We start from the raw sequence: 72089 nt of genomic DNA, 5'->3' as shown, positions 1-72089 counted from the left end.
TGTGGTATTGGCCAACATTATATAAACAGGTGTTGTGGTCACTTTAATAGTGTAAGTGTAATGACAGCTATAGAAGTGTTACCATTTCTTCCCTTAAAACTAGCAGTTCCCTAGCCTCATATGTATTCCCAAATGAAACCGTTTAAAACAGAAAACAGAAATGGGCACTCTGCAGCTTATGTAATGTTATCCAATTCAATAGGTTGCAATATTAGGTGGGGAAGAGCATTTTAACTGGTAGTTATGCCCAAGGCAACATATTAATGGCTATGGGAAACACGAGAAAAAGACAGCAAATCTGTTTTTCCCTGAAAGCACTCAAACGTTTATATATTTCTTTGTATGATTATTTTGGGTTATTGTGTGCTGGATCATATATAAATAGTGACTACATTTTTGTTCATTTTCAGGACTATTGAAATTATCAAGAATCCATCTTCCAGCTGCATTAAGGAAACCTCCTCTAAGGAATCTAAACATCCATATCACAAGTTGTGTCTGCCGAAGGAATTTGTGCAGGACTTTTTAATTATGGATTAGTGACATAAAACTTTGAATCCAAAACGCATACTTCTGTGAGACTCGACAGCCTTTATTAATTACAGTTGAAAATGAACAAGTGAAATAACCTATGGCTAAAACATAATGAAACATCAAACATTTCTGAATTTTACCTGGTTTTTGTTAAACAGTAATGCACAAATTATTTACTAAAAGTTCTAAATTAACTCCTACAAGAAGTGCACATTTTCTGTCTTAAAAACCTCACTTTTTTTTTTTTTTGCATATGTATAATAATTCTATAAGCTTGTACATCAGAGCTGTTCTTGTTTTCTTTATATTGGGGCTAATTATCCAATAAATACCAGGTGATGTAGTCAAGTCCTACAAAGAATTCTGTAGAGCCACATCTGCCTTCAGATCATTACATTACATTCTGTACATCATTGTTTTCAGTGTCCTCTTTGCAAATATTTATTATTTTGTTACATGTTGCCTGATTTTTGCAGTAAACTAAACAACTTTATCAGTATGAGTTTTTTGTGTAGAATAACTTGTCAGACTATAACATGTTAATAATTAAAGAAGGCTGTAAAAGTTAAAGGAATAGTAACACCAAAAAATTAAAGAGCTTTAAAGTAATAAAAATATAATGCACTGCTGCCCCGCACTGGTAAAACTGGTGTGTTTGCTACAGTAACACTACTATAATTTATATAATAAGCTGCTGTGTAGCCCCGGGGGCAGCCATTCAAGCTGGAAAAAAGGAGAAAAGGCTCAGGTTACATAGCAGATAACAGATAAGTTCTGTAGAATACAATGGTGTTTTATCTGTTATCTGCTACGTGCCTGTGCCTTTTCTCCTTTGAATAGCTGCCTCCATGGCTACATAGCAGCTTATTTATATAAATTATAGTAGACTTTCTGAAGAAAACACACAACTTTTACCAGTGCAGGGCAGCAGCACATTATATTTTAGTTACTTTTATACACTTTCATTTTTTGGTGTTACTGTTCCTTTAAACAGATAGTAATATCATGAAGTGCAAATACTTTTAAGAGCTAGTATTCATGAGGACTGAAGGCTCCACTTTAATGCCATCAAAGTTGTAGAACTGGTTGCCTTCACATATCTGACAGATTTGATCATTTTGGGGCAGTACTGGGCCCAAAATGATTCCATTCTCCAAACGTTGTGAGTTCAGATTATGACAGGATATTCTATTAGATCTCTTCCTGCTTCCGCCCATGAATGTAGTAATTTGCCTGACAACTTTCCATTCGCTGACCAATTTGCTTCATGTCCATATTTGTTTTATTGCAACTGGTCAGTGACATAGTCTAATATGCTACCTGGGGCCTGGTATTTATTAAATTAAACGTTTAAAAGTTTGTGTGAAAGTTCAACATTTTCACCCCCAAGATAAGCAGAGATCTAATGTCCTTCCTGCTGAATAAGAAACCTGTTTTGAGCAATGGCAAATGTAGTGATTTCAAGATTTCAAGATCTTTGGCACACTTTTTTTTTTGGCAATCAAGCTGTAGTGTCAAACTCCCCACAATTGCTCCTCATTGGAATTGCCAGAGTTCTTGTGCAAGCACTTGTTTGTCTCTTGCAAACCTGCTCAACAGCGTTTCCAAGTCCTAGATGCCTGACAAGCCATTTCAAGCATTTCCCAGGGCAGGTTAAACAGGGAAAATATAGGAGATTTGGTGCCGCCTTCCAAACTGCTAAAGATTGCTTGTTCTAAATTGCCATTTGTGCCATTCAGTTAAGGATATGTAATGATTTTATGTAGTGTGTCAGATATCGATTTACAGAAAAACTTCCCTTATTTGCAAATAAATAACTTTGATTTTCTGAATAAGACTTCTTACCATCTCAGTCTGTGCTCAAACCTTCAGCCTTTTGTGTGAATCCACTGTATACCAATTGCAGCTGAATGAGGAGTTGTGTAGGACAATTTTTGAGCAGATAGTGTAGGCATAAAATGGGGCGGTGATGGTTGTGCTTTAGTTTCACTGATCCATTCATAGAGAAAATGAGGTACTGTATTTTTTTGTTGTCAACACCACTTTAATGCCAAGTATTCTTTTAGAATGAAATGACTTTGTCCTTACTCGGTACATCTACAAACATGGTAGACCTCTGTCAGCAGTTTACCTAAATACAACAAAACTACACATTTTCACTTCCATTGTCTTATTGCATATGATGCATGTTTTTATTTACTGCAGGTTATATTTTTAAAGAGAAATCTTACTGCCAGTGTCAAATAAATGATCTGACTTATCACACAAACCATTTTTTCGCTGATTTTTTTTTTTTCTTTTTAAATAACTCCCTTAGTTGGACATGTGACTGGTCAGGTTAGACAGAAGTTACTGCAGACAGGATGTTCATTCAATACTTTGACCTTTACAGGAAAGCATTGACTACGGAGGACAGTCCAATTATAGCATCAAAATCAGTTGGATTATAATCAAGCTAATAAAAATGACTGTGCATGAAGCCAAAGATGAGGTTTACATAAACTAATTGGTAGCTAATTAGGCTGTCCTGATTTTTGTGTAAGCTTATAGACTGTAAACAAAGGCTGTCAAAATGCTAAAGAATGTTTGGTGATTGGCCCATTCCAAAAGAGTTTATAAGAGGAAATATACTTTCCTACAAAGCAGCTTGTGTAAAGCAGCCCTACAGTTTTGTTACTATGAATTATGGTCAGATCTGTTGTTGATCTATATTTGATAACTAAAATGTAATCTGGCTAACATTTTGCACTACTTTTTATATATATATATATATATATATATATATATATAAAATCTCCTACCCATGTTATCAATTCAGTAAAATGCTTGTGTAAAAGAGAGCTTAACATGTATTGCTGAATTCCTCTTCATCTCATCACATGGATATAGGCACCCAAAAAGGGTACAATTATTCTGTGTATTCAAAACATTGAGAGCGTTAATTTTTCAGGAAATAGCTTTATCATTCATGGCTTTTGCAATGCACAAATATCCACATTTTCAAAACAATTAAAACATTATTTGTACCTAACTAGGTAATATAGCATATTTTAGTGATAAGTCTCTTTAAAATAAAAGTGTGCTGTATATTTGTTTTGTATAACTGTGCTGTTGAGATACAAGTTTGCATAGACCGAGGAACTAAGATGCAGTAGTTCAATTTCTGTTGAAACATTTTGGATTTCTTCTATGTATTTTTGTTTTTGTGGAATTGTACATATTTTTTATACTGTTTTATTTTATATTTTAACATATTCTGCTTTAAAATTGTAGATCCACTTACCCCTGGTTTGAACTGGCCACCACCATTTAATGACTGAACTGTTCATGTTGCCTTTGCATTTTGTGAAATATTCCACTTAGCAGTAAATTATTTTAACAGTAAACTGGGATCGTTGGTGTCTCTTTACTTTAAATTAATAGAGGAGTACACTTTTCTTTTGGAGAAGTGCATGAAATAAATTTCTACCTCCCTCTCCATTAGGGTTCATTTGGGTTTCTTGGGCTCCCTTTTTAATTCAAACTGAATTTCTTTTACTTTTTTTTTTCTTGTCAATTTGATGCAAAAGGACTGGTTGTTCCTTTGCTCATTACCAAATTCAATGGAAGTGCAGTAAATAAATTATTGCCCAAAAGTGGCTGTCAGGTGTGGTTTCCAGGAGTACCTTGGATAGCAAATAAACATTGTTCAAAGATCTCGCCCTACCTGGGTAAGCCTGAAAAAAAAAAAAAAATCTGTGCCCCACTTACAAGTTCAGGCAGAGAGGAAATTTACAGTGGCTTGCAAAAGTATTCGGCCCCCTTGAACTTTTCCACATTTTGTCACATTACAGCCACAAACATGAATCAATTTTATTGGAATTCCACGTGAAAGACCAATACAAAGTGGTGTGCACGTGAGAAGTGGAAGGAAAATCATACATGATTCCAAACATTTTTTACAAATAAATAACTGCAAAGTGGGGTGTGCGTAATTATTCAGCCCCCTTTGGTCTGAGTGCAGTCAGTTGCCCATAGACATTGCCTGATGAGTGCTAATAACTAAATAGAGTGCCCCTGTGTGTAATCTAATGTCAGTACAAATACAGCTGCTCTGTGACGGCCTCAGAGGTTGTCTAAGAGAATATTGGGAGCAACAACACCATGAAGTCCAAAGAACACACCAGACAGGTCAGGGATACAGTTATTGAGAAATTTAAAGCAGGCTTAGGCTACAAAAAGATTTCCAAAGCCTTGAACATCCCACGGAGCACTGTTCAAGCGATTATTCAGAAATGGAAGGAGTATGGCACAACTGTAAACCTACCAAGACAAGGCCATCCACCTAAACTCACAGGCCCAACAAGGAGAGCGCTGACTCTGGACGAGCTGCAGAGATCTACAGCTCAGGTGGGGGAATCTGTCCATAGGACAACTATTAGTCGTGCACTGCACAAAGTTGGCCTTTATGGAAGAGTGGCAAGAAGAAAGCCATTGTTAACAGAAAACCATAAGAAGTCCCATTTGCAGTTTGCCACAAGCCATGTGGGGGGGCAGCAAACATGTGGGAGAAGGTGCTCTGGTCAGATGAGACCAAAATGGAACTTTTTGGCCAAGATGCAAAACGCTATGTGTGGCGGAAAACTAACACTGCACATCACTCTGAACACACCATCCCCACTGTCACATATGGGGGGGCAGCATCATGCTCTGGGGGGGCTTCTCTTCAGCAGGGACAGGGAAGCTGCTCAGAGTTGATGGGAAGATGGATGGAGCCAAATACAGGGCAATCTTGGAAGAAAACTTCTTGGAGTCTGCAAAAGACTTGAGACTGGGGCGGAGGTTCACCTTCCAGCAGGACAACGACCCTAAACATAAAGCCAGGGCAACAATGGAATGGTTTAGAACAAAACATATCCATGTGTTAGAATGGCCCAGTCAAAGTCCAGATCTAAATCCAATGGAGAATCTGTGGCAAGATCTGAAAACTGCTGTTCACAAACGCTGTCCATCTAATCTGACTGAGCTGGAGCTGTTTTGCAAAGAAGAATGGGCAAGGATTTCAGTCTGTAGATGTGCAAAGCTGGTAGAGACATACCCTAAAAGCCTGGCAGCTGTAATTGCAGCAAAAGGGGGTTCTACAAAGTATTGACTCAGGGGGCTGAATAATTATGCACACCCCACTTTGCAGTTATTTATTTGTAAAAAATGTTTGGAATCATGTATGATTTTCGTTCCACTTCTCACATGTACACCACTTTGTATTGGTCTTTCACGTGGAATTCCAATAAAATTGATTCATGTTTGTGGCTGTAATGTGACAAAATGTGGAAAAGTTCAAGGGGGCCGAATACTTTTGCAAGCCACTGTATCTGTTACTTGAGAACGCGTGGGGGAAATTTATAAAGATGGAAATAGCACTACCAAAACCCCAGTTGCAACAGTTCTGCTTCAATACCTAAAACACCAGCCACAAGACCTATCACCTTCCAGAGCAAGCATCCAAAAAAAGAGTAACCTCTATGATTCCAGTGGTACCTTTGCATATTATAACATTCAGTCCAAATATGGACTACCAGCCAAAAATTCTGTATGTACTTAGGCATTCAACACTTCCTGTTAATCAATAACTGGACATTTCAAAATCGCCCTACAGCATTTGAACTACAGTGCTTTTAGAAATCATTTTAAACATTTGAATTATTTGATTATTATGGAGTCTATGGAACTGTAATTCAGAGCTTTCTGGATAATGGATCCTATACCTGTACCAACAGATGTCCAAACACGTAGGTACTACGTTCTTGCAGAACGTATTCAAGTCTCTCTTTCAAACCACTGCCTGATTGCTATGCTAATGTATCTATTAGACAAGTTAGGACCACATTGGAGTGTTGATGCATTCTATCCCACTCAGTGTCCGTAGGCTCACAGTATAATCCAATTGTGTCAGGCTACATCATTATATTAGCCTAATTTGGTCATATTTACTCTCCATATAGCAATGTCTGGGATCTTTACTGATACTCCTGTAATACATAGCCACTTTCAAACAATGGTTTTTACTATAATGCGCTAAATCATAAATCTAAAAATACATTTCTGAGCTTTCTTTAAAACAAAAACTCTGATAATCAGAAAAAAATTGTCATTATTTGCCAAACAAGAAATCATTCAGGTTGGTTCAGACTGCTGCACCCTTTCCCATTCATATAAGCTGTCAATACAGTATTGACAGTATTGCTTCTCCCAGGTCAAAGTCTGATATTTCTTTGTGTAAGTATTCCCATATCACAGCAATTTATTTAAAGGGGACCTGTCACCCTAAGAAATAATTTGCAATTCTTTTCTATTGTGTTTGTTAAGCAAAATAAAGTTCACTTACACTATATATAAATCTTGTTTCCTTCAGTCCTGGAATTACACAATCCCAGCAAATAGGCAGGTGCCATTTTGTGGGCACTGCTATTAAGGCAAACTTTGTATCACCCCAAAATCTTGTGTATGTGTCAGAATGGGAGACCAGATGCCCATGCCCATGCACTGGCTAACCAATTAGATGGTTAGGAGGGAGGGGGAAAGAGAGAGCTGAATTGAAAGTTAAAGTACTTGCCTGCCCCGCCTCTATGCCTAAAGCATAGAGGCGGGGCAGGCAATATATGACTGACAGCTGGAATTTTTAAATGCCTTTATAATGGGTTTGGATGTGTTAATATAAAAATGAATTTGGGTTTCTTGTTGAATTTGAAAAGGACTTTTATTATACAGCTTTTTATGTCTGGGTGACAGGTCCCCTTTAAATCGATATAAATTGCACACTATTTCAGATATTGATTTCATTATAAATCTAAGAATGATTAAATGAGAAAAATGTATCTCACACAGAAACTCAACACAGAACTGTGTTGAGTTTTGATGGGATTAATCTGCCTCTGGTACAGAGGGGTACTTAATGAGATACCTGTCAGCACACTTGTTTTCATAACATGAAGAAAGGAATGATGAGCCAAAACAATAACCCTAGCAACAGACAGAAACTTGTCAACAAAGAGAGGACACAGGCGCTGTCAGTCCAGTAATGCTGGCTCATCTGTATTAACATAGTTTGCTTCTAAAATATTTACACTTGTTGCAGTAATTGGGGGACCAGGAAAATGTAAAGTTCCTTCACGTCCTATACTGCAGCACATATGGGGTTAAGTCCCCCCTCCTGGTAGGACGAGTGAACAATTAAACACATTATAATACCCCCGCCCCCCTCACATGACTCGTGTTTTTTTCGTCCTACCTTCCTAGGTAGCCAATGAAGAGAGTTGCTGCTGAGTTTAGGCAGCATACATCCAGGGCCATAGTTGCCTTGCAGACCGTTGGGGGACTTCCTGAGAGGCAGTCTTCCCAAAGGGGCCCCCATCCGTGCCCGCAGGTTGCGGCCACAGCAGGCAGGAGGCGATGCAGACTGCGCATATGCAATGGATGCGCTCGTGTCAGGGGTGCGCGCTGATGACGTCATCACCTGGGAAATTTGAAAAGGTACTATGCCTTCCCTTACAGTCTGCCCTTACTGCAGACTTGGCGTTTCTGCTCTCTATGGCTGTGGCTGCCTGCAAAGCATCTAAGGTACTTGTAGCCTTTCCTATGCTTTTTGTATTATTTCTCCTTCCCTTCTCTATATGCTATATATAATGTTTTTACAGATGTCCAGCCAGATGGAACAGTCTAAGGGTAAAAAGACATCTAAGACTAGACATCTTGCCTGCATCTTCCCTTCCGGATGGCTAATCCAGGGGACGTTGTAAGTCATTGTTTCCTATAGATGAGGAAGCTAAAACTTGGGAATCCCCTCCAGTGGTAGATGTAGCGGTGGCTCGTCTCTCTAAGCGCACTACCATCCCAGTGGAGGATGGGTCAGGTCTTAAAGACCCAATGGGCCGCAGAGCGGAGTGTTCCCTGAGACGCATTTATACTTCTGCCTCAGCCCAGTGTAAACCGCTGGTTGCAGCCTCTGCAGTCTCTAGAGCCTTAAGGAATTGGCTCACACAGTTAGAGGAGGATATTAAAGCTAAAGTCCCTAGGGACCAGCTGTTAAAATCCCTTACAGGGGTAAGACTGGCATCTGAATTTTTATGTGATGCATCTATTGAATCACTGAAGTTGGCCTCTAAGAGTATGGCCCTTTCCACCACAGCCAGGAGAGCTATCTGGCTCAGACCGTGGTCTGCTGATACCACATCTAAAAATAATCTTTGTAATATGCCCTTTGAGCCAAGTCATCTTTTTGGCTCTAAATTAGATACTCTTATGGATAAGATGTCTAATGATAAGGGTAAAACCCTGCCTCAAGATAGGCAGAGGATGAAGTGGAGGAGTAACTTTTTTTGTCGGCAAAAAAGGTCACCAGGCAGATTCAGACAACAGAGGTATGGCGAAAAGGATAAGGATAGGTCCCAGCCTTCCAGATCACACGGATCGTCCAGGGTGAAAAGAGGCAGGGGTAAGTCCCTGTCATCAGGGAGTTTTGACGCCAGAAGTCTTCTGGTGGGAGGAAGGCTAGTGTTTTTCTTTAGACCATTGGACAGAGATGGTTTCAGACCTGTGGGTTCTACAACTAGTAGAGGAGGGGTACAGAATCAAGTTTTTTGTTTTTCCCCCTCCACGGTTTCTTCCCACCATGAGAAACTCTTCCCCACAAAACCAAAGTGCCTTGGAAGAGGCTATATTTACCTTCTGCGAAAAGAGGGTATTGGAAAGAGTTCCAATTCTGGAAGAAGGCTGCAGCACTTATTCTACCTCTTCCTAGTCTTTTCGCACCAACGCAGACCACGGGTTTGTAAATCGTTTCATTCGGAACAAACGTTTCAGGATGGAAACAATAAAATCAACCTTGCGGATGATAGAACAAGGGGACTACCTCGCAACCTTAGAAGAATGGCGGTCTTCATAGAGAATCGGATTCAGCATTTCCAGTTTCGTGTCCTACCCTTTGGCATTACATCTGCTCCAAGGGTCTTCACAAAGGTAGTTGCATCTGTTACTGCAGTTCTCCACCAAGAGGGTATCCATGTGATACCTTACCTAGACGACTGGTTGTTCCGGGCAATCTCAGCCTCCCTCCTGAAACACCTGCAGAGATCTTGACTCTCTGGGACAGAACGGAAGAATCTCTGCATTCCACATGCATAATCTCCCAAGAGGTAAGAGACTCTCTAGATTGGTGGCTTCAGCCAGTCAGATATGCCAGAGGGAGGTTGATTCAGGATCCCCTAGGAATCTTAATAACAACAGATGCCTCGGCCAAAGGTTGGGGTGCTCACCTGGGAAAGCAGGTTTAGAGACAAATATTGATATGAAAGTGTATAAAAGTAGCTAAAAGATAATGTGCTGCTGCCCTGAACTGGTAAAAGTTGTGTGTTTACTTCAGAAAGTCTACTATAATTTATATAAATAAGCTGCTATGTAGCCATGGGGGCAGCCATTCAAAGGAGAAAAGGCACAGGCACATAGCAGATAACAGATAAAACACTATTGTATTCTACAGAACTTATCTGTTATCTGCTATGTAACCTGTGCCTTTTCTCCTTTTTTCCAGCTTGAATGGCTGCCCCCATGGCTACACAGCAGCTTATTATATAAATTATAGTAGTGTTACTGTAGCAAACACACCAGTTTTACCAGTGCAGGGCAACAGTGCATTATATATTTATTACTTTAAAGCTCTTTCATTTTTTAGTATTACTGTTCCTTTAAGAGTTACTTACTACAGACAGAAAGCTTTAGGAAATCTGAGAATCTGTTTGTAGTTTTTTCAGGGAAAAATAAAGGTCTGACAGCTTCTAAGTTGACCCTGTCTAGATGGTTAAAGGACACCATTCAGGCATGCTATATAGCAGCCAAATTGTCTCCTTCAATCTTCGTCAAAGCTCATTTTACGAGGGCAGCATCAACCTCATGGGCGGAGCGCCTTCTTGTTCCACCAAACCAGATTTGCAAAGCAGCTTCATGGTCAAGCTTTCAAACTTTCTCCAGAAACATTGGACATTGGACATTGATGCTTTGGACATTGATGCTTTGCAGGAGGCAGGCTTTGGAAGAGCTATTCTTCAGACAGTGTATCAGAAGAAATTATAAATTACCCACCCTGATTACTTGCTATTTCCCATATGTGCTGCAGTATAGGACGTGAAGGAAAGAGGAAATTTTACTTACCGTAAGTCCATACAGCAGCACAAGTTTGTTCCCACCCTAATAAACTTTTTGTGTGCTATGGAAGTACTTATTTATAACAGGAGTCATGTGAGGGGGGGCGGGGGTATTATAATGTGTTTAATTGCTCACTCATCCTACGTAACAGGAGGAGGACTTAACCCCGTATGTGCTGCTGTATGGGCTTGAAGGAAAAAGAAATTACGGTAAGTAAAATTTCCTCTGTAAGTCAGAATACATTCTTACAACAATAGAATTCATACCATAATATAATCTTATGATACACTAGTATTTTCCTAAAATAATGTAATAACAACAGTCATAAGTGTTTAAACAAGGAAAAAAATTGCAGTCTGCAACATTTCTTTCTGTGAACAATATTAGATGTACAGAATTATAAACTGTATTGTGCTTGTGGTCTTGATTGCATGGTGAAATTCTAGTGAATTTGTGAAAATTTTAGGCACCTTCGAAATTCGCAGTTTCAACTGCTGCAAAAATTTTATGAATCCACGATAGAATTTGACAGTACCTTGTGAAAAAGTTTGCTCATCCCTAATAGCAACCAATAAAATGTTTGTTTTAAAGATGATGACTAGTAAATACTTCCTGCTAATTGGTTGCTATAGATCAGTGCTGTCCAACTGGCGGCCAGCGAACCCCCTCTCTATGGCCCCCACCTGTCTGGCAGCTTTGATTGTTTACCTTTGTGTAAGCATTAAATGGTACCAGTACTGAGATTAACTGGCCCCCTGCATGGTTCACAACTCAGATTCAGGCTGTAATCCCCCTGTATTGTTTAAAAATATAATCCCCTGTGTTGTTCACAACATTTAATCCCTACATTTTTTCATTTCACCCACTGCATTGTTTACACCTCAGGATCAGACTGTAAGCCCCACACTGATCACCTGTTCACACCTCAAAAAGACTGTAGGAGCAGTAGAAACCCCCAAATAAATCCTGCACACTATAAAAAGAACATATACTGAGGTGGCACTGCAATTAAAAAGTTTTTTAATATATAGTTATTCTGCAGACTGTAGGAGCTGTGTCAGCATTGTGTATGCTGTCTGTGTGTGCCATACTCTGCATGCCCTATGCTGCCTGTGTGTGCCATACACACAGGTAGCATAGGGCAAGCAGAATATGGCACACACAGGCAGGGTAGGGCAGGCAGAGAATGGCACACACAGGCAGGGTAGGGTAGACAGAGTAAGGCACACTCATGCAGGGTAGGGCAGGCAAGAGTATGGCGCACACAGGCAGCACAGGGCAGGCAGAGCAGGGTACACAGAGGCAGCATAGGGCTCCTTTAAAAGAAATCCAACGCTTATTGTTTTTTGCCTTTTTTTACCTATTAATAATATTGGCATCAAGCATCATTTTTACCAGCCATGTGGCAAACTTAGTTGTGGGTTATCATGTAGATAGTGCTTCATGTCCTATCCTTAACATAGCTGCCTATAATATTTCTCTTGCTATATAGAGTGATAAACCTTTTTCAAAAAATAAAAATAAATTCATAATTTAAACTGTCACATGCATACAAGACAAAGAGTTCATTTATTTATGCCATAATAATGCCAAGCAGATAATCTTTCATTTTCTACACAAATATATGCAACAAGATTAAATCAATAAAACTTGCACAGCACGTATAATCTACTGAACGGGTTTGCCTCTTTAAGCAGCTTATTAAAATGACCAAAAGGACACATTTGCTTTAGAGGTTTAACCAGCTTTCCAAGCTAACCATCTGCAGGAGTAGCATTTGTTCTTTGAAATTACAAAGCTTCTTTGATAAAGGAAATGTCTGCAGAATAGGTATGTACACTAAAGAGCATGTTGCATGAAACGTAGGCAGTTGTATGTTCCAGAGTGCACTGTAGACCCTCAGTTGGCCTGCTGTTACTCTATATTGTTTTTATTGAAATGTTTCCTGATGTAGATGTACAGGCTTTTGATAGTGCTTCAGTCCTTAGTTTGCTTTGTATTTTGTTCTATGCCCTTTTCTATGATTTGGAAAGCACGGAAACTGGCCCTCTACTGTATTGCTAATACATTTCTTCCAATGCTAGGATAAATGTTCCCTCCAGAACTCAGTTGAGTGGTTCTTTGGAATGAAGGGTTTTTCAGTATGGATGTCACACAACTCCTGACCTCTGTGAAAAAATCATTCTGCAAAATCCTCAGCATCTGCAATTTGGCATGGGTCAGTGAATATTATTTTATCATATTACTTAATTGGATAACTGTTAAATAATGGGAAAGGTATCTAATGTTAAAATAATTATTTATTCAAAGTACACATTAGTCTCATGTTATTAAGCATATGTATGTGTGTTTAAGAGCAAGCCATTGTATAAATATTTGAAATCCCAGAAAGCAATAGTAGTCATTGCTCCTTATCATAAACCGCTCAACAGGTATAGTAAGAAATGGAAGGAAGATTGCAGCACCTATGAGTTACATGTGATATAACTTGTTATTCTCTTCTGCTATCATCTTAAAACACTTGCAGCAAAACTAAGAACATTGACCTAGGTAGAGTTTGATTGGCCTACAAGGAAGGGCCTTGATTTGCAACTTCATTTAACCCTGACCGGTTCCAAAGGAAATTGATCTTTTTACACTGCAGATAGTCTGAGACATTTATTTTTTATTTTTTAGGGAATTATTTTCCCTTCTGTTCTGCCTCTCCATAAATGTAAATGCTATCTGACAGATGGTATCACTGACTGCCCTCTTCATTCTGATTCTAGCTTTTTACTCTTATTACTTATCATTATTATTATTTGTATTAACTTCTCCTTCTTTTGAGGCCGTCTACAATTCATTCTCCAACCAGGTCTTCAAACCAATTTCTGACTGTTAATAAAAAGGGGACCCTTGCCCTGCATAATTTATAGGAGTGACCTTAAAGGGGAACTCCGGCTGTTCCAAACCATATTCTTACATTAAAAATCATGAAAAGGCTGCATATTTTTTAATTGATGTACAGTATATTTCAAAGTTGCTTAAAAATATGTTTACTTTACTACTAAATGGTGAGCTACAGTAAAAGATTTTTATGTTATTATGTATATAGTGAGTTTGGCCTTACATTGTATTTTTAGCTTCTGTTTATTACCAAAAATGAACACTAATCTGCTGGCTTTTTTTTTTACTGAACAGAGGTAACATATATGTACTAAATTTAGACATAGCAGTTTATTCATTTATATATAAAAATCCTGTTTGAACTATTCTGCTTTACTACTGAGTACAGATAGGGTGTATTTATTAACATTGGAGAAGAGCATCACCAGTGATTTTGCCTATAGCAAACAATCAGATTTTTGCTTTGTTTTCTAACTTGTAGGTGACCGTTCAAATCTATTTGCCGATTGGTTGCTATGGGCAATGTCACCGGTGATGTTTGTCTGCAGTGTTAATAAATACAACCTATACTGTCCTCCTTGAGTTAGTCTTTAGAACAAACATCTTATCCTTGTGAGATTCTTGGTTCACTACAGTTCCTGCATCCAGTGTATTATGGTCTCTGCTATAATGCTTTTATCTCATGTTTTGCCTTTTTAATGAAAGGATTGAAGTGTCCAAATTGATAAAAAAATATGGAGGTTCGGTTAGGTTTGGCATGCACATTTGTCAAAGAGAAATCCATTCTACAATGTAGGCAGTTTAACAACCCTCAAAAGATATTGCCAGGGAATCCTAATATTGTGCGATACTCTTGCTTCATTGCTACAGTTAATGAGCACAGACAATATTGCTTTTGTTGCAAATAGTTGCATAAGATAAAATTCTTTAAGTGCTTTATTGTACTACAATTACGATAACTTTTTAAAAATATCTCCTTGGGAAAACATATTACCAACCAAACAACAGAGAAAAACAGGTGGATTCCTTAAGCGTAGCTGGCATAGCAGACCTCTGTGCTAAAACATACATGTTTCTTTTACACAAATAACTATGAAGGTCAAACTTTGCTTCTGGCAACAACCAAGATGACTATCACTATTCACTCATCAGTTGGTTTCAAAAATAACACATATTTTGGTTTCAAAAATAACACATATTTTGTCAACATTTTTGCTTATGAGGAAATGGCAGTGCCTATTAATATCGAATTTGTTATCGATACCAAATATGTTTGAAAATGCCTTTTAAAAAAGTAATAATTTTATGAGACTAGAGCAGCTACGTGAGTAATACATTTTTAAAACATATTTCTCTAATTTCTTTAATTTCTGTTCTTAAACTGCATTTCCTTCTTTTCATATTTGTTCCTTTTTCTTTCTAGAGCCCAAGGTTTTGGTATAATACATCCCAGCAGCTTGTACTGCAGGTCACCCAAGAGGTAATCAGATGACACCTTTTCCCCTTGGGCAAGGTGTATCAGACAGAATGATGGTTTAGCTGCATATTAATTGTAGGACAATAGAAGAAAAAAAACAGTTGGCTCCCTTATCTAGTAGTAATTGCTCTAAAGCATATATGTCAAACACAAGGCCTGGGGGCCAAATCTGGCCCACCTGGCTGTTTTATGTGGCCCTTGGTGAGTGTGTGACCATCCAGCCTGATCAATTTCCATTTTCCTCACATAGTAACTAAGACTAAGGGGTATATTTATCATGCTGTGTAAAAAGTGGAGTGAAGCATTACCAGTAATGTTGCCCAAGGCATCCAATCAGTAATCAGATTTCAACAGTAGCAAAGCATCTATTGGCTGCTATGAGCAACATCGCCGGTAATGTCTTAAGGTCCCCATACACGGTAAGATCCGCTCGCTTGGCGATCTTCCCCCGATATCCCCACCTACGGGTGGGCGATATCGGGGAGCTTGAAGTTAAAAAAAAAAATAATCTGATCGTTTGGCCCTGGGGTTTATGTAGGCGGCAATGGGGCAGTCGGTTCAGGGACCGCATCAATGAGCCGATGCGGTCCCCGATCCGACTGGATTTTCTAACCTGGCCGATCGATATCTGGCCAATTTCAGGCCAGATATCGGTCGGCCAGCCCACTCGTTTCTGCCCCTACACGGGCAGATAAGCTGCCGAGTCGGTCCAAGGGACTGATATTGGCAGCTTCTATCGGCCCGTGTATGGGGGCCTTTACTCGACTTTTTACACATTGTGATAAATTAATAAAAAAATTGGCCCGCGACTTAGCCTGTGTTTTAGATTTCAGCCCCCTTATGTGATTGAGTTTGACACCCCTGCTCTAAAGAAACAGGACTTTCTGAAGTAATCTTGAATATCATGCCCTGGAATAATACAAATATTTACAGACAGTTGGAACCCTTACAATTAGTTTATGTGGCAGGGGACACAGCACCATCCCTAAAAATTCAAGATTTGCAATCTATATACATATGCTGAATATTAACAAAAAATATAATAAATAAAAAGATGAAAAGGACCTTAGCAGAAAAAAGTCCAAATACAGACAGTGGTCTGAGCAGGCAGCAAGCAAACAAGTCCAAGGTCAGGGAAGGCAGCACACAAGCGGATGTCCAAAAACAGGGAGTCAGAATGCAATAGTACGCCAGGATCTCAGGATACTTGGAAAGGAACTCAAGGAACTCAGGACAGGACAGGAACTCAAAAAGCTTGGTCTTAGCAAAAGGGCTTAATGATCTAGCACAGGTAAGCTTAAACAGTCCACTAATTGGGCTATTGTCTGCAGCTGGACATAACAGGATATCAGGAAACACAGACAGGGGAAAAAATAATTGACATAACCCATCAAACCACTGCCTCCTGTGGCTCAAATTCGAGGATCAGCAACCAGTATACATCAGGTTCCTGGTTCTAAACCAGGGAGTTCCTTATACTGTGATAAAGGTATTACAGGAATTGTTCCTCACTTGCACCATAAATATTAGAACTAGGCAGATTCACTAGAGCTATAAAATTCTGTAGATTTTCGATTCAATCCTCCTTTTAAAAATCATGACCTATCTATCTATCTATCTATCTATCTATCTATCATCCATCCATCTATCCATCTGTCCATCTCCCTCTCTCTCTGCCTGCCTGTCTGTCAGTCCGTCCATCCATCCCTCCTTCTATCTGTCTGCTTTATTGAAAATCACCAGTTATGCTCTGGCAGTGGGACCACCAATGGTACATAAAAATGGTCTTTTTAAACAAGGTGAAATTGTCCGCACTGAGATGGATGCACTAACATCTTTTCTGTAGATCACATCTGCCCTGAGTCAAGTAGAAGAGGCTGGTACACATAAAAGTGGAAATGGTCTGTCTTTGAGCAAGAACCCTCAGAATACAGGTATTGAAGGACATAATTATTTGTAATGACCTAGACCACAAATTATTGGCAAGCTTAGGGATATGAGCATGGCAAGATGTAGTCTGAAGCTAAGCTCCAACACCCATTTTGCAGAACAGAACCTATTTGGAAACTTCTTTGAAGACAATCACTATATTATATAGTAATATAGATAAAGATTGTCCAATTTCAGGAACAGATAGAAGTTATTTTTCTATCTGCAGTAGACCAGTAAAGGTACTTTGGTGTTATTTATTTAGGGATAGTCATTTTTATGATTTACTGGGATGAAAAACATTCTGTGCCTAGTAAAATGTGCTGTTCCTATAGCAGACCTGATACTCAGTACTTTAAATAAAACTAATCACATTATATTTATAGGATCTTGCAAGTAAAATAGCAGAAATATGTTTCTTGCCCAGAGAAGCTACAAATAATGACTAATAATGACTATAAAAAAAATCCAAAAAAACTTAATTGATGGAACACCACTACTCACTTGGAAAAAGCAAGTTAATAGCCTGATGAGCCAGATGTCTTGATTACTGGTAGACGTTAACTCCATGCATCTCTGAGTGATGGTGTGATGCACTAAAATAGCTCATTGCTTCGATGATAACACAACAGTTCAGCCAAAATCACTTATTAATAAAACATATTCACACTCAAAAAGTAGTACAAATTAATAAACATAAATGTTAATTTGACTTCTGTCCAAAGAAAGTGAGGAGCTAAGAGCAGAATTAAGATGGTTACAAGACATCAGCATCTCCTCTATCAGGAGGCTCCAAATGGTTGAGGAACACCTGGAAAAGCTTGAATCTGAACTGAGTGAGGAGAAAGAACAGTGTAGAACAAGATACCAAGAGCTGATGGCAGAACAACGTATTGTAAAAGAACAGGTAACAGCACAATCAATGTATTAGAATTTTCTAAACAAAAAATGCAACAAAATGAAAAATGAACAAAAATGCAACAAAAAAAGCTATTACATAACACACATGGTGGAATACATACAAAGCTGCAAGGCCTACAAATCTACTATCAGGTGAAAATGAAAGTGCAGGTTATGGTCATACAGTACATTTCAGTACTTATATACTGATAGAAAATGAGTAAGGTAGTCATAGTAGCAGTGTCGGACTGAAACCCCAGGGGCCCACCAGGAAACCTTAGACCATGGGCCCCACTCTCCAACCTATTTTTAAACCTTTCCTCACTCAACCACTTCTATTCTCCAAGTCTCTTTTATTTATATGCTAGCATCTATCCTTCCATCTATTTCTCCTCTTTGTTCCCATTATAAATAGGGGATGATCATGAAGTAGGCAAATGGCTAGGAGTAGGAGGGCCCACTGACCCCTGGGCCCACCGGGAGTTTTCCTAGTATCCTGGTGGGCCAGTCCGACACTGCATAGTAACATAGTAAGTTAGGTTGAAAAAAGACACACATCCATCAAGTTCAACCTTTTTTGTCTATATAAAACCTGCCTAACTGCTAGTTGAAACCCTTCTGAAGCCTCTTGCATTTGCATGAGAGGGAAAATAATTCCTTTTTGACTCCAGTATGGAAATTGGACCAGTCCTTGGATCAGCAGCTGTTTTTAATGACCATGTATTCTCATTAGCTAAAAAGCCATCCAACCCCTTCTTGAAGATCACTAATGTATATGCCAGTATAACTGATTCAGGGGCAGAAAGAGAGCACATGCTGGTATTTTGGAGATACATATATACATAGAACAGTGATGACTTAAATTAGGACATAGTAGAGATATATATGCATTTATGCATACCTCTCCTAGGTAAGTGCAGGAGGATTCTATTAGCAATTATTTTATTTTTGTCATTATTTTTAGCTGTAGTTTTTAATACTATATTATGCTGGGTGCATTTGCAAATAATGCATTCCACTATTTAACATTTTATTCTCAAACCAATATGTTTATTTTTGTAAGTTTTACTAATGGTATGTGCATCCATCTCAGTTCCTGTGCCTTCCAAGTCCTTTCAGGTACCTATTGTTTCACTTATTCAATCCTATTGTAAGTCACGCTCCTATTTCTTCTGCTTGGGTGCTCTCACATTCTCACATCTACTACTAGCTGAAGCATGGGAACATTATTATCAATGCAGATGATTTCTGAGTTCATATTGATCTATAATGCTGAAACTTCCAGCTTATCTGAGACTTTTTTCTTACTCTTTTCATGACTATGGCTGCAGAACAGCACAATAAAAATAAAAGACATGCAAAGAGTAGAACATAAAATAGAAGTTCCTACTGCTACTACCACTGGAGACATGACATGCATGAAAGATGTTAGACAAGCAATAAGTAAGGAAGTAGGTAAGTGTATTTTTTTTGTGTAGATGAAACTCAGAATCAGTTTGTATACTTTGTAAATAAGCCATAGAGAGTGCAAGGTTATTTATGCCCTTTGCCTTTCTATAGAGATGGTTTCTCACCAAAACATCATTTGCCACTATTAATGGCACATAATAAAAAAGTGGCACACACTAAAATGCATTGAATAACCCGAGTTAAGCAAATTCCAAAAGTCCTAATTGAATGAATGAAAACCTGAGACCTAAGAAGTACCCACTGGGTCTTTCACAGGGTGTGCAACACTGCAATAAACCTATTTGCAGCCTGGTCCTTTCCAGGTAACCTGCATTATTTTTATAAAACTAGATTTACTGCTGTGAACTGAAGAGATTGCCTGTATACAAGCCGGATTGGACCACTATATCCTTGAGAATATACTTGCATTAAACAACTTTGTGTATGCTGAAAATTTTGTGATTGTACAATACAGCCTAGAATTTCTTTTATAGAATCTGGACATTTCCATTAGACACAAATTTTTTTGGGTTATGTCACATACTGTGTATGGCCTATTTTGGGTATTATAGTGATGTTTTATAATATACTGAATGGGAAGTAATATTCACATAGTCTGGTTGTTGAGTGCATGAGTTTCAATTGTTGTATTATTTATGTTTTAATGTATTTAATTAAATGTTTTTTTTTAATATCAGTATTAGGCGCACATGAAACCCAGCCTTCAACAGATGGCATAAGATCTTCAGAAAGGAATTCCTCTCTTACCGCCTGCTTATGCAGATCAAGGCCTGCTTTTACTAACTTTGGCAGGTAGGCAGAATGTTTATCTAATGTGAGCATGATTGTGACAAAAATTATCTTCTGTTCCATTGCCCACTACATGCAGTGGGGGTACCAGTGAAACAAGGACAGACAGGTGAATTGGCTCATATTGGCTCATTTAACCTTAGCAGGTCACAGCTGCCAAAGGAAAGGGCAGAATCCTGGACAGACTGTATAATTGCTTGTAATGTTGGTTCATTAAGGGAGAGGATCCATGTCTGAACAGTGAAGCTATCTGGCTGGATAGACCTAAAGTTTATCTCAGTTAGTCCATTCCTTCTACTGTGTATGAAATACTAGAGGCACTAACACTCCATTTAACCTAGGGGTATGGTGATTGAAAAAAACATGTTTTGCTGCAAATGCTCTACACATGACTTCCTTCTCTTCTCCTCACTCATCACCTCCTCTCACTCTCGCATCCAGGACTTCTCACGTGCTGCCCCATCCTCTGGAACATTCTTCCCCGTCCCATTAGGCACTGCCAGACTCTCCAAGCCTTTAAACGGTTTCTTTAAACTCACCTTTTCACCCAAGCCTATAACCTAAACCCCCAAATATTCACTAACCACTAGTTTTTACCTCTCACTCCGCACTTACTGTCACTTTACACACCTACATGAACTCTAACGCCATGCTAGTTACCCTGACCTTATGTCTCAGCCCTCCCTTTTAGAATGTAAGTTCTTGCGAGCAGGGCCCTCCCCCTAGTGCCTCCGATCCTTATCCAATGTAACTGCACACATTTTTGTGAATTGTTTATATGTACATGTTAACTGTTCTGTCTTTTGTACCCCTCTATTCTGTAAAGCGCTGCATAAATTGATGGTGCTATATAATAATAATAATAAATGTTTAACATGCTAATGTGTCAACTAGAAAAACGTATTAACTGAGAGTTTTTTGAAGTTCAGAAGAGTATGTAATATGTTCAATACAGGTATGGCAACTATTATCTGGGTGATTGGGATTCCTAGTTTTCTGGATAAGTTTTTTTTTGTATATATAAATACTATAGATGATGGTCTTCTCTTAAATCCTGTACTTTCTGGATATCAGGATTCTGGAAAAGAGATCCCATACATGCACTAGGCAGATTGCATAAACTCTACATGATGTATCCATACATGTGGCTACACCTCCAGATCATACCTCCTTGATAGGGCCTGGGCCACCTCTACCTTAAACACAGTACAAATACATCTCCCCAATTTTTCACCCACATTCTTGTGTTGATTATTTTGAAATCAGTGTTAAATATTGCCCATTGGCATCTGCACAGTTGCTGGCCCTTTTGTAGAAATAGTCAATCTGCCTAGTTCAGAATACAGTAGAACTTCCATTTACAGCATTGTTAAAGATGTTTTTGACCATATTGTGACTGGTGACCAGATACAGATTTTGCTTATTCTTCTTCTTCCACTAGGGCATGCCCTTGAAGCATCAGTTCAAGTAAGCAAGTTATATGTAGGCAGCACAAGCATACAACTGTGATTGCAATTTGTAATGTGGAAAACAGAAAAAACATACTTGTTTATTAGCTAGTTTGGGCGCAAATTTGGATCAGTGCAGTACTCATAGTAACAAGTCACACATTTAATTTCTTTTCTTCTGAGTTTACTAAACTGTTTAAATGTAATTTTCCTTTAATTAAACAGAATGCTATGTTTGGATTTATATCTCCTTTAAATGTGAAAAAAAATCATTATTGCATGTATGATAATTAATTATTATTTATTATTATTAATTACTTTTTCGTGTACTTTTAATTTATTATTTTATGGCAAACAGAAAATATAACCCCTAAAGTTTTTATCATAAAAGGGACTTATCATCTCTGCCTGAGAGGTTTACTTCTTTGCTAGTGAATTCTGCTGGAATTTCCAAAGAACATTTTGGGGACGGTATAAATTGTTACCTGAACATCAAACTAAATAAAGGTATAGGACCCATTATCCAGAATGCTTAGGATCTCAATACCTTAAGTCTACTAAAAATTAATAAAACATTAATTAAACCCAATAGGATTGTTTTGCATCCAATAAGGATTATATTATCTTATTTGGGATCAGTTACAAGGTACTGTTTTATTTCTACATAGAAAAAGGAAATCAGTTTTAAAATTCTGAATTATTTGATTAAAATGGAGTCTATGGGAGGCAGGCTTACCGTAATTCGGAGCTTTCTGGATAATGGGTTTCCGGATAAGGGGTCCGATACCTGTACAATAAAAAAGTTCCCTTGTCACTGTACAGTATATTGACAGGGCTATCCAGCTTTTAAACCACCTGAAGTTCATAGTGAATTAAACAGTTTTCATAGTACATTTGTTAACCTGCAAATGTGATGACTGACTATGAAATATAGAGAACAGTTGTAAATGTTAATATGCTTAGTGGAAGGTACCAAAAACCACAGAGCAGCAGATAAATAACACATTGCAGCTTATACTGCATATTAATGCACAACACCTCAGTGGCACACCAACAGGTTTTACTTGCAATTAAATGACGTAAGTACAAACGCAAGATAATTTATACCAGGTGGTATAAACTTCATGTGTAGCCAGCAGAAGCTTGCATCTAAAATCAATGCATTACTTGTGTCTGAAATAGCAGCTTACACTTGGTAATGAAAACATATGACTCAGGCTTTGCTGTGGTAATTTAGGCCTCTTTCCTGTTTGTCCTAATTTTTCTTTTTAAGTGATTCAGTACTCATACAGAGTACAGTATACAAAATTTTCAGCTCCAAATGTACAAATATTATATCTATAAGGGCGTCACATAAAAAGTGTTACTAAGACAATAGTACCAGGGATTGATATACAATACTAAATGTAAATATGTATGATTTGGGAGGAAACTTTTTATATTCCATATGTAAGGATAACACTAATATATGTTCTCCCTCTTCACCCCTTTTAATCTCTGTTTTTTTCTAGAACAAGTGCATGGACAAGCTGTAAGCATCTTCGTGTATTTGTTCCTCGTTCCCCACTGGATCTAAAGATTGGGAGCAGGGTCAAGGTTCTTCTGCCATCAGGCAGAATTGGCACAGGAGGAGTGTGCACTATGGGACTAGTGCCCGAAAAGGCAGAACTGCAAGTGGGTGTGCACATTGAAGAGCCAGAAAATTGGCAATGCAAAGTAGTATTTGAAGGGCAGCATTCATGTACTGGGTAAGTTCCTCCCTAATAATATCTCATTCAAAAGGCAAACTAGGACAACTATGTTTCTTAAGCCTGTTTTATATTGTAAATTAAAGGAGAAGGAAAGGCTAAGTAACTTGTTAGGCACCCCCAAGTGACTTTAATTGCTTAACTTTTACCCATGGCTGATGCCCCTGTCAGGAGAGAACCATACCAGCCCGGGGTAGCTGCAGCAAGCGTCTCCTCTTCCTTCGCGTGCTTGTGCATGCACAGTAGAGTGAAAAGCCGAACTTAAACAAAAAAGTCGGCTTTTTCACTATATTGCGCATGTGCTGGCCCAGGGATTCTGTAGACAGAAGACATCCGGGCTGGTGCGGTTTTCTCCTAACAGGGGCACCAGCCCGGGGTAAAATATATACCACCTGCCTAACATTTTGGCACCCCCAAGTGACTTAGCCTTTCCTTTTCCTTTAATTGTAGGGATGCACCGAATCCGCCTGAACCCCAAATCCTTTGTGAAAGATTTGACCAAATCCCAAATTAGGACAAGGAAGGGTTAAAGAAAACCATGTTTTGCACATGCAGAGATAATGTAGATTCACTCCCATCAACTCCATGTAATCGTTGCACTGACAGGCAAAGCATTGGCCTTTGAGTGTGCACAAGGAGTGGATTTTGGTACAAAAATACAAATGTATGCAACAAAATTTGTTCCATGTGCAGTCAAACATGTATTTTTAAAAGACCATAAGAATATATATCTCTTTAGGTAGTCATACAAGGACAGATTCTTTTGTCATCTGACTATTTGACCCTCAGGAATATTGTGCAATTTGGCCATCCACATGAAACAGAACTAAGCAGAAGTGAGAGCTGTGGCTTCTCTCGATTCTACATCTGTCAGGGCCACAACAAACCTACAAAAAAGGGCATTGGTGGAAGAAACTTTAAGTCTGGACAAACAAACATGGTCTATTCAAACAGCCCCCAAAACCCCCAAGGTGTCATACATAACCTTAAGGGCAGTGGCACACGGAGAGATTAGTTGCACGCAATAAATCTTTGCTATTGGGGGCGGCTGATCTCCCCGACATGCCATCCCACCAGCAAGAATGTAAATGGCCAGTGGGATAGCATACTCGCTGCCTCGGTTTCCCGAAGTTGCCTCGCAAGGAAAACCGAAGCTACACCTTTGCCATCCCACCGGCAATTTACCGGTGGAATGGCATGTCGTCGTGATTTGTTGCCCGCAATAGCGAACATTTATCATGGGCGACTAATCACCCTGTGTGCCACTGCTCTAAGGGTGAAGACAAATGGAGCTACTAGTAGCAGCTACTTGTCGTGGCTACTAAAATTGACAATGCTGATTATTTACTGATAATTGTCTCTATGTGTGTTTTAGCAGAGGCAATTCTCTGTATTGTCTATGGCAGTGCTGTCCAACTTCTGTTGTACCGAGGGCCAGAATTTTTCCAACCTACGTGGTGGAGGGCCGATAATGGAAGCCAGTTTTGACCACTCCCCTTTTTGAAACCGCACCCACTTGAAACCACACCCATGTTATCACATGACCATACCCATATTAATGGTTGTAGTTCAGCAAAAACCTGCCATACTCTGCCTGCCCTACCCTGCCTGTGTGTGCCATACTCTGCCTTCCCTACCCTGCCTGTGTGCCATACTTTCACTGTGTGTGCCATTCTTGGCTGGTTTGTGCCATACTTGGCCTGTGTGTGCCATACTCTGCCTGCCATACCCTTCCTTTGTGTGCCATACTCTGCCTTCCCTACCCTGCCTGTGTGTGCCATACTTTCACTGTGTTTGCCATTCTTGGCTGGTTTGTGCCATACTTGGCCTATGTGTGCCATACTCTGCCTGTGTGTGCCATACTCTGCCTTCCCTACCCTGCCTGTGTGTGCCATACTCTGCTTGTCCTATGATGCCTATGTGTATGGCACACACAGGCAGCCTACAGTGACACAATGCTGGCACTGCTCCTACAGTCTGCACAATAACTATATATTAAAAAAACTTTTTAATTGAAGTTCCACCTCAGTATATGTTCTTTTTGTAGTGTGCAGGGATTATTTGTGGGTTTCTACTGCTCCTGAGGTGTGAACAGGGGAACAATGTGGGTGATTACAGCCTGAGGTGTGAACACTGCAGGGGGTGAACAATGCAGAGATTAAAAGGTGTGAACAAAACAGGGGATTACATATTTAAACAATACAGCCTGATTACAGCCTGAATCTGAGGTGAGAACCATGCAAGGGGGGCAGTTAATCACAGTACTGATACCATTTAAAGCTTACACAAGAGTAAGCCATCAAAGCAGCCAGACAGGTGGGGGGCCACACAGAGGGCCCGCGGGCCGCCAGTTGGACAGCACTGGTCTATGGCATGGTATTTTCTGGAGTTTAGTAGCTGTAAAAAGGTAGCTGCTACGTGTAGCTCAGTGTGTCTTCACCCTGATAGTTAGGCAATCTGGTCAAACCAGCCATGTCCACAATGTACATTTTAGGAACCAACACAAAGCATTTACATAAATGCAAGATGTTTATCTCTGTAACTGCAGTACATCCCTTCAGTGGCTCTCAATATGTGATTTATGGTGTTTTATTATAGTGTTTTATTTGAATTATAACCAGGTTAGATATATTGTGCTATGTGAAGGTCTTTACGGCCAGCCACTCAGCAGCATTAAGTCTGATGGACACATTTTTCCAAGTTCGCCTGCTATGAGTATGTAGATAAGAATATTACAGTGTTCCTTTTTACACTGTTAGATTTAATCATCACAATGTTTCACTGAGTGGAAGGGATCCCTTCTGCCATATTTACAACACAATGGATAAGGATGTAATGCTGTACACAAACCTCCTGCTCTTTATCATATGGTGGAAATTCTCAGCTTGCTTAAGGTTACTGCCTGACATAGCGAATTCTCAGTCTGCAGATAAAGACAAGCCACGAATCCACCCCTACACTCTGATAAGCTTCTTGATGTGCCTGCTCCTGGAGCCATTGCATGGGCCAGGGTGCAGGCACACGGAATGGATTTTGGCACAAGACTGCTTAACTATTCAGTTTTAAGCCAAATTCTTCTTTGTTTGCCTGCACCCTTGCCAACTTAATGCCTTCAGGTGCAGGCACATTAAGAAGCTTTTCAGAGCACAGGGGCGATATTTTATGTTTATCCACAGCTATTTCTGGCAGTAACCTAAGATGATGTTAAAGCTGAGTTGCTGCCTGGACTTCATCTGCATCTAAAGTAAGTTGGGCCTGAAATTGTTGGTAGCTGTACTGAGAAAAATATAGCATTTTGAAACTAAAGAACTGTCATCCCCAGGAAAATATTTATTGGGAATTACATGGTTGTGACTGTGAAAACTCATTAAAGCTTTGGGAGCTGATATGTGGTAAGGAGCAACTTAAAAAGTATAATTAAAATCACATATTTACAAACAAGCCAAGCCCTTTAAATTGATTACAATTATAATCATTCCTTAAAAATCAACTATAACTAAGAAGATAAAATATCATCTTAAATTTGGCTTTAACTAGCTTTAACTTTAACTGTACATTGGAGCAATTCATACATGTGTTCAGCAGGTTTTTTTTGTTGATTATTTTTATTTAATGTAATATTATTTTGTTATCTACATATTGGGGCCGATTCATTAAGTCCGAATTACGAGTATGATTTGCGACAATTCGCATTAAATACGAAAATTTCTGACGTGCATTCATTTTGCGAAAAGTCAGTCGTGCTTGTATGAAAATATTGTAGTGCAATCCGAAACTTATGAAATTTTTGTATCCAAATGATCGTAAACGGCGCAAAAACCTTTCTGACTTTGAACCTTCAGTGCATGATTTTGGAAGCCTCCCATAGGACTCAATGGCACTCTGCAGCTCCAACCTGGCCCAAGGAAAGTCATGATACCGAAGCTTGAATGAATTGCGAAACTTTCGTACTCGTTGCGACAAATATGATTTTGTTGCAAAGTACGAAAAAGTCGAGCAAATTAACGAAAAAGTTGTGGACAATACGCACAGTTCTAAAAGTTAGAAAAAATACGATTTTTTTTCTATTCGTAACCATTCGTACATTTATAAATGGGCCCCATTTAGTTAGCTTTTTGGTTCCCAGCATCTTTTGCAATAGCGACCTATCATTCATTTTTAAATTCCAAGTGAAAGAGACATCATGGAATTGCAAACCATTTAAAATCACTTTAAAGGCCAGTTATCTTCTGCTTCTTTCCCTTCTCTTGTCTTATACTTCTTTAATCCATGGCAATTTTTTTCTATAAAAACTTGTTAAACATGCCCCAGATTAGGGCTCAATTTTGACAACTAAAAAGGGCACTTGTTTCAAAATAAAAAATAAAGAATATTTAAAAAAAAAAGGGCACTTGTTTGTAGTTTTATTTAGTTTTAAGATATAAATACATCAATAAACTATTATTAAAGGAAAAACATAAAGGATGGCCTGTTCCATTATTAGAATGAGAGGAAGCACAAAAAATGAAAAACTAGGTAAAAATAGAAAAGGGAAATGAGAGAAGGCCAGAGCATAACCGATATGTCATATACACCATGTATGCCATTAATAAATAAATGGAATGGAGGTGGACAAGACAGTATCTTCTAAATAGCATAAATCCAAATAACTATGAAGGTAAAAGCCACGACTATACAGAGGCTTAGCTAGCCCTGCCTGCCAACAGGATGTTCCTATATTCTGAGGTGGACTGAAAGAGGATTTAGGCTCTCCAAACATTCCTAAACTTTTCTTGAGACTATTTGTGTAAGAAAGCATATTCTCCATGTGCATTTTTCAATCACCTATGATTTGTACTTTTCCAGTACCTGGGGTCCACCTTTCTAGCAGCTTCTAGAGAGAAAGCAAAAAAATGTTGTGAGGCTGGAGATGGTATACATAAGATTACAAGTGTAGGGTCTGGGAGTAGCTCCAGGCAAAACATCTTAGAAATATTTTAAAATAATGTAAGACAACAAATTTGTAGTTATTAACATTCCCACCATATGTGTTTAATATCTCCTCTTTGGAGCTTGCAGCATCATCATTCATCTGCAGTGGGGGGGAACATGTTATGTAGCACCAAAGGACATTTATACCATTGGGAAATTATTTTATAATTGTTTTTCTGCACCTTGCAGGCTGTTTCCATAATATAAGTTGAAACAGGTTTCCCAGTCTTGGTCTTTAATAGAGCAGTTATGAAATAAGAGAGAGAAAGCCCTGCACCTTCCACCTTATATATAATTCAGACGTTAACATAGAAACCCACATAGTGTGCAGATCTAATAAAAAAACATACTTGAAACCCAGTGCCCACCATAGAGCACATGGAAAGAATAGGAGATAGACTGCACCACTCACTTATGGCACTATGGTTGCTGGGATATTGGTAAACTTCATGTCAGATCATTTCAAACAACTGTCTATTGAGTATTATTAAAGGGGTTGTTCACCTTTAAGTTAAATTTAAGTATGATGTAGAGAGTAATATTCTGAGACAATTTGCAGCTAGCCTTCATTTTTTATTACTTGTAGTTTTTTTTGTTATTTCACTTTTTGTTCAGCTCCTCTGCAAGCTCTCCCTGTCTCCAGGCTCCTTTCCCTGCCATTTTGTTTCTTTTAGTAACAACTTATAAGAAATTGTATGTTTTAATAATACTCAATAACCAGTTACTTGATATGATCTGACATGAAGTTTACCAATATCCCAGCAACCATAGTGCCACAGTAACCATATGTAAGTGGTGCAGTCTGTTTCCTTCTCTTTCCATGTGCTCTTTGGTTTGCACTGGGTTTCAAGTCTCTTTCCCATCGTTTTGTGAATCTGGGGAGTAGCAAAATGGAATAAATCTGGAAGAATAGGTGCAATTGTCACTAGGCATAAATCTTTAAAAGGAGCATTTTTTTTCATGGTGAGTTTGAAACCAGTGAACTAACTGAATCTCTGGTGAAAACTGTGAACTGTAGTTAGCAAGCTGTCAAGAGAGACAACGCCACTGGAGGACCATACATACAAGAAAGGGGTAGTTTTCAGTGCTATGTTTATTTAGGAATTCTTTACTAAGCATTCCCACAGGGAACAAAGGGTTATTCTATCAGGGATGTCATAGACCTAATCTTACAGGAAAGTAGATGAGATCTCAACAGTCTATCCAAAATCAGTAGTGTGTTGTATATTATTAGAGAGAGAGTGGGGTGGTCCAAAATGTTTTGTTTCAGGTTATGGCAGGTGCAACCCTAATGTCTTTTAGGGCTCTGGCACACGGGGAGATTAGTCGCCCGCAACAAATCTCCCTGTTAGCGGGAGACTAATCTCCCCGAGTTGCCATCACCTGCATTCCCACCGGCGACTTACATTGTCGGGAATGTATGAAAGACATTAGATACAGTTATACCCAGATTTGTTTACTCTTAATTCATGAAAAACATGTTCCGTGTGAATGAGTGTTCAGCAACTGCTAAACAGATAATGGAAAGCACCTATTATTCATGTGTTTATTTTTATTTGATAAGTATTTACTGTTGTATAACTGTTGCCAACTCTGAGGGCAGGAAGTTCACTGAGCTCACCAACCTTTTTGTAAAGGATAACATAATGTCTTTATTCTTTAACTTATGAGACAGCCATTACATAACAGCTATGAAACAAGCAAAATAAATTTGAGCCTCTCTGTTACTCTGAAGGACAAAACAAAGCATTTTTCCCATATATATTTAGTATATATCCCTTTATATCCCTTGTGGGTTCTATTAAACCACTTTTATGCACTAATTAATCATTTTGTGAACATTACGACATTGCTGTGCCACATGTTCCTGCTGATGTCATTACCATGGAAACCTTTTGCAAACAGAATGTGCTTGTGAGATCAGCACCTATTTTTGCTTCCTCTTTCTCTCATCTTCTGACGTGAAGTGTGGTATTGCAGCCTGGAACAAACCAGAACTGGTTTCATGCAGCCTACATTGCATAAACTTAAACATGTTGCCTTCATTTAAATACTAACAATTCAAATTGTGGAACAAGATTTATTCATGGATATAATTTTAAAAATTACGGGAGATATGTAATGCTGAATTGCGCGCTTTCAGATTTTTCAGTTGTATTGCATATTGCCCACACACAAAAGTGCCCCTCTTATTGCTCAGAAAGCACTTATGTTCAGGCATATATATATATATATTCAGCACCTTAATCCAGGGCAAGGTGATGATGAATGGTATGCCACGGATGCACTTGCCCATGCATGTAGCCTCAGATCAGTGGCGTAACAATAGAGGAAGCAGACCCTGCAGTCACAGGGGAGCCTGGGGGATAGGGGGGCCCAGACTGTGGGGTCTGCTTCCTCTATCATAGCTTGTAAATCCCTGCACCCACCAGCTCTTAAACAGGAGAGCAGGCAGCTGGCAGGAATTTATAAGCAATACACGGGGCGGGATTGAGTTTGCTACTCTGTGCAGGGCCATCCAAGATTTTCTTGCAGGGGAGCCTGGTTCAGAGTAGTTACGCCATTGCCTCAGATGAAGGTGCAGAGTGCAGTGCCAGCAGGCAAATGGAGCCTTGTCCTTACTGCCTGCCTTAGAATGATAAGGACAGGGCTTTCTTGCACCCTGCTCCAGCCAGCATGCACCAACATGCACCAACATGCTGGCCTGAATAAAGTTAGGTGGTGGAATGGGGGAAAACTATGTGCTTTCCTCATCTGCTCCTCATAAATACAGTGCTGCTGAATTCAGGCAGTGCTATATTTATGTGAAGAGTGCAGGTTCTTTACACAAAAGAACTGATGGAGAGTTAGAGTACAAGGTGTGAAAAATACGGACTATCTGAACTTCAGCTTACCTTCTATATCAAAAGTAACACTTAAAATGTCTTTTAAAATGCTCCCTGTATGGTATAGTGGGCATCCCTTGACAATCCCTTAACAAAAAAAAATGTTTACATTTGTGGGAGTCCTGTACTTTCCACCTACAGACACTCCCAGTTGTGCCACCAGATTCAGGCTAGTTGTAACGCTGCACACTCCAGAATCCTGCCATCAATACACAATCACAAATGAACATTATATGTAAATGACTATTGTGGCATGCTTGATTCCTGGTGTCCTTTTCCAAACTTCAACTGCTAATTTTTTTAAAAAATATCTATTTTAGGAAATAACCTTAACACACTTTAAAACTTACTGTAGTTTAAATCTATCAGGAAAATACCTACACTAGTCAAATCAGCTCTACTTCCTGTCCAATAAAATATTATTAGATTTCTTTGATTAATTATTACTGTAATTGATTTTTGAATTACTTCCTTTAAAGGTAAGTTTTTCTGTAATGCCTGGATGCAAATATGTTATATGTTCCCCATCTCACACACACATTTTCCAGAAATAATACTATGTCCTATATCCTTGTGTAACAAACTTAGAAACTATGTGCTGCTTTTCACAATAATTATACACAATAACTACAGGAAAATGAAACTGAACCTTGATCTATTTACCAGCTACCTGAAATGGACAGATTTTAGAAAACACAGTGATCACATGGTTGTAATGAAGACATTGCACCTATTAATGTTTTTTTTTACTTTTATCAGGCTAACCTTGAAAAATAATTACTTTAATTTTAGATGCCAAAGCATTCTTCCTTTTTTTCTCCATTGTTCATGGAAGCATCAGCAGAGATACAACTGGGGTGAATTTTAGAACATACAGAGTATTTTATTAATTGCTACTAGTAGGTTAGATTAATGTTACAACAACTTACAGTACAGCATTCTCCACCACCACCAAACAACTGATATTGTATTTCCTACAATGCATACTAATGCTTTTGATAAAATTTATTTTAGTTAAGTCCTTTTCATACTTCTAGATCCCATCCTCTCAAGCAGCCAAGGTGAAACTCATTCCTGCAGAACAGCTAGTAAATAACAGCAATGTCAAGGTCTCTTCCTTGTGCTGTAGAATGAAATGGAGGGTTAATTAAAGAAAACAATGCATGACCCATGCTTCTTATTCCTGGCCAAGAATTATGAGAATAGACCATAGGTTTGCACAAACCAATATATATATATATATATATATATATATATATAAAAAGCCAATATTCCCCGTTATCAGTGTTAATGGAGACATATCCTATAAAAATTATGAATGTACCAATGAATTATACTCCTCTAGATATAGAAGGATTGTGCTTAAAAAAGTTGTGTTTCTGACTGATTTATTGAGAAATTCGCCCAAACCCCCACTAGCCCCGCCCATCTGTTCCACTTCCTGCTGGCTGAATTCTCTGGATGAGCTGGGGAGCCGGCGGCCCTCCGTACCCTGCACTGTAGGATAGGAACCAATCAGCAGCTAGGCTGACCTGATAGGGAACTGAAGCCTGTCTGTGCCTGTGTGAGTGCAGGGCTGTGATTGGCTCTCCCCCTCCTACTGTGCTTCTGGCAGGGACCGTTAGGACACGCCCACTCTCCATTTCAAACTCGGGCAGAGAAGAGATACGATCTATAGGGAGCTCCAATAAAGGGGCCATTGTTACAGATAGGGTTAATGTTTAGCCCAAAGAGAAACAAGCACCGTATATTATTCATAATTGCCTACAGGGTTAGGGGTTTTCCCATTTATCCAATATTTCTCCTTTAAGCTTCTGCTTAAGGCCCCGCTCCCCTCAGCACATGACTGGGTTTAGTGACTTACAAGTGGCCATGCACATACTGATAAAATTGTACAAGACAATTTGGTGTTGGGCAGATGATCCTATTAATACATTTGTACTATGGGATATTGGTGGTTTGCAACTGAGCAGGTTTTAAAAAAATTTCACGTTAAAATTAAAAGAGCATCAGCAACAGTAGGTGTCCTTTAAATCTGACTTTAATCAGTTGTACAAACCTTTGGTTTCTCTGCTCACATGAGCTAGATTTTATGTTAGTGGTACTGATAAGATCTTTTCATTAACTTTCTGTTAGCAAACATTTTAAGAAAGATTGCAACTTGTACATGTATAGCCAGCTCTAGGAGTCCCAAGTGCATAATGGGCATGAACCTCACAGCTGGAAGAGAGGATGTTCCAGGAGGAAAAATAGACACTTCACTGAGTTATATATAGCCCCCCAATTGTATAATCACTAGAGACATGTCTGCCAAATCAGTGTAGCATAGTGTAGCATAGACAAGACAAGTTGCAAGGTGGTTTATATAATCTAAATAAACATATTTTAAAAAGCAATAGAATGGTAGTCACTAAACCATTCTGCTTTTATAAATACTTCCCTAAGTAACTACAATAAAGATTTTATAAAGACTTTTTATGTAAAAAGTACCCCTCTATCTTAAAATTAGGGTTACCAGATTACTTGAAAATTTAGGGACACATCTAAAAAAATCAGCTCGAAGTACTGCACTGGTTGCAATCAATTTAAATATAATCTGTGGAGCCCTGCACCATGAATTTATTAGATGTGTCACTGAATTTTCAAATGAACTCTTGCTGCAAAGTGCCAAAACTCTGCACTGGAAAGGCAACTTCCTGTGTGTTTCAACTCCAGAGAAGTTAATTTAATGCAATAGTATATTGTTGACATAAATACACTTGTTTGTTCAAAAGCGCTAAGGTTGCAGGTGGTGGTCCCATTTGCTCCCATATTATTATGGGCCATCGTCAAAGCCTTTTCCCCACCCAAATCCCAAGATTTTAAGCATCCATGGTAATACCACTGTCATTGGAAAACATGTTTTTTTCAAAATGCATAAGTCAGTAAAGCTTTTCCAGCAGAATCCTGCATTGAAATCTGTTTTTCAAAAACACAAACATGTTTTTTTTATATATAAGGGGCTAACCATATTTTTCATTTCCCAGGGTGCCACAGCCATGTGACCTGTGCTCTGCTAAACTTCAGTCGCACTTTACTGCTGAGCTGCAAGAGTGATATCACCCCCCTCCCTTTATCCCCAGCAGCAAATGCAAAATGGTTACAAAAAGTTTGGCTGTATATAAGTTTCTCTTACAGGTTCTTCTGACTGATTTGGTAACCAATCCTTTTGCCCTATGTAGTTTCCACTGGGATATTTAATGGCATAGTCTACAAAATCAAAATTACTAAATTATTAAAATATAACCTTTTATGTGGAGGTGAGGTATAAGGGTTCAATTAGAAATGCAGACTAGATTGGGGGGCTCCAAAATGGATAGTGCACATTGGCACAATGTTAATGTTCGCTCTTAATTTTGTCAAAATATCTGCACATGGTTCCTTCTGCATCAGTACTGCCTCTTCTGGTGAATTAAGTTCATCTATTGATGAGGGAGAAGAATGCTTTCTGTTTAGCCATAATTCACCATAACTTAGCTCAATGCAGACCAGAGCTTCAGGTCAATTTTATCTGCATACTAAAGCAATTACGTGCCAAAATTCACTCCATGTGCCTGCGTCTGGGCTGACATTATGGCTCAAGATACAGGCATATCTGGGGCAAATTCTCAGCCTGCATTTATCTGCCCTGTGTGGCAGGAGCCTTAGTATTGTACATACAATCTGCAGTTGGAATTACTGCAACCTTCTTCCTTATCTCTTCTAGAGCAAGCTTGTCATAATGATGAGCAATACCTACCAATGTACAGTGGATGGGATACAGCATCTATTTTATATTTTAAATTTGGGGGAGAGAATGAATTAGAATTTGCTTCTGGGCACAGTGACATTATATGAATCAAAAACAAAGCAAAAGGTAATCACACAAAGTAGAGTATGGGAATATCTCTTACCCACAGTTATGGTGGGTCCAGGTGCTCATGCCCCAGACCTCTCAGCACAGGGAGCCATCATGGGAAAATCAAACTTGGAAAAGGCAGGCACTCCGGATTTTTTCAACAAAGTTGAGAAATGCAGCAACAAAAGTAGTTTACATTAAAAATGTATAAATTTTATTGGATCCATATGTAAAAACATATGGATCCAATAAAATTTATACATTTTTAATGTAAACTACTTTTGTTGCTGCATTTCTCAACTTTGTTGAAAAAATCCGGAGTGCCTGCCTTTTCCAAGTTTGATTTTCACAGTGACATTATGCAACGGATATAAGTCTTGTTTTTATTTTTCTTTACATCATTATTTGGTACTTACTTGTTTATATAGGTCATAGGTTTTTAAGCAAATTAGGGCTACCACATCCTGCTTTATGCTAAATCAGAAGATTTGAAAGACTTGTACTATGGGAGCACACATTTGGTGTAATAATGATACATATAATATAAGATTTGCTAAATTCTAAAAGTCAATCAAATCTAGCTGGACCCCGGCTGTCTTTGCTGCAATTAAAATGGTTCTCTTGCTTACAGCTATTAGATCTTATAGAGAGAGTTGCATAATTATTCACATTCTGTGTTCCTTGAATTTATAAGCAAAAGCTGTTTAAAACACAAATAGATACAAAGCATTTACTTTATAATGCTAACCTGGAGACAAGTTGAAAACGGCAAACAATAATGTTTTAGCTAGAGCAAGCTGACTTGCATTTGTACATAGGAGCAGAATTACAATGGTTCACTTCTTGAAGTGCCCCATTTTAATGAGTAATTGACAAAACGAATGCCATGTTAGCCATTGCAAACTAATCCACTTTTATCTGCTGTAGTACGATTAATGAAACAAAAGTCTGATTGCTGCTTTGGATTAAAATAGAGCAGGTGCATTATTTTGGTGGGTTTTCAATACGGGGTGTATGGGCTTGTTGTGCACTTTAAAACCTGCCAAGCTTGTACTTTTGATTTTCTATTTTCCCAGTATTTATTGACAAGGACAGGGATCTAGTTTACCTTAGCCCTGGGGCCAACACGACAGGCTGAAGTAAAACTATAATATTCTCTGGGTACAGTGGGCAAATCAGTTATCCCCAATGGCTATAGAACATTTCAGGGGTCAGCATCATTAGAGGGCAGGTTCTGGGTGTGTTTAGTGATTCCAGATATGAGAGGGCTAAGGCTAATGTCAGTCCAGGCTTATGGCGTATATTTTCGGCAAGCTGAAAAACATTTGCCAAAAATACCGGCATACGCCTCCTATCGGTGGGTGCAGGCACATGTAGCCAATATCCACATAAAAACGCCAGAGAATGCAAAGTCTTGCATTTTTATGTGTATTTCGGCTACATGTGCCTGCACCCGAGCGTATTCCATTCATTCGGGTGCAGGCACAGGTAGGAGGCATATGGCTGAATTTTCAGCAAGCGTTTTTCAGCTTGCCGAAAATATACGCCATACGCCTGGTCTTACATTAGCCTTAAAGAAGGTGTATTTTCTCATACATTCTTTAATTTTTGGCTGGTTTTGTGATTGTCTCTGGCTGGAAAAATCTGGAAAATCTTACCTTTCCACTCCTTTTCTAGTCCTCTATGTGTTGCTGTTATAACAGGAGGTTCACTTTAGAATAGCACTCTCCTCCTAGCTGTTCTTGTCTCCAGATGTTGAATTGGTTTGTTCTTCTTAGCATACTCTTAGGCTGATGCCACACCAGGCGTATGGCGTATATTTTCGGCAAGCTGAAAAACGCTTGCCAAAAACATGCGCCGTTCGCTCCTACCTGTGCCTGCACCGGAATGAATGGAATACGCTCAGGTGCAGGCACATTTAGCCAAAATACACATAAAAACATAAGACTTTGCATTCTCTCAAAATTTTATGCGGATATCGGTTACATGTGCCTGCACCTGAGCGTATTCCATTCATTTCAGTGCAGGCACAGGTAGGGGCAAATGGTGTGTATGGTGCATATTTTCGGCAAGTGTTTTTCAGCTTGCTGAAAATATACACCATATGTCTGGTGTGGCATTAGCCTTACTTCTTAGAGACAGTCCAATCCTCCCTCCCATGCTGTATAATATCAATAAAAGGCACTAAATTTGCCCAGGTTCTGTAACCCATTGCAATCAATTAGCATGTAGCATTTGCTGGCCCAGGTGCGCTTAACAATCTTTGATGTCCATTTGCACACATGTGTGCCCTTTCAATGTTGCCACGCAATGGCAAGTTTTATGACCTGTGTAGTGACATAGTGATATACAAAATTTTGCTTATTTTTCAATATTACAGACTTTGGGGCATATCATTTTTTGCCATCACTACCTGTCACTTTGCCGTTTAATTGCTTTAAATCATGTTTGGATTCTGGTTTTACAGATTTTGGTCAAGCCTATCTAGTGTGATTTACTGGTATTTGACCCTTGCCTATTTTTTGACTATCATTCTTGCTGCCCACCTTGAACCCCTTGCCTGTTTTTGACTACATTTTACCTTTTCCTTGCCTGTAACTTGTTTATACCCAATCTGAAGTAAGTAGGTTCCCAGCAGCACACAGTTCTAAACATGTGCCAGCTGCCCTCCCTATGGGTTTTAGCCTGCCAAATTATTACAGTCACCTGTTTAAAATCAAACATATTATTGGTTGCTATATAGGTTACTGCTCCTGGGAAAAACTTACTTCCTTTTATTACATATAGGGAATAGTGCATAATGATTTATATTTGCATACCTCCAAACATTTTAATTATGAAATAAGGCACAATTAAGACATCACTTCATTATACCCTGACACTGCCTAGTTTTATCCTGGCATACCCCAGTCTGCTCAAACCTCTCCAATTTTCAGGTCAGTGATGAGGGACTGTCCTGCCAATATCAGGACCATTGGGATGCATGTATTTGTCATAAAATATGGATTTTTTTTAAACTTCTTAAAGTCCAAAATAACACTCCTGAACAAAAAGGTGAATGTTCTAAAATGACCCATTTAAATGCACAAAAATGTGCAGGCTTGGTTACAAACAAGTGAAGGTGTAAAGCGCTGGTTTAAAAGCAAAACTGAGGATGTTTTGATGCAATTTACAAAGGAAATTCTATAGATATATGCTACTTTGCAATTTATAGCAAATGCCAGTACGCCTCCTTTTCAGTCTACTCTAATAGATTACACACAAAGTGAACGCACGGACAGAGGGGAACTCTGGAACTACTATCAATGTGAATACATATACCTGTATAATATATATCTTACAACAAACTTTGGAGCATAGCCAAGAGGATATGTCATTAGGGCTGCTATAAGAGGCATGTTCAGTCAAATGTGAATGGTCAGGGCAAGTAGAGATTAATTTCTACAATGCAGCTCTCAGATGTGAACAGATGTGCCGAAAACATACCAGTAAAATATGCCTTTTAATTTAGAAAAATTCACCCAACTACTAATCAACAATATCAAACGTTAATATACATTGCAAGGGGATACCAGAAAAATGTGAAAAATGATGGGGTAGAACAATCCCAGCACTGAGACCCTCTAAACTGTGGCTGGGTGGCACCTCATAATGGCCAACTGAACAATGTGATTCAGTACCAGACAAAGTGTTTTTTTTAAGTAATTAAGCCTCTACTGTGTGATACTGTGAAGCCCATTCTCCTCTCTTCCTTTCTTTATTTTTAATAGCCCATTAAATAAATGACAGGTCAGGGTGCAAAATGTAAAAAACAGCAACAATTTTGCATTTTATTTTTAGCAGTTTTCACCCTGTCCCTGCCAGGAGCGCCCACACTTAATAAAAAAGAGCGGGACCTAAACTTTCTCAATGAATTCAGCAGCACTATATTCATGAGGGTTGGGCTGGGGTCTGCCACTGGTATAATTGGGGTACACATCTGCCCATGTATAAGTGAAAATGGCTTCTCTTGTTTTAGGGTTCACCAGTCAAATGATTGCTAAAATGTGGACGCTCATGAGAGTATACACTCAAACCACTGTAGGCTAAATAATCTGATCTCTCAACATGTGGCCTTTTAGTAACAGCAAGTTTTATGGTATAATAGCATTACAAACATATTCTTAATCTCCTTTTTGTCACCTTTTATCACACAGGAAACAAGACAACGGAATATCTATTCCTTTTAGTAAAATATTGATGGTTTGGGAGTAACCATACACAGAAGATGGCTATGTTTCAGGAAAAAAGAAGTTATTTTTCCCTCTTTTTGTTGCAAAAGCTGTTCGTATAAACTCCTTATTAAAGAAAGATGTGATTACCAACCGACAGATTGCCTATTGTGTCCTGACTCCTGTTTGTGTAATGATGGGCGCAAAATATAGGGCTAATGGAATAAATGGTGCAGCGTAAACAACTAATTAGATGCTTGCTTTCAAGCAAGTGATCGGTAAATGTTGGCTCTTGATTGGTTGATTGGGTCTCAAGAAATGGTGAAAACTTTCCCCCAGTTATTACATTACCCCAACAATCTTTTAAATGTTATATTAAATCACTAATTGCTAGCTAGCTTTATTGCAGAACCCAAAGATTCACCACAATGGAAGATAAAATGCTAAAGCAATATTTTCTAAAGTTGAGCAACGCCAAGAACAACTTCATGGAAGTGCAAAGAGCACATTTTGATGAATGGGGCTTAACTTGCAACTCACTGCAGGGAAAAGGGTGGGAGTGCAACGGTGCTTGCAGTCATAAATGGCCCCTCTGGAGTAGATTTTTAATAAATATTATATATATATAATATTTATTAAAAAAAATATATACCTGTATGTATATGTCTTATCTCGAGACGAAACAAACCTGAAAATACACCATTCATAAAACACTTACACCTAACACCAAATGTACCCATTGTGCATATTAATGTAAATGGAGCTCTGTATTTTACATATGCTACTGGGTCCCTTTGGTGCATGCTTATTTTTAGACCCAAAAATTACATTCAAGTGAGCTTTTAAGTCATCACCATGTCCCATTTATTTTTTGGATGCAACTTGCATGCAATTTACTAAGCAGCACATAATTGTGCACCTAAGTTGAAAATTGATTCTCAAGTTATCTTAACAGCAGCCCGAATCATTACCACTTCTGTTGTATTGTGGAAGCCTATGAAAAAGGTAAAAAGCGGGGCAGCCAATGACAAAATTATAAATGCAGAGTTGCATCTGCAATACCTTTTGGGAAAAAAAAGTTTCCCAGAACCTGAAATAAAAATGTTAAACTGCTTAAAAAGTTTTACAACATATATGATTTTCTTAGAATAATGCATCGGGTCTTGACTTATGGAAGTGGCTCGGGAGTCAAATAGATTTTAGGCAATGCTTTCTGTTTAGCACACAGAGCAGAACAGTAATAGAGAAATTGCCAGTGAGGAAAGAAATCAACAAACAAATTGTTTTAAAAAGATCTAGCAAAAGGGATATCTATGATGCGGTTGAGTAATATGAGAACAGAATAGGTTCTTTATCCTTTGCTGGATGTAGATAACTGATTTTCTTAGTAAGGCTTGTTTCATTTCAGTGGACAGAAAGAAAACTACGTTTAAAAAAGCCAAACAGAATGCTATTGTAACAATCACAGTACCTAGCTTTAACATATTGACTACTGACAATTGCTTCAATTTGCGGGAACACATCAGTATCAGATTAAACATATAGATGTAGTGAATAGGGAGAAGGACAACATTTTAAATTCCATGTCTCACTGGCAGAGGGGGAGATACTAACCAGGAAAACCAAAAGGCATTGTCAAAGTGGACATTGTCTTACTTTAGTTTCTAACTGATCTGAAAACTGAAAGAAAGAACAGCACTGGAATGTAGCACATCATTTTCTTGCCTCCAGTGAACCTTGCCATTGCTAGACCTTCTGGTACAGCCTGACACAGGAGAAATTATTTTATTTTAAGGAAATCATGTGGGTGCTAGGGCTAGAAACATGGAATTTCCCCTAAAAGGCAGTTAGCATCATATGAGGAAGATGCTTTAGGAAATGTATAGTTGTAGGTATAACTGGATACTGGTGTGTAAAGCTGGAAAATGCTAGGCCTTCTTTTTGTAAGTAGGTTCTGCGGAAGGCAGTAAACAGCAGTTATACTGAACAACTGTACCATGGAGGCTAATGCTAATCTCTTGAAATCTGTTTGTGGTTAGAATAGTAGCAGTTTGCACTGCAGTGCTGATAAAAGTGTGGTCATGATCATGTTAAAAGTTGAGTTAGTCTATGTAATAATAAAATAATAATAATAATAAAAAGCATATACAGTGGCTTGCAAAAGTATTCGGCCCTCTTGAACTTTTCCACATTTTGTCACATTACAGCCACAAACATGAATCAATTTTATTGGAATTCCACGTGAAAGACCAATACGAAGTGGTGTACATGTGAAAAGTGGAACGAAAATCATACATGATTCCAAACATTTTTTACAAATAAATAACTGCAAAGTGGGGTGTGCGTAATTATTCAGCCCCCTGAGTAAATACTTTGTAGAACCACCTTTTGCTGCAATTACAGCTGCCAGTCTTTTAGGGTATGTCTCTACCAGCTTTGCACATCTACAGACTGAAATCCTTGCCCATTCTTCTTTGCAAAACAGCTCCAGCTCAGTCAGATTAGATGGACAGTGTTTGTGAACAGCAGTTTTCAGATCTTGCCACAGATTCTCCATTGGATTTAGATCTGGACTTTGACTGGGCCATTCTAACACATGGATATGTTTTGTTTTAAACCATTCCATTGTTGCCTTGGCTTTATGTTTAGGGTCGTTGTCCTGCTGGAAGGTGAACCTCCGCCCCAGTCTCAAGTCTTTTGCAGACTCCAAGAGGTTTTCTTCCAAGATTGCCCTGTATTTGGCTCCATCCATCTTCCCATCAACTCTGACCAGCTTCCCTGTCCCTGCTGAAGAGAAGCCCCCCCAGAGCATGATGCTGCCACCACCATATTTGACAGTGGGGATGGTGTGTTCAGAGTGATGTGCAGTGTTAGTTTTCCGCCACACATAGCGTTTTGCATTTTGGCCAAAAAGTTCCATTTTGGTCTCATCTGACCAGAGCACTTTCTTCCACATGTTTGCTGTGTCCCCCACATGGCTTGTGGCAAACTGCAAACGGGACTTCTTATGTTTTTCTGTTAACGATGGCTTTCTTCTTGCCATTCTTCCATAAAGGCCAACTTTGTGCAGTGCACGACTAATAGTTGTCCCCCACCTGAGCTGTAGATCTCTGCAGCTCCCCCAGAGTTACCATGGGCCTCTTGGCTGCATTTCTGATCAGCGCTCTCCTTGTTCGGCCTGTGAGTTTAGGTGGACGGCCTTGTCTTGGTAGGTTTACAGTTGTGCCATACTCCTTCCATTTCTGAATGATCGCTTGAACAGTGCTCCGTGGGATGTTCAAGGCTTTGGAAATCTTTTTGTAGCCTAAGCCTGCTTTACATTTCTCAATAACTTTATCCCTGACCTGTCTGGTGTGTTCTTTGGACTTCATGGTGTTGTTGCTCCCAATATTCCCTTAGACAACCTCTGAGGCCGTCACAGAGCAGCTGTATTTGTACTGACATTAGATTACACACAGGTGCACTCTATTTAGTCATTAGCACTCATCAGGCAATGTCCATGGGCAACTGACTGCACTCAGACCAAAGGGGGCTGAATAATTACGCACACCCCACTTTGCAGTTATTTATTTGAAAAAAATGTTTGGAATCATGTATGATTTTTGTTCCACTTCTCACGTGTACACCACTTTGTATTGGTCTTTCACGTGGAATTCCAATAAAATTGATTGATTCATGTTTGTGGCTGTAATGTGACAAAATGTGGAAAAGTTCAAGGGGGCCGAATACTTTTGCAAGCCACTGTATGTAAACTGCACAAAGTATATTTAAGCCCCCTTTTTAAAGTAATTTTTCTGTCTTTCTGGCAGTGTTGGACTGGCCCACCAGCTTACCAGGAAAACTCCCGGGCCCACCGAACAAAGAGGAGAAATAGATGGAAGGATAGATGCTAGCATGTAAATAAAAGGGATTTGGAGAATAAAGTGGTTGAGTGAGAAAAGGAGGAAAAATAGTTTGTAGAGTCGGCCTATGGTCTAAGGTTTTCTGGTGGGCCCCTGGGGTCCCAGTCCGACAGTGCTTTCTGGTCATGGAGGTTACCATAATGTTTGCTACTTTTATCCACAGTGCCCATGATAACCAGTAGGCGGAAGTCAAGTGCTCTCACTGCAGATTTCCTTGATGAAAAATGTTGCATAACTACTGACTGATTCTACCACATTTAGGAGATCTGTTCTTAGTCAGAAACAGGATGCAGAGTAGGAGCATCAGTACTGATTCAAGACTATCGGTAATCTTTCAGTGCTCACTTATCACTGCCTTGGAATCTATGAACTTCTGGTGGCTAAAGATGGCAGCCACCATCACGGTGTCCACTGCTGCATTTTGGGAGTCAGTACAGAGGACCAGATAAGTTTGTTGCTGTAGAGGTGATGTAGTTGATGAGGGAAGGGGTTATTGTGCCCTGAAGCTAATGACTAAATATGCCTGGGGATTATAAAGTAGTTCCTCCAACCAATCAGCATTTATTGATATTGTTAAAAAGAAAATGTACTTAGTTGCTAATGGTTACTACACATGGGTAAACTTTGCGCCTTTTATTACATACTTCAGGTGCCTCAAACTCTACACATACACTAAACAGGTGGCCATGTGTCTGAAATAATCAGCATTCCATGACATTCCTCAGAAAGTGGAGTTTCCTTCCTTTGAAATCTTGTTCTTTTACTTCACCTTTCATATTTTTTACACAGGGATGTCCTCCTGAAGAGTTTCCAGTTTCTAATCTTTTAAAATGGGATTATTGTAGAGTATTGACTTAAGCTACTCTTTGGTGTGTACATTTGTGATCTATAAAACAACAAAGCAAATATTTGACGAAGTTAAAGATGATTTAAATAAGCTTGCAGTATCCTTAAACCATAGAGAACCCATGGACTCTGTACATAATTAGAGGCATGTGAGGGCATGTGCTATATTTCTATGTTTCCTGCTGAATAAATAAACGTATTTTACTACTCTGCAATGGCATACATTTTCAAATTATGCAAATTATGTTATGCAAAGGTATGCCAAGAATGCCTGGCATAAGAAAAGTAGTGGGTCCAGCAGAAGGCATGTCTTAATAAGCTCTTTATCTCTTTCTATGCAAGTAGTGTCTTCACGCACAAACAAGGATGGAGGGGGCCAAAGGTGTTTTTCTGGGGTGCTCAAGCCAGGAATTTATGCCCATGAAACAAAGCATTTTTGAAAGAAAATGTGCATTTTGGACTAATGCATGCTTGCAGTTCATACTGAGATCCATATTTCTTTATTAAATTGGCAAAATAAAAGAATAAACTGAGATTTTAATCTGTCACTGGAAAAACCACATGGCCTCTGTCATTATTTCCAAGCGTGATTAATAATACCAAGAACTCATTATTCAAGTTACTTTTAAGTGAGGAGTTCATTTAACTAAACATTGTAAATGACAAGAAGATTTATGAACAGACCTTCCTAGCTGTGTTTTTAAATTAGTCATAGAGTAATTAGTTTTTGAGAGAAAATCAATATGAGGCTGTGACAGTGAGTTTCAGTTCTATTTAACCAGAAGTAATGCTGACATGTATAAAAACTCATTGACGAATGTTAATTAAGCATATTCAGGCTCTTTTGTTCTTGTGCTTACATGCCATTTAGAAAGGTATTTGCAATGGTCATTACAATCTGCACCTAGCTCCAAACTCTACTTCAGCCTGCATTGATGAATTGCATGCAATAGCATGTAAGGTGCAAAGTACAAGGCCGATGGACACAAGTGAACCTTGGACTTAGCACCTCCCTCCAGGAAGTATTGCTTTAAAGGACAAGGAAAGATTAATATAAATTAAAAGTAAGTCTAAAGACATTCTTTTTAAGTACTTACTGCATATCTAAATTCCCAGATCCCTGCTTGCTTCTCTGAGATATGGTGCTGGCAGCCTACAGCAGTGTGAAGACCACAGTGACATCACTGAAATCTCTCTGTCCTTCCTGTAGGTGCCAGCGGCAGCCTTCCTATTCTCTGAGCATGTGTATAACTTGATCCTGTCTCCTGTTCTGAGCTACACATGCCCACCAGCCAATCAGAAGTGGATCTGCCAGAGGGGAGGTGGGGGAGGGAATGAAACACATGTGCAGTATGAAGCAAGGAGGGAAAGGAAGAGAGAATACCTTTTTAAAGATGGCTGCCTGTTCTAGAAAATGTGAAGTAAGTGTGACTGAGTAAATATTTGATTAGGTGAGCCTAAAGTGTGGTGTTTTTACTAAACAATAGGAGGACTATTGGGCAGTATGCTTTTTAAATTTTGACTTGCATTCTCCTTTAAGGGTTACCAAGCATGTTGCAGAATTCTGTGACTTTTTATATGGTAACAGTACGCCTTGGTGACTTAACCTTATAAATTCAAGTAAAGACTCTCTCTCTTTCTCTCTATGGAGCATATAAAGTTCAAATTTTCTTCTTATCTAATATATGTATATATGTGTATAACACCTTTCTTACTTTTGAGGGTCATTGCTAAGCACTTTGCCTTCAAACATTTAAAAATGCAGCCTTGATGGTAATCAGAATCGATAACAATAACATCAAATGTCCATATATTCATATCCTGCTAATTATTTTTTAAAAACATTTTTATACTCGTTTTTAATTTTAGTTGCATGCAGTTATCCTTATCAGCACCAGCAGATCACGCTTGGGGTGTGAATTTTATCTTTGAAAGTAACTAAAAGACCACAACAATCTTTATACTACAACAAGTGTTATATAGCCTATAGCTTGGAGAAAGCAAAATACACGACTAAAGTCCACAACAATTTGGTGACAGTTTGAATGAAAATGATTGTATTTTGAAAATATTCCTTCGGTGAAGGTAAGATGATTTATTTATTGATCAGATATCAGGAGTGAAGAACAGAGAAGATTGTTGTTAACTGCGATAGACTCTTCTTCGATATTATGGGTGTTGGATGGGGGAAAGAGAACCAATTCTGTCTTAGAGAGACTTAAGGTAGTGTTGGGACATCAAGTAGAGATAGCAGACAAGCAAGAAGAAACCTGAGTTTTGAGATCTGGGTCGAGATCAAAAAAGGAGAGATAGGTTCGAGGTGGTATTGGACACCATATGAACTGATTAGTTTGCCAAGGGAGGAAGAATACAGTGAAAATAACAAGAGGCCTAGGACAGAACCTTGATGAACAGAGAGAGAGAGAGATATTGAGAGAGAGGGTTAAGGTAGAGGTTAATACATTGTAGGAGACACTGAAAGGGCAATTTGGGCAGTAAGGGGAAAACCAGGACAGGGCAATGTCACAAAGGCCAAGAGAATGGAGGAACTGTAGGAGGAATGGAATTTAGAGAGAACCAAGGGTTACAGTGGAATTAATGACTACTAGTGTTTGGCCTATTGTAACTAGACTGAAGAAGACACTCAGATAAATGTTTTTAATATTAGTCAGCATGTCCAATTGCTTTAGACTTAATCCAGGTTATGGCATACAGTGTATAAATATTTTATATCATAAACTGGATGCATGCAAACCTTCATAAACATTCAAGTAAAGGTGGCCATACACGGGCCAATTTCAGCTGCTGACATTGGTCCTTTAGACCCATGTATGGGCAACACCGACGGGCCTGGCAGACCAACATCTGGCCTGAAATCAGGCAGATCTCGATCGGGCAGGTATGATTTTTCCATTGGATCAGGGACCGTAGGTGGGCATATCGGGAGAAGATCTGCTCGCTTGGTGACCTTGCCAAATGGGTGGATCTTACAGTGTATGGCCACCTTAAGTGTCGCAAGAAAAAAATTGCAGCCTTTTCTAAAATGATTATTATTCAAATAAAAAAGTAAGAACCAACAGAACATATGAATAGCAAAGCAAAAGTGTTTCTAAGTTCTCCTTGAAATAGAGGCTTAATTTTCATAGGCAGTCCAAATGGCAGCCCAGTGTTAGGCCGTGTGCTACTTTGTATTTTGCAAGGTGCTGCCCTGTTTCCTTAAGGAATAACATCTATATCAATATGTCACACACAGTTTTATTAAACCATGAATAGCTGAACTATCCTACCATTTCATTGCCATAATTTATAGTAGTTCACTATTTGTTTATTCATACACACTGTCATATTTTACTCTAAATGCTAAAATAAATATTTCTCTGTTTAAGTGGACTGCTGGCAAAGCCTTAATAAAAAGCATAACATTTTTGTTCTAGGATGCACAGTTGGACAGTTTCATGGAAAGTATATTACCCCTGTAAGATTGTAGAATTTTCCAGCCAAAACAGTGCAACTGGTTACAGTGAATAGATAGTGTTTATTTTTCCCAAATACCGTAATGGCTCATGCACAAATATAATTTATCTGTAGGTACAAGTTGGTTTTAAACAGCCACCACTGTTGCTAGTTTCTCAGAACATACAGGATTCATAATAGTTTCCCTTTTCATATGTTGCTATTAGGGAATTCATGATTCATTAGTTTTCCTACACATCTCTTGCCCCCACAGAGAGGTTCTGTCCAAATGCATTCACCTCTGCTTGGACCCCAAACCAATTAAAAGATAGTGTGCAGTGTTGTAAAATCTCCACATAAAAACATTCATTCAGGGCTCCCCTGCTTCCCTGAGACCCCCACTTTGAACAGTTTTAAGCAATTCATCAAACTAGGCTGACCGGCTCCTTGTTGCTAGGTGCAGGTTAGTAGCATGTATAGGTGCCTTGTAAATCATGCATTCACATGCTCAGTTTTGTGCTTTGCACTTGCATTTGTAAATAACCCCTAATACATTTCATGACTGAATAATGACTTTGCAGTATATGCTAAATCAGTGTTCCCCAACCAGTGGCTCGGGAGCAACACGATGCTCACCAACCCCTTGAATGTTGTTCCCAGTGGTCTCAATGCAGGTGTTTTTTTTTCTGGCTTGGAGGCAATTTTTGGTTGCATAAAAAGCTTAAAAACCAGGTGTGCTGCCAAACAGAGCCTCATGTAGGCTATCAATCCATGTAGAAGCTACCAAAAGCACTTAATAGGCAGCCCCGGAACTTTTTTTTCATGCTTGTGTTGCTCCCCAACACTTTTTCCATGTGAATGTGGCTCACAGGTAAAAAAAGTTTGGAGATTCCCTGCTAAATATATCTGAACAGTAACACAGCAATAAAATAAATAAGGATGAAATCACAGAACAAACAATTTACTATCTTTTGGGATACAAGATATAATTGACCAATTATGGAGGTTTTTTTAAAAATCTTTCTTGAAATCTACCTTCCTTTGCACTGCCTGATACAGAACTTGCTGGGAACATTGGTTTCAGATGTTTACAATTCTGCTGGTAGCAGTTGTTTTCCCTATTGTTTTTTTTTCAGAATTTAGAGAAACTGGGCGTACCAGGTGTTCAGAGAATTCTAGTCTGCTGTCATGCAATGGGAAATTCCCTGCTACCGACACACCTTATTTATAGTATGAAGCAGCCCTTGCCTGCATTTCCTTATTGCTGCAGTGCAGGCAGGCAGACTGTATTTGCAGGGGCTGGATTAAAACTGAGCAATTATGCAAAATAATTCCTTTTAAAATGGATTAACAATGGAAATTTTGAAAAATAAAAGGCTAGTTAGTATAAGGTTGCAAAAGTCCAGGAAACATACGACAAGGACATAGATAGCTTTAGTGTAGGAACTTAAAAATGCATAATGCTTCTCTAAAGTTTTCCCATTTGTGCTCCCACCTACCAAAAGTAGCTGTCCCAAACATTAAAGGGATGTAATTGCTGTCCCAAAACTGCATAGTATGTTAGATAACACCCAGATGACCCTATTTATCAGTACTCAAATAAGTTTGCTACTCCTGCACACCTGACCAGTAGGTTTCATGTAGCAGCACTCTCACTGGTGAACCCTTTGTTTGTAAAAGTCAAGAATTCTATGAACACATATGGTAAAATTTACATTTGTATATTGCAACACAACAGGAGTAGAGGGGGAAACTGGGACCAAAAAGTCTTACAATGTAAACCAAGGTGGATAGTCAATGGAATAAAAGCAGTGGTGTCTGACCACATTTATATTATAAATTGTTCTACTGTAAAAACATCCTGTAGCATTTTCTGCTTATAGCAGATTTTATGGGGAATTTGTGGATGTACAAATACTGAAGTCATATTTAGTGCAGGAGCTTGGTATTCTAGGTGATGTTTGTCACGTATATATATGGGTATTAGTATGAACTTGCTTGATGTTGGCTCAGAAACAGTCTATTGAGTGTCAAAACAATGGGACAGGTAAATGCAGTTGCATTAAAATATACTGCCACCACTTCCTTATTTTTTGAGCAGCACTCTAATTCTCAAGAAACCTCTGGCTTACCTTCAAAACCTGCTGTTCTGGGAAGACAGGAGGAACAAATTTCATCACTGACTAAAACAAAAAAAAGTCATGATGTCAAATGTAAGGAAGAATGAAAAGATTAAATTCCTAACCAGTATTGATAATCTTTCAGTAAGATAATGGTTTTGGCAGAGATTAATGCAGATTTATTATTCACTTAAGTGTCAAATTTGGCAAAATATGAGATTTGTTCTTTTCACAAAAAAATCATACTGTACAGTATTAAAGGGACCATTACAGCCCGAACTAACTGCAAAAAATAGGGAGCTATTTATTCAACCTTCATCTATGGTAAGGGTCCCCAACCTTTCTTACTCGTGAGCCACAGTCAAATACAAAAAGACTTGGAGAGCAACACAAGCATCATAAAAGGGGGTGCCAAATAAGGGCTTAGATTGTTAGATTGGTTATTAGGCAACCTCTATGCACACTATCAGCTTACAGGGGGCTTTATTTGGTAGGAAATCCTGTTTTTAGTCAACCAAAACTTGCCACCAAGTCAGGAATTCAAAAATAACTACCTGGTTTGGGGGCACTGGGAGCAACATCCAAGGGGTTGGGGAGCAACATGTTGCCCTTGAGCCACTGGTTGGGGATCTCTGATCAATGGCAACAGAAGTACAGCCATTGATGTAGCCCAGTGTTGCTTCAGCTTTGCATACTGTAATCTACACTCTCCGCTGATTGAATGTACACTTTATAAATTATTCGAGTATGTAATGATTCTGGTATTGTACTATAAATAGGATTGCTCCTAATGACCCTTGAATAAAAAGCGCATTTATGACAGAAAGCAAAACTAAATTTTAAATTACATTAAATGGATATTCATTCTTCAACAACAATAATTGACAGATATATATAGTATGCTGATTATTCAGAAAACAGGTTTTTTAATTGCACAATACAGGTGTGAGCAACTCCCACTAAAATGAATTCCTGAGGAACAGAATGGCAACGTGTTTTAATGGGCCAGATGCCTCAGGTTGCCATACTAACCTGAATATTTTTTTATACTAGGCACAATACTGAGAACTAAACAGTAATGTAAAGTCATTTTTTTTTTTTTCAAAATAAAAAATATTCAATGAAACAAAAGCAAACCGCTCCTGTAAATGCTCGAAAAAATGTCCTGGCTCTTACTGAACAGCATATGCTGCAAGCATTGTAATATGTTGTATACTATGAAATTTGTATACATAAATTTATTATACACTAGGCTGGAGACGAAGGAAAACTGACAATTCCATAGACATTGTGTTAACGTTAACTGTGAAAGTTAGAGGAGTGCTGTCCAACTGGGTTGGACAAAGCCTTTTAATTGATTATTATCATTTTATTGTAATTTTACTCCTTGATCATAGGATAGTTTGTATGGCATTACGTACAAAGTACAAAAGTATAAAAAAAAAATTGTTCAGTTACAGAAAGGTTCTCCAAAAGAAAATCAGTTGAAGTCAAAATAGCACTAGAACAAGTACAATGATTTAATATGTGAAGATAAAAAAAATCAAGATGACAAAGCTAAATAAGAGCAAACTGTGTCATAAAGAGGAACTGTGGTCACAAAGAGACTAACAGAGATAAACACATAACAAATTCCTAAAACACAAAAGCCAAATTCCTCAAATGGGAACCTAGATCTGAATGTACTTCTGTAATCCAGGAAAATTTAAAATAGTGACATGGCAACTGCTTCACAAATTCAGGAGCCACGCCCATATAGAATCATATACCTGACCTTTTTCACACTTCTGTGGAGCTCATGTACTGCTGGTCATGCACACCAGGTAACAAGACCTTATAAGTACTGTTTCCACTTTAAGAGAATTCTGGCATTTTGCAAAATGGCCTACTACAGATGTAACAAACATAATATATATTGACAATAGAACATTAATTAAAATGACTATGAAGCTTTTCATTCATCTGGGTCATGGTATATCTAGTATAAATAAATCTAAAGCAACTGGACTTGTTAAGTAATCATTGAAGACGTTTCACTACTCATCCGAGCAGCTTCTTCAGTTCAACTGACTGGTATGGGAAGTCCTCAGCATATGTACTCTTCCACTAATCCAATTAAGTAAAATAATGACAATAAATATATATATATTTTCCTTGCCTACATTGTCAAAACATTTGATTTTATATTAAAGGTAGGGATACCACCAAATGAAATTATACACTATCACAGATTATGCACTCTCTTAAACCATCTTTAAAGACATCACTCAGGTCTTCACAATCAATGCCTCTTCAGAAAGTATAAACAACCAATTTGTTTTTTTATGGACGAGCTATATTTCTGTACTTCTGTCACCCAAAGACTCAAAGTAGAGTCAAGTTCGCCATGCTACTACATTTAGCATTCTCAAGTTAACAAGTAGCAAACAGTTTGTCTTTCAGTTATAGCCACTCCCAGTACGACAACAACACTAAAATCTATTCTCTTTGCCCAGTGTCAGCAACTTCCTACATCCAACTCCATCTTTTTATTTATAATGGTCCCAGGGCACTTTTCCTATTGTTGGACCCCAATTCTAGAATTCTCTGTGGCTAGCTACATAAGTTCTCCTTTGGAGGACCACGATAATCCTTAAATCTCTCACAGACTTCTTCTGCTCCTCAGTCTACTGAATCAGTACTAGAGGACAGACCAATACAGGTCAGCTCATTACCCATGTACTGGGGGCATATACTTAATACTTAAAGGCTCATAGGTATGAACCCCAGTACTTATCTGGTTTGCTGATCTCCCTTCAGCAGAGTGAAGGGCAATAACTGAATGCCTACTTAACATTATACACTGTGTGATGATGGGGTGACAGCTATGAAGTGTTTAATATAATTTAATAAACAAAAAAATCAGCCTCTTTGCCTACCTTGGATGCACGCATTGGAGGCATTCCATCTTATTTATCAGCAGACCAATGATAATGGCAAATCATTATCTGTGGGTAACGCAAAATCAATTTCAAGTTTCGAGTAAATGACGTGTGTATCAATGCACGTACAGGCTGGGTGGGGCCCTCATGACTTCTAGTAGTTTGAAACAGTCACACACACTGAGGAAGCCCAATGCTCCAGGCAAAGCATCTGTAGATCTGCGTACTTAGCTGTTTAAGGTGTGTGTTTCTAAAGACACGGTTGACATTTTCATAGCTGAGAATGGCCCATTTTGAAAAATGTACTGCAGTAAAAATAGCCTGCTATTGTTCTTTATTTGAAAGAATTTCCACTTACTAGCTTTCATGCAACATGTGGGCTAAAGACCATATATGTATCATAAAAAGTACTTCCAAATGTATGATTTCACAATTATTATTAATAACAGAATGCATGAAAGCAATGAATAACTGGATGTAATTGGATGAGACAATGTGACATGTAATGAGATTTGAGAAACCTTGAGGAGAGCCAAGTCAGAGTTCATATAGAGCTGTAGTGATATGGAGTAAGAATTGTCTGAAGCTTTAGCATTTAGCAGATACAATACATTTAGCAAATAAGGTACCCCTACTGCAATTTACAAGGCTATTAGAGGTCACCAAGGACATATGTGGTCTCATGTGCTGCCAGCGCAAGCCACCAGTATTCAACCTGTATATAGTTATATACACTGTACCCCTCAATACCTTTTCTCTGTAAACGCATAACAGTGTAGTCTATTTTTACCCCTTTCCCTGAATACCCTTTTGTTTGCTAGGTGATTCAATCATAGGAAGTGCCCTATGGAGAGTTCTATTATATAACAAAGAACAGCTTAGACACACTGCCAGTATACAGGTTTATCTATCATATCATATCCTGCCTCTCAAAAATTACAAAAAAAAGAATAGGGACTGTGGAATGTGGGTAAGCACATTCCCCACATATAGAATTCTCTACTAATTCAGTCTTTCAGTCCGGACAATGAAACTCCCAACTCTTGTTTAAGTTATACTGGAGGAGGGAACCTTCTTTCCACTATACTACAACTGTTCTTCATACAAAAAAAAGCTTCCATGCAAGCAATTTCTTCCAAGCACAGCGCCCAGACAACACCTTAGATAGACTAAGGGCTCTAATATCATTGATTAAGAAGGCAAGGGGCAAATAGACTACATTTCTCCCTCCAGCAAGACAGAACACATGACAAATTCTAGCATGGATTCACAGAAATTTTGACATTTAGCAAAATTTTGCTGCAAAATTTTAGTGGGCAAAAATCATTCCTACTCTTCAGTACTGGAAACTGTGTATTCTACATAGCTTATATGTTATCTGCTATGCAAAATGGGCCCTACAAGCCTCGAGATGGTTCCTACAAACTGTACTAGGGTGAATAAACATGGTTAGGTTTGTCACCTGCAGTTAAACCTGAGGTACTGAGGTCAACCAATTTACCAAAAATTCCATCCCCTTTCACTGAGATGAGAATCACCACAAGTAAATTACAATGTGAACAAAAGCTTTTTCCCACAATTAAGGTGAATTGATACAAATAATGTAATTTTGGCAAATCTCATGTTAGCAAAGAGGAAGGTATTTTTGGGAGCTTTGTTGCATGTGGTAGCTCAGATGTAACTGTGCACCATGTGCCATCACCCGTAGTTTTTGAGTAACTTTTGAGGCAAATTTTTATAAAGTAATGTAACAATAAGGTAAAGTTAAATGTATATGAAGTGCTTTAAATTTTTCATATTATTGGCCCTGTCCCTTATTTTCATACTCACTTTTTCTGTGTATTCTGCTCCATCCCCATAAACGTTAAGATTAAGACCAAAGTGCTCATTTAATGAATGGGCACAAAGTGCAAAATATTAGTCCAAGTTGATGTCAAGAATTTTTGACTGGACCCCTCAGATACAGAGGCGCTGATGTTGCTTTAAGAGAGCTTTATTGTTGAAACTTGTGATGGGAGTGAATACGCCTTGTCAGATAGCAGAAATAGCACTGAGGCTTTGTTTGCAGAATAGAATTCCAGCTGGCAACCTTACCCCCCAGTCCATCCGTATATGTGAGCGTGCATTGACAGTGGGAGGGGGGAGAGGTAAACTGTGAGGGGAACAAGGGCCCGGATTGGACTGGGCCAGCAGGACACCAGTACAAAACCCGTGGGGCCTGACCCTCCTGGACCTGGCAGCCACAGATGACCCAATGATGAACAAGGCCAGCTCCCCCTACCAGTAACTAACCATCATGGCTGCAAGGAGGAAGTGCAGTTTGTGGTGGAGGGGGTACATGAAAGTGTAGCATTTCCTGACTGGGGTGGGGGCTCCCAGGCAGCAGCCTCGGTGGGCCCTGGACACCCCAGTTCGACACTGGCCTTCACTAGGGATAGGCGACAAGAGTTACAGGCCTAAGGCTCCCCCACCTTTGCTCTGCTTATCCCTAGTTCCGGAGCTGATCTCTGTGCTTGTTTATGTGCCTTGCAGCTGCGAATATGTCTTCAGGTGATGAATCTCTTCATTTCACAGAACATTTAATACATTGCCAGCAAACCTTTTCTTGATGCAAGTTTGTTGAATTTCAAAATGTTCCTAATTAGAAGACAATGGATTCTTGGATTATGTGTATGTAGAACATATATCAGCCTGTGACTGGAGCTACACAACCCATCACTAAAAAACATACTGCAACAACCTAAAATATTCAGATGTTCAAATATGATGCCAGTGTGTGCCACTCTACTCCAAAGAAAACCTAAATATTCAAAATCTACCATTCTGTGAAGCCATTATTTAAAATGTTTTACAGATACATTATGTACAATATCCTTGTTTCATTTTAACATATTTTTTCCTCTACCCTCTCACACAGTAAACTTTGCTCTCACTTTTTTCTACTTCACAGTAAACATTTATTAAGATAAAGGTATACAGTGGCAAACCCATCAGGAAAGCATGGTATCTAATCTGGCTAAATATTTTCTCAGCAACCACAACTGAATCTTATTACTTTAGATTAGAAAATATCCTTAACCCCAATAGAACATAATTGTTTAGACCAGCGATGTCAAATTTCTGGGGTATAGAGGGCAGGAATTTTTTTGACCTAAGGTTAATGTCACACGGTATGAGTCATACAGGAAAACTATCTCACCACAGACCTTCTTCCATGCCTAAATCCTTTTGCGTGCGCAAATTAAGCATCTTGTTCTAACTTGAGCACTGGTGTCAGTTGCTGAAACAAATCAAAGACAATGTTATGGAATATGTATAAATCCTGTGTGCTTAAAAAAGTGGAACATATAGATAGACTGTGTGTGAAAAGTGCTTATGTGATAGAAATGCTTTTGTTTTAAAATGCAAAGTTTTAATAAATGTTCTACCCTTCAGCTTTGGCCTTTCAGCTATTCTAATGCCTCCACATATTGATCACTGCAAAGTTTCCTTTTAGAAAGCAATAATGAGTTTAGTGGTGTAAACAGGCTTTTTACTATATTTGCATTGTGAGTTGTGTGTCGTAGGTGCTGTAGTGCAACACTACAAAAATGCTATGGGTCAATTCATTGTAATGTTTTGTCTAGTTGGCTAGGGATTATTTACTTTGTGACATGTACTGCATTTGCTTGAGTTGCCACTGATGCTCATTCAGTACTGAATGGTCTTCATAGACTCTGTTATTAGTATTTGTTATTTCTATAGCACTAACACTGTTATAAACTGCTTTACAAAGATTATACATCATTCCCTCCCTAAGTGGAGCTTACAATCTAAGGGCCCTATCACCTTCACACACAGTAGGGTGTCATTTTTATCAGGAGACAATTAGCCGGTGTATATGCTTTAGAAGTGTGGCAGGAAACCGTAATAGACAGAGGATACCCATGCAAACATATGAAGAACATACCGGGAACCAGGGAATGCAGAAGTGCAGCGTGAATGCGTACGTACGCGACACAGGGTACGCATGCATTCACGCAGCACTTCTGCATCCCTGGCTTCATCGTGGTCCACCAGATCGGCTGGTGGACCACGAACGACGTATTGGCCACCCCTGCCCTACCTTGTATCACCTACTGTTGCCTATCTCATTTCCCTCTTTATCATTTTTCCACTTTTGGCAAAAACTTTGACCCGCTATTTTAGCCTACCACTTTTGACCTATGTTTGACTTTTGCATATAAAGCTGGGCAAACATGTACTAATAAAAATATAATTTTTTTAGTACATATATGCTCAAATATCCTAACTGATATTTATGTACTATTCATAATGATTTGTTTATTGGTTAGACAGCTTTAAAAATTTATCTTCCACCACACCATGTTGCCCAGCCAACAATGCATCAGCGAAAAGGAGCTGCAGTTGTCTTAAATCATTTCTGGTGTACTTCAATAACAGCCACTAATGAGCAAGTATGTAACAAATTAACCTATTTACATTTGAAACATTTTTTGAGTCCTTCCTCTTTAGGGAGGACAGAGACATGACTATATTATATTACTTTTGGGCTTTTTATGAGCTGTCCCTCATTGTTCTCAAGGCAAATTTACAATATATGCTTCAATACCAATCACATTAATAAGCACTTGCTATGCTTACGTTGCATCAAGATAAAGAAAAATCTTCAGCACACCACTTACATACATACTCTCAGAGGGTGCTTGATTTCCTCAGTCGCTCCCAAGCCTTTTTCCATAACCTACTAAATATACACCTAAGGGCCGATTCACTAAGGTACGAATACGAAATGTGATCATTTCTTGATGATCGAAAATGTCCCCGAAAATTATTTTCATTTCAATACGAAAATTTCGTGCTTACGGAAATTTCCAAAATTTTCGTATTGAAATGATTGTTTATGTATTGGCGATCCGATAGTTGCAACATTTTCGTATCCTAACAATCTTAAACAGCGTGAAACACTTTTTGACTTTGAAACTTGAATGCATGATTGGGGAAGCTTTCCGTAGGACTCAATTACACTCTGCAGCTCCAACCTGGCCAAAAGAATGTCACAATACTAATGCTTGAATGAATTCTGAAACTTTTGTACTCGCTGCGATAAATACGATTTTGTTGCACAAATTGTTGCAAAGTTTGAAAAAGTTGCGGAAATTAACAAAAAAATACAATATTTCCTATTCATAACCAATCATACATTGCTAAATGGGCCCCCTAGTATATATTAGTAAAATCCCCGGAGTTGCTAGTCCTTTTGTGAAATATATATATATATTTATATACATATAATAGAAAGAGTGCCGCACACATAGGGACTTGATACAAAAGAAAAAGTGGTTTTATTGAAAAAATTCCAACGTTTCGAGCACAATCTGTGCTCTTCCTCAGGGACAAACCAACAGACCATATCCCAGCACCCACAGTAAATACCCCCACCACACAAAATGGCACCAAAAAACGGCCCTGGTTACCATGCCAACCAGTGTAAACAAGCCCCACACCCACCAGAGCAAGGTAAATTCAAATGCCAACACATACAGGCAAATAGAATGGGAGTGCAGTGCTAGAAAACAAGGTTAAGTTTAAAATCCTGTAGCTAGTAGGCAAATTGATACATGTTACAAAAGACATACGTTGCAAAGAACAGTTACAAAAAATGTTACAAAAAACTATACAGAGAATGTTCACAGTCAGATAGCAAGCATTTCACTGGGCTAAGTGATGAATGCCTTAGGTGCTAGGAGCAAAAGGTTATAGCGGATGATTATTTGTAGGAGACAGGCATCGGGTATTAAACCCAGGACCCATGTCCGGACACACCAGAGAAGCTAGGAATATAAAGGAACGCACACAGAGAGGAACCACCACCTGTCACCAGTACCCAGCGACCTCTGAACTACAGTGTGTAAATATGATCATCATGTGGAGCAGAACATATCGCCCACGGAGGCAATGCCCAGTCAAATGCTGCGGAAGCTGGTCGGGCGTGTTCAATTGGCGTGCCGAATTGTAGGGAGCGTAGGGCGCACTTTTGCCTAGTTACCATGTATACAACGCACCCCAGCTGGCACCAGGAGTGCAAGTTAAATGTGCCCAATAGGCAACCAACACAAGTATCTAGATTCGGCTGGCAGACAGTGAGGAGTGCAAGGGTCCTGCATCGGTCCCTGGCAATCTGCGGGAAATGAAGTGAAGCCAACGGGCTACACGGAGTGGTGGAGAGCACGTTTGGGTGCAACTACAACTCTCACATGTCCAGTTCAAGTTAATGCAAACCGCCTTCAAAAAGGACCAGGACCTATAGGGCCAATTGGAAAGGCCTGCAAAAGCACTCTAGGGATGTTCATAAGAGCAATAAGGACCCACAAAGTGAGCCCAAAGGAATTTCACATGCCGCTCAAGTATGCCGAACCAGATCTACTGTATGTAAAACGGTAACATCACCAGCCCCCGCTCCTACATAGATTTATAGCCCATATTCAGATAGTGACAGTTGGCATGTCCCCTGGTTTACTCAATTAGAATATATATTACAAACACTGATATATATGGTTCAGCAGAAGTGGATAGTTCAATAGCCACCTGGTGCGAGCCTGTCATGTAATTTGGTCCTAGATTAGGGGTTACAGGTAGACTTGTTCATACCCATTAATTGTGTGTCTCCAAAAAAAATACAATAAAGAAAAATCAAAATGAAAAATCAAAATGGAAAGTAAAAGTAGAAAAGACATGCAACTAAGTCTCATAAAATAAATCATGCAAGCACAACCCGTCCAATAAGGACCAAGAGGGGGGAACACTCAGGGTGTGTCAAGCACAGCAGCCATGTATAGAATGACTGGTAACATAAATTTGTTATATATAACAATAGGTTTTTTAGGGTTGAGCCAAACCTCACAAGGTGAGGTGACAGAAGAAATACAGAGACCTTGGGGCTGATTTACTTACCCACGAACGGGTCGAATGGAGTCCGATTGCGTTTTTTTCGTAATGATCGGTATTTTGCGATTTTTTCGTATGTTTTGCGATTTTTTCGGATTCTTTACGAATTTTTCGTTACCAATACGATTTTTGCGTAAAAACGCGAGTTTTCCTATCCATTACGAAAGTTGCGTAAAAAGTTGCGCATTTTTCGTAGCGTTAAAACTTACGCGAAAAATGCGCAACTTTTCGCGTAAGTTTTACCGCTACGAAAAATGCCCAACTTTTTACGCAACCTTCGTAATGGATACGAAAAACTCGCGTTTTTACGCAAAAATCGTATTGGTAACGAAAAATTCGTACAGAATCCGAAAAAATCGCAAAACATACGAAAAAATCGCAAAATGTTCGTTTTCAAGTCGGAACTTTTCCAATTCGGGTCGGATTCGTGGGTTAGTAAATCAGCCCCCTTGTGTACAGCATCCATGTAAGAATAAAAAGAATGCAAATCATACTAGCAGAGGGTATATATATTATGTGCCCACCGTATAGGGCAATTAGAATCAAACAAAAGGATCATGAAAAATATAAAGGTATTGTACCCTCAACAGAAGGTTACTATGTGAGCAATTAATGTGATAGAAATGGGTAAGTGTGGAGTGCACATAACCAGGTGAACAAGAAGGGCTAAAGGACCCAAGGTGAAATAAAAATAAAAATAAAAAATGAAAATAATTAAAAATGGCAATAACCAAAACAGCGTGGAGACCATAAATCTGGACATACACCATTAATACTTGGAGGTTAGAAACCCCAATATTAGTTATTAAGGATTAGAAAATAAGGAGTCCCAACAGAGAAAATTTTTTGTCATTAAATGTTAGAGGCCACAATGTTCCTTGTTTAGATTAAAATGGAGAGAGGAAGTAGTTCATTTAGACCACGTGGGGCAACAGTATCCAGTTTGAAGATCCATCTTGCCTCCGCCTTGAGTAAGTCCAAGTCTCTATCCCCACCCCTTCTTGGAATGGGTACATGATCTATCAGCATATGCCGGAATTGTGGAAGCGAGTGTTTAGCCATCAAAAAATGTTTAGCTACTGGTTGGTCAGCCGAACCTGAGGAGAGAGCTGAGCTGATAGCACATCTGTGATTGTTCATTCTGTCTCTGTACGTGGTGGACGCCTTTCCCACATACGCCAAACCGCAGGGGCACCAAGCCATGTACACAACATATTCACTGGTGCAGGTCAGTCGATGTCGGATTTTAAACCGTTGGCCAGTATGTGGATGTCTAAAGACAGAGCCCTGTACCATACCATTGCATGTCTGACACCCAGTGCATTTAAAACATCCAGGTTTCTGTAGTTTGTTCAACCAGGTAGAGGGAGCTGGTGGAGGTTTTAAATCCTTAATCATAAGCATGTCCCCCAAATTCCTGGCTCTCCTGTAGCCCATAATAGGTTTTTTCATCCCCCCGAAAGGGAGTGAACTGTCAGAAGATAACATGTCCCATCTGTTGTACAAGGCCTTCTGAAGCCCCCTGCGTTCAACAGCAAATGTGTTAGTAAAAATCAGGGGAGATTCCTTCCCAGAGGCATTAGTTCTGGGTTTTAATAGGTCCTCCTGTGTGAACTTTTTTGCCTTCTCCTTCTGTTCAAGTATAGGAGTGGCTACCAGATCACAGGGCCCAAAAGGGGACATAGGCACAGACCTCCCAGGAGGGGGGGCTCCCGCCACAAGACAGAAACCCCCAAGACCACCACCCAGACAACAGACCAGGATACGGTGATTTTCAACCTATCTAAACACACTCTTACCAACCTAGAGATGACTGTATTATCTAAGGGTATGTCCTTTGTTCCCACTCACCATGCTGATCCGTTTGATAACATACAAGATGTGTTTAGGTTTACAGGCATCTTGAAACTTAAGGATCAACCTGTAGCCGTTTTCCTTGATTTTTTCTTACAACCCCTGGTGAGAAAGATGGACTCGTTTGTACAGGATAGTACCCATCTCATCTCAATGCTACGGGATTTATCTATCCCTGATGGCTGTTTACTAGTGTCAATGGATATGTCCAGCCTCTATACCATCATCCCCCATGAAGCAGGTATTGATGCGATTCGTTCAGCACTATGTGATTCTCACCAGGCTGAACCTCCTATTGAATACCTATGTGCTCTCCTTGACTTTGTTTTAACCCACAACTATTTTCTGTTTGAAAACAAGTTCCACTTACAGATCTCTGGCACCGCCATGGGTTCTAATGTTGCTCCTTCCTTTGCTAATCTATTCATGTACCAGTATGAGCGCACATACATCTATCCCTATTTAGAACATTCTATCTTATTCTACAGACGCTACATTGACGATTGCTTCCTAATTTGGCAGGGCTCCGAGACTGATGTACACGCTTTTGTCAATTCCCTCAACCTTCTCCCTAGTCCGGTTAGATTCACTGTTGAATTGAGTGCTGACAGTATACACTTCCTTGACTTAGAAATTTGTAAGGTTGGGGACAAACTGGGCACTACACTCTTTCGTAAGGCCACGGACCGTAACATCATCCTACACGTACATTCACATCACCGTAGTTCAACCTCAAGGGGGGTCGTGTATTCGCAATTTCTAAGGGTCATTTGAAATAACTCTGATCGAACAGTGGCATTACTACAATTGGAACCTATGGCAGAAAGATTTCTACAGCGTGGCTATGATCCAAAACTTATACTTGAACAGAAGGAGAAGGCAAAAAAGTTCACACAGGAGGACCTATTAAAACCCAGAACTAATGCCTCTGCGAAGGAATCTCCCCTGATTTTTACTAACACATTTGCAGTTGAAAGCAGGGGGCTTCAGAAGGCCTTGTACAACAGATGGGACATGTTATCTTCTGACAGTTCATTCCCTTTCGGGGGGATGAAAAAACCTATTATGGGCTACAGGAGAGCCAGGAATTTGGGGGACATGCTTATGATTAAGGATTTAAAACCTCCACCAGCTCCCTCTACCTGGTTGAACAAACTACAGAAACCTGGATGTTTTAAATGCACTGGGTGTCAGACATGCAATGGTATGGTACAGGGCTCTGTCTTTAGACATCCACATACTGGCCAACGGTTTAAAATCTGACATCGACTGACCTGCACCAGTGAATATGTTGTGTACATGGCTTGGTGCCCCTGCGGTTTGGCGTATGTGGGAAAGGCGTCCACCACGTACAGAGACAGAATGAACAATCACAGATGTGCTATCCGCTCAGCTCTCTCCTCAGGTTCGGCTGACCAACCAGTAGCTAAACATTTCTTGATGGCTAAACACTCGCTTCCACAATTCCGGCATATGCTGATAGATCATGTACCCATTCCAAGAAGGGGTGGGGATAGAGACTTGGACTTACTCAAGGTGGAGGCAAGATGGATCTTCAAACTGGATACTGTTGCCCCGCGTGGTCTAAATGAACTACTTCCACTCTCCATTTTTATCTAAACAAGGAACATTGTGGCCTCTAACATTTAATGACAAAAAATTTTCTCTGTTGGGACTCCTTATTTTCTAATCCTTAATAACTAATATTGGGGTTTCTAACCACCAAGTATTAATGGTGTATGTCCAGATTTATGGTCTCCACGCTGTTTTGGTTATTGCCATTTTTAATTATTTTCATTTTTTATTTTTATTTTTATTTCACCTTGGGTCCTTTAGCCCTTCTTGTTCACCTGGTTATGTGCACTCCACACTTACCCATTTCTATCACATTAATTGCTCACATAGTAACCTTCTGTTGAGGGTACAATACCTTTATATTTTTCATGATCCTTTTGTTTGATTCTAATTGCCCTATACGGTGGGCACATAATATATATACCCTCTGCTAGTATGATTTGCATTCTTTTTATTCTTACATGGATGCTGTACACAAGGTCTCTGTATTTCTTCTGTCACCTCACCTTGTGAGGTTTGGCTCAACCCTAAAAAACCTATTGTTATATATAACAAATTTATGTTACCAGTCGTTCTATACATGGCTGCTGTGCTTGACACACCCTGAGTGTTCCCCCCTCTTGGTCCTTATTGGACGGGTTGTGCTTGCATGATTTATTTTATGAGACTTAGTTGCATGTCTTTTCTACTTTTACTTTCCATTTTGATTTTTCATTTTGATTTTTCTTTATTGTATTTTTTTTGGAGACACACAATTAATGGGTATGAACAAGTCTACCTGTAACCCCTAATCTAGGACCATATTACACGACAGGCTCGCACCAGGTGGCTATTGAACTATCCACTTCTGCTGAACCATATATATCAGTGTTTGTAATATATATTCTAATGGAGTAAACCAGGGGACATGCCAACTGTCACTATCTGAATATGGGCTATAAATCTATGTAGGAGCGGGGGCTGGTGATGTTACCGTTTTACATACAGTAGATCTGGTTCGGCATACTTGAGCAGCATGTGAAATTCCTTTGGGCTCACTTTGTGGGTCCTTATTGCTCTTATGAACATCCCTAGAGTGCTTTTGCAGGCCTTTCCAATTGGCCCTATAGGTCCTGGTCCTTTTTGAAGGCGGTTTGCATTAACTTGAACTGGACACGTGAGAGTTGTAGTTGCACCCAAACGTGCTCTCCACCACTCCGTGTAGCCCGTTGGCTTCACTTCATTTCCCGCAGATTGCCAGGGACCGATGCAGGCCCCTTGCACTCCTCACTGTCTGCCAGCCGAATCTAGATACTTGTGTTGGTTGCCTATTGGGCACATTTAACTTGCACTCCTGGTGCCAGCTGGGGTGCGTTGTATACATGGTAACTAGGCAAAAGTGCGCCCTACGCTCCCTACAATTCGGCACGCCAATTGAACACGCCCGACCAGCTTCCGCAGCATTTGACTGGGCATTGCCTCCGTGGGCGATATGTTCTGCTCCACATGATGATCATATTTACACACTGTAGTTCAGAGGTCGCTGGGTACTGGTGACAGGTGGTGGTTCCTCTCTGTGTGCGTTCCTTTATATTCCTAGCTTCTCTGGTGCGTCCGGACATGGGTCCTGGGTTTAATACCCGATGCCTGTCTCCTACAAATAATCATCCGCTATAACCTTTTGCTCCTAGCACCTAAGGCATTCATCACTTAGCCCAGTGAAATGCTTGCTATCTGACTGTGAACATTCTCTGTATAGTTTTTTGTAACATTTTTTGTAACTGTTCTTTGCAACGTATTTCTTTTGTAACATGTATCAATTTGCCTACTAGCTACAGGATTTTAAACTTAACCTTGTTTTCTAGCACTGTACTCCCATTCTATTTGCCTGTATGTGTTGGCATTTGAATTTACCTTGCTCTGGTGGGTGTGGGGCTTGTTTACACTGGTTGGCATGGTAACCAGGGCCGTTTTTTGGCGCCATTTTGTGTGGTGGGGGTATTTACTGTGGGTGCTGGGATATGGTCTGTTGGTTTGTCCCTGAGGAAGAGCACAGATTGTGCTCGAAACGTTGGAATTTTTTCAATAAAACCACTTTTTCTTTTGTATCAAGTCCCTATGTGTGCGGCACTCTTTCTATTATATTTTTGTTTTTTGACCTGCACCAAGGGCATTTGGACTTTTATAGGGTGTGCTCCTCCCTGTATACTATTTATATACATATATATATACAGTACAAGGGGGTACAAATGCAACTGCAAGTGTGGTCACGCTACAACTGATGCTAATGTTGCACTTATTGGTGACATTTATTAAGTGGGCCTTGAACTTTGGTATAGTTGTACCAAGCACTATTATGTCTTCCTTGCCTCTTCTGCTAAATCATGTGAAGTGCTCTTATTAACTCTGAGCACTGTAATGTTAATCCTATGGTAGTTAAAGCTGGTTGTGTCGAAAGGTACAGCAGATTTGTGCCCAAAGAATCACACCCATACACCATAACTTGAAACACTGGATGCAGTGATGCAATCTGTTAGCTGTAACTTGCTCTACATTTGTTTTGACCAGTCAAACAAATATGGAGCTGGCACAAATCCTTGCTTGCCCAGAGCTTTGCTTCAGTTATGGGAATTCAATGCATTATGGGTAAAAAAAACCTTCAGCCTACTATGATGACTTATGCATACACATTGATGGAAGGGATACCTTCAGTCTGGACCTTGTGGTTCCCTTAGTGTCAGTAGCAGCATATGATTTGCATAACATCAGTGGGACACTAATTCAGTTCTTAACACTGCTCTGGAAGTTACGCCATTTGAACCCATGCGCAGGGGGAAAACATGTACACCATTTACAATGATAGATGCTAATTCAAATCCATATTAGACATTTCACTCTACTGGCAGCAGACATAAAATACACATGTACACAAAACACAGAAAGAAATTGCCAGCGCTTGGTCTAACCCACGCTGTAGTGTTGACCAGCTGCTAGAAACACACTATTGTGTCTAACCCACAATCTGGAGTTGACCAGCTGCTATAAACGATAAAAAGCCATTAATTATACACAAAGAGAAAGAAAGATTGCCAGCGCTTAGTTTGCCTTTAAAAATAATTTTTACAAGAAATGAGGTGTTAGTACCACACTTTGGCCAAAATATGTAAGCTCACGTGCCACGTCAAGGCCCCTCATTGTACGTGAGTCCTACACTGTCTCATAACTTTGAGTCTGTGATGCAATTAAAATAAAGTCCCCCAGCAAACAATGTGACTGAGTATTAAGACCTATTGCACCTACCTTTAGCTCAAAAAGGCTCTAGTGGAAAAGCAGGGAGCTTTTAAGCCCAAGCTCATTAAAAAATGTATTTAGGTTAACATGTTTGTAAAAAGCCAATCCATTGTGGGTAAAAAGCATTACCATTTGCACAGAGATTTGTATACAAATTCTACCCCTTTGCACATTGTACTGTTTTGAACCCTGTTATGTTTCAGTATTGTCTTATACATGCACTCATGTCTTTAGACGCTATTTTAAAGCAGCTCTAAAGAAATGTACTTTGACTCTTTGGAAAGGAAGGATTAAATGTGTTTGACTTGGAAAATTTTAATTGAAATGGGGATTAGGGAATCATGCAATTAGATAAATTTAAGATACAATAGGTAAAAGTTTAAATTAAGTACACTTGGGGTTTTTCTAGGTGAGGTCCTCCGGTGTTGAAATACAATTCCCAATATCTTTAACCATTAGAGCCTGATGAGGCATGCTGGGGTTTTTCCATTAACAGCTCAAGGTATGCAGGCCAGTCATTTCTCCTCTGGCATTTTCTCTCCTGTGGGCCTTCTTTCAGTAAATTAGCGAATAAACATACTTCCTCCTTTCCCTGCCAAATGTTATGTTAATGCATGCAATAAACAGAAACATTAGATGTGATATGCCCACAACAATATATTGCTTAATAATAAAAGACTGGCTAACCAAATATTTTGGCCTGGCAGCCTTTGTGGGTAAATGACCTCAGAGCTGAATACTGGAGATAACAAAATGGCATAACTTCACTGACAAACTTCCCCAAATATTAGTGGTATACAAATTACCTGACAATATTTGACGAATGATTAATTAATTTAGTTTTATAACCATAGGTGGGGATGCTGGTTTTCCCTACTTGTGAAGAATCCTTACTTGTAAAAATGAGTGTGTGCTCAAACAAGTACACAGCTTAGAGGGAACATGGTTGGGGGATTATAAAGGCATACCACTGCTCCAGGGCCCCAACCTGTACACAAGCAGATCACCCCCATGCCATATAACCCTCCTTGCCAACTGCCCCTCATGGCTATTACACCCTGCAAGCTCACACTTTGACCAAAGCCCTCCTCCTCTAGTGGCATCACAGGACTTGTGGCAGGTAGTGGACGGGCCAGCGGGGGCAGGGGCCTGGATCCAGTAGTTCAGTGTGACCCCGGCTGGCAGCACATTTTTGCTGCATCTATTGGCCCAGTCAGGGATTATAATATGTACAAATTCAATAAATTTTATTTCTAGTCTGGCATAGGAACCAAGCCAGTTATACTGTATTTCTGGTGAGTCTGTTAGTAATTTGGTCAGACTTACTGCATAGCACTGATTTTTTTTCCTGATGAAAACTCATTGGGACATAAACCTTTGCTAAAATGTTCCCATTTGACCCTAGCTCTCCAAAGCAGCCATTACAAGTATAATTGGTGATGCAATAAGAATCATCACTAATGTTGCTATGTCAGTCATTGTTCTTTCAAGTACTTTTTTGCTTACTGATACTACACAGTAATCAAATAAGTTGTACAGATGCTCTGTACTATAAAAATACATTTCATGCTTGCAGTAAGTACAGGTATGGGACCTGTTATCCAGAAGCTTGGGACCTGGGGTATTAGGGATAAGGGTTCTTTCCATAACTTTGTCTTCTAAAAAATAATTTAAACATTAAATAAACCCAATAGGATTGCTCGCATTCAATAAGGTTTAATTATATCTTTGTTGTTAAAGTTTTCTGGATAACAGTTTTTAACAGGTATCCTATACCTGTACAAAATACTGACAGGTAGCTGGGTGCAGAGCAGCAGATTCCCTTGCATGTATAGGCTTCTGTCCCTGGGGTGAAGCAGTGAGGTATGACAGTTCCCAAAATGCTTCAGCCCACCAGGGAATGCTGGTAGTTGCAGTTCAGGAATATTTAGGTAGAGCTTTTGTAAAATGAGCCTATTTGAATTTCAAGTTATACCAGTGTACTTTAATATGTTTACAAAAGGGACCTACACCTTTACTAACAAAACTAAAAAAAATGCAAATAGCAGCATATTTTGCAAAACCAAAAAGCCATAATTGGTGCAGTCATCAAAGAAACAAGGTCATGCAAAAGAAGAAAACTGCTGTGACCTGATTACTCTTTAAAGGAACAGTTCAGTGTAAAAATGAAACTGGGTAAAATAGATAGATATAAAAAATATTTATAATATAGTTAGGCAAAACATGTAATCTATAAAGGCTGGATTGGGCAGATGTCTAACATAATAGCCAGAACACTACTTAGTCACTGAATTTAGGGGGTGGGCACATGGGACATAACTGTTCAGTTTGTTCATGAGCACACAAGTCAGATTAAAAGCAAACTAAGTGAACAGTTATGTCCAATACTCCCCCCTTAAGTCACTGATTGGTTACTGATTTTTAACAGCTTAGAAAGCTGTAAGGGTGAAGACACACTGAACTACTAGTAGCAGCTTCTTGTCATGGCTACTAAAATAGACAATGCTGATCATTTACTGATACATGTGTTTTAGCAGAGGCAATTCTTAGTACTGTCTATGGAAAGGTATTTTCTGGAGTTTAGTAGCCGTAAAAAAGTAGCTGCTACTAGTAGCTCAGTGCGTTTTCACCCTAAAGCAGGAAGTAGTGTTCTGGCTTTTATGTTAGACATCTGCTCACTCCAGCCATTATATATTACATTTTTGCCTTACTAACTATATTGAAAACATTTTTTCTTTCAAAAGTCTCTAGAAAAAACAACAGGCTTTTATCTTTTCCTAGTATCTAGTTTTTGCATTTTAATTCTAAGTAGCTAGGTCAAGGTTCAATTATTTTGAAAGAAGCATAGATATAGGCAGTTTATGGACAGAAGTGTTGCAAGGGCCCTTTAGGTAGTTATGTAAATGAATGTTCTATATGATAGACTTGCCTGGCTAGCAAACAAGTAATATAGAACATTAATATGTTAGGTTCAGCTATTTCTTTGGTGCCACTTCTATTGCTATTTATGATTGCTAGTTATCCCACTTGAATTAGCAAGGAATACACAATTACCTTTGACAGCAGTGTTTTGCCATCTTTAATTGGTGGACCATCTAGACAGGGGTCAGAATGATGACGTTTAGGGACATGCTTTTGACGACAGGAGCAGGGTTATGATGTGGCAGCCACACTGTTTATCAATCAGGGAAGATTCCTGTTCTTGTGGTAACTCTGAACTGAACAGCCTGTGTAAAAACTGGATTGTTCATTTTCGAAACCGGACAGGTGGAAACCCTAGTTCGAATTAATTTTCCAAGCCTTGCCTCCCCTATGGATAATTGTTTAGCTTCTTTCTATCTTCCCGGGGCTGCAGGAGGAGTAAGTTCTCATCTTCTGCTAAATTATTTTAGGCAGCTGCTCAGAGAATGTAAACATTCAGATACTTGGTCATTTACCAAGAGCAGGGCAGTGTGTATTGTGCAAGGTACTGGCGCAACCAGGCATGTTTTTTACTCTTTGTGCCCTGCCTTGTCATGCATGTCTCTAAATTTCCTAAGTCTCTAAGTCTCCGCATTACAAAATGGAGCACAGAAACCTGTGTTTTCCCTATTAATTCAGCTCTCAGTAACCCTACTTGCTCCCTAGGCATCTTCTAATATGGTCAACAATCACACAAGTTATGAAATGCTGTGTGAGCCACAACATAGCCCTGTGCTGCCCTATAGCATGCTCTGTGCCTTGATCCAAAGTAAATCAACAAAAAGGGGTGCACTTTTGCACTGTTAGCGCTCCTGCACATTCGACAGGGGCAGTGTTAAAATCTTCCCAGGGATGCACTCTGACTGAAACAATGTAGGAGGAGCAAGTTCTCATCTTCTGCTACATTATTTTGGGCAACTGCTCAGAGAATGTAAACAGTCAGATACTTGGTCATTTACCAAGAGCAGGGCAGGGTGTATTGTGCAAGGTACTGGCGCAACCAGGCATGTTTTTATACTTTGTTCCCTGCCTTGTCATGCATGTCTCTAAATTTCCACAAGTCTCCGCATTACAAAATGGAGCACAGAAACCTGTGTTTTCCCTATTAATTCAGCTCTCAGTAACCCTACTTGCTCCCTAGGCATCACCTAATGTGGTCAACAATCACAGAAGTTATGAAAAGCTGTGTGAGCCACAACATAGCCCTGTACTGCCCAACAGCATGCTCTGCACCTTGATCCAGTAAATAAATAAAAAGGGGTGCACTTTTGCACTGTTAGCGCTCCTGCACATTCGACAGGGGCAGTGTTAAAATACCCCCACTGTAGATCCCCTATAGTCAGAATTTGGAAACACTCAAAATCAAAGAACATTATATGATGAGGAATAGATCTTACCAGTTTATTCCTGTTGTCAGTAGATGCACTTTGTTGTGTATTGTATAACTGAAATATGCATTTATAACAGGAATAAAATGTATATTAAAGTAAATGATTTCCTCATTACTTTCTTCCTTATTTTGTAGGAAAGTTGCTCTTGTGCTTATACATGTGACTGGGAACTGCCTGGAGGATAAAGGTGACTCTAGAGTCTAAGGGGGGGGGGGGAGGTAGGGCATCTTCCCATTGACTTGAATTCATTTTGAGTGAAAAAAAAGTAATGAAGAAATGTCCATTGACTTTTACAAAACAAAACAGGTTTGCTTATCACTATGGGGTACCAACCTGGAACCAGCACTATTTACAGCACCTGGCAGTGCTGTACCAAGTTTAGAAAGGCATGACAGAAACCAATGGGTTGGCATGTGGCACTGGAGCTTGGCTGGTGCAGGGGCAGCAATGCTGTAAATGTTTGAGTGCTGGAAATTTAGGACATTAGGTACTTCATATCAGCCCATCCCCAATGCATGCAGCCCACAGATAGAAAAGCCTGGGGCGAAATCGGTGGCAGGAAAGATGAGACCAGTAGGCCTGTAAAGTTGCCTATGTAGCCAGGAGTTTTTTTTCCCAGATCTAATGTGGCATTCTGCTTACTGTGTTTGAAACACAAATATACCAAAAATGAGCACCTATAAAATAAATATGGGGTTGGATAATAAGCTACCAGTTATCATAAAATTCAATGGCAGTATGAGGTACACAAAATAATGAAATACTTATTTCATACTGAAGTAAAGCCATTTTAGCATGTTAAAGGTTCTGGCATCTGGCAGTCCTGCCTTTCACTTTATTTAGGGTCATGTATAAAAATGAATTTTTGTGCCTAAATCTATTACATGTGTATGCTGAAAGGCTGATGGAGTGTCTGTAGTCCGTTCTGAACAGAAAGTGGATTATTCTCTTCTCCATCCACATGGAAAGCCTTGTGTACTCAGAGATTAATTATGTGTGGCAGAAGGTATGGCTGCCCCATGCCAGTAAAGATGCCTCTTAAGTAGTCTACCACTGTGCCTTATTTTTTCGATCCTTATTATACCTCTCCACAGTATGTGGCAACCAATTACCAATAAAAGAGGTTAATAGAGCACTGCTCAAAAGAGCTTAAAAAGAGGGAATAAGACAAAGGGTTTATACATACATATAAATAAAGTTATACATACAAAGGGTGTGGGGATAGGATACTTTGTTATTTACACATACAAAAAACAATGCCATATTTTGTATACTAAAATGCACTGCCCTCAGGAGAGGACAAGATCCACAGCCTGAAGCAATCCTAGTCTAACTAGATTTTTCTGCACTCCCGATTATTATCTGACTTTGCTTTAGTCAAGTAATAGCCATTTTTATATCATACAAGAGACAATAAGCTGCTGGCTTGGTCAGGAATAGTCAAATCAAGGGAAGAAGTATAGAGGTTTCAATGTCAAATTACATTTTCTCTTTTATTTCTCATACAAAATATATAAGACCTTTGCATTCCAGACACTAATTAACAG

At 39.2% G+C, this 72089-nt stretch overlaps 2 protein-coding genes across 3 annotated transcripts in view; both read left to right on the top strand.

Annotated features, from left to right (window-relative positions):
* The window catches only part of meaf6 (MYST/Esa1-associated factor 6), a 13363-nt gene extending 10994 nt beyond the window's left edge, over nucleotides 1-2369 (top strand). The window contains 1 exon segment of one of the 2 annotated variants that reach the window (NM_001007867.1): nucleotides 411-2369. In NM_001007867.1, the coding sequence (NP_001007868.1) occupies nucleotides 411-419 (9 nt within the window). In that variant the 3' untranslated portion in view covers nucleotides 420-2369. 2 annotated transcript variants of the gene reach the window in all.
* Nucleotides 2370-12265: 9896 nt separating this feature from the next.
* LOC100496975 lies at nucleotides 12266-39466 on the top strand. Its single transcript, XM_018091825.2, has 9 exons — nucleotides 12266-12540; nucleotides 12795-12928; nucleotides 15020-15076; nucleotides 16920-17007; nucleotides 17728-17909; nucleotides 19234-19357; nucleotides 20050-20164; nucleotides 23121-23357; nucleotides 39287-39466. Exons 2-9 carry the CDS (start codon nucleotides 12854-12856, stop codon nucleotides 39342-39344), a joined length of 936 nt encoding a protein of 311 aa, XP_017947314.2. The 5' UTR covers nucleotides 12266-12540; nucleotides 12795-12853; the 3' UTR covers nucleotides 39345-39466.
* The last annotated feature ends 32623 nt before the right edge of the window (nucleotides 39467-72089 follow it).

The sequence above is a fragment of the Xenopus tropicalis genome, chromosome 2 (genome assembly GCF_000004195.4).
Source record: "Xenopus tropicalis strain Nigerian chromosome 2, UCB_Xtro_10.0, whole genome shotgun sequence".
NCBI lineage: Eukaryota > Metazoa > Chordata > Amphibia > Anura > Pipidae > Xenopus > Xenopus tropicalis.
This window is presented reverse-complemented; position numbering and strand designations above follow the sequence as displayed.

What these genes read in the sequence shown, in the direction of transcription:
- LOC100496975 (XM_018091825.2), top strand. Translation starts at nt 12,854, where the DNA reads ATGGATGTCACACAACTCCTGACCTCTGTGAAAAAATCATTCTGCAAA. An exon ending in AGCAATAAGTAAGGAAGTAG is followed by an intron (nt 19,358 to 20,049) that starts GTAAGTGTATTT and finishes TTTTAATATCAG; the next exon opens with TATTAGGCGCACATGAAACC. An exon ending in GGGCAGCATTCATGTACTGG is followed by an intron (nt 23,358 to 39,286) that starts GTAAGTTCCTCC and finishes TTTATCACACAG; the next exon opens with GAAACAAGACAACGGAATAT.